Genomic DNA, 72,089 nt, shown 5'->3' with positions numbered 1-72,089 from the left:
ATATTTCTTCGTGTTCATTTTATTCTTTGAAATTTGTTTGATTTTTTCAGCAAGACATTGCTAAGTTCATTTTCTTCCAATATCTCGTCCTCATAGAAGACGTTGCTAAGTTCATTTTCTAGAAACCTAACAAAATCAATAATGAAACTAACAATTTTGCGTGTATCTTTTCTTTTGTTATTGTGCAGTGCAAACCACAAATTTTGAAAAGTTTTTTACTTTATGATTCTAGGCTAGGATTGTAAAATGATTTTTAAATTATAGGAGGGGTTTCTACTATATTCCCTTTTGTTAAGAATCTTTTTAAATTCTTTGTTTTAAAATTTAGAATTTTTTCTTTTGTTGTCGTGATTTCAGCCATACATGCTTTGCTAGCTGAAGAACTTTTTAAATTCCTCGTCTTGCTATTTTCTGCTTTCTAACCTAGTTTGTTGCAAGTCTAACTGTAGCTTTTTTTAGCTAAAATTTTGGATTTTTACACCATAAAACTTAATTCCCTTATTAGAGAATGTGTAATAGAACTTTTCTTAAAAGAAATATATTCAACATCAAAAATTTTAAAATAATGAAATCAATGCTGCATGTTTAGCCTGCTTTGACTCACATCTCTTTTCAAAAATAAAAATTAAAACACTATTATCTATAATGGTAATGAAATGTTTAAAAACTAAATAAATATAAAAATATTTTATACCATTTTTTATAATACGAAATTATTTTTCATTTATGTGGCATATTATTTTAGCATATTTAAAACCACCACTCCTATATTCATATATATGTTCTTCATATTGTTTAGGGGTATTAATTTTAATGTTGCTCCCCAATTATTCTTAAGAATATTTACTTCCAAGATTAATTTATCTCATTGATTAGGTCGACTTAATTTAGTAATATTTTTTACTATCTTCTTTATATTAGATTTTTTTTTTTTTTTTGATATATTCTAGATTCCAACTCTAATTTCATTTTCTACGCTTTTTACTCAATGAGTCCACTAATTCAGATAAGTTTGCAACAAACCTTCTAGTATAGTTAATTATTCCTAAAAATCGTTAAAGTTACTTCACATCTCCTTTCCCTTCAGGAAACTCTGATTTTTCAGAGATATGGTCTTGAAGCATAATTTTTTTCTTATTGTCATCAATTACTAATCCCAAATTTTTTATGCAATTCTATACCCATTCAAAAATTTTAAACACATGATCTATGAATTCTTGAGCTATTTTTTTGACATGATTTCGATGTTCTTCTCTAGTTTTAGAGAAAATTAAAATATCATTTACATATATTATACAATATTCTCTATAACGCCATGAAATAATGACAACAGCCCATAGCATGACCTTTTGTGAAAAGTATAACTTTTGATAATTGAACATTTCATTAGTACTCCTTAATAGTACAAAATGTGACATATGCATGTATACATTTATAGCATATGTCAATAGTAAATGAATCTAAACAAAAGGACATACAGATAAGTTTATGCCTTAATGCTTGGGTACAACAAAAGTGAGTTAAACTCAATACAAATAAAGCCCAAGGCTTGTTCAAAATAATTACACAAAAGAATGAAAAGGAGCTCTCGGCTCCAAGTCCTCCAAAGCTATGTCCTTTGCAGAGGCCTATCATCAGCACTTGAAAGTTATTTTTTACATAGGGTGAGCTAAAACTCAGTGGAGATATTTTAACACAATGTATGAAACTTAACGAAGTCATAAGGTGAATGCATATGCATGCCATTTTCCAAACACTATACTTTTTCCATCTCAAAACAATGTATGCCAATTTTAGATATCAATTCAAGAAAAATATCATTTTATATTAGAAAATAGAACGGTGGATACAAAACACTGGGAATCTCTAGGTACATGTCTACCAGTACGTTATACAAGCACTGCTAAAGCCATTTTACCAGTACTAACCGGAAGGATCAGCACCTAACTGCGTAGATTTCTAGACTTTTACTAAGGACACACAAGCCAATTTAATAACCATAACCACACCCCTCAACCAGATTCACAAAGGTATACACCCATTTTTCTCAAAATAATACATTTTCAATGTTTAAGTATGAACAATGCTTAAAGCAAGATGTATGAGTAATTAGTTTTAATTCACCTAATTCTCATGCAATTTCTACAACAATCAAAACTGTCCTCTACTAATAGCCCAAAACAAATATTTCTACTCAATAGATAATTTTCTAACAACAAATACAATCTCAAAATTTTCTAAATGGGAGCGATAATACATATCTAACTCTACTCTCATCATCAACAGATACATTTCACTTATCTTTTCAAAACCCAACATCCTTTCATTTTCTTTCATAAATTGAATATAAATGATTTTCAAATAAAACATCCTTTACTTTCAAAATCACATTTAAGTAAGGAAATTCTAACATTTTAACACAGCCCAACCTTTTATATACTCCCATAACCTTTCTCAAGAGTTTATTTGAAAAACTCCTATTTTATATTACAAAATCAAACCCTAAGTTTAGCCCAAAACTTCAAATCACTAATCCTTTTCAAAGAGCAAATAACTAAGCTAAGAATCATACCAAATGTTAAAGAAATCTCTACCTTAAGAGTAGAAGAGGAAGAGAGCAAGGGTGGAAGTTTGATAAGGTTGAAAACGAGATCCTCTCCAATTAAAACAAAGCTTTCAACGAGCTCTACCTTTTTCTCCAACGAGCTATAGTGGAGAAATCAATGGATTAGAAGTATTTGGGGTTTTAAGGCACGAACTAAAAAGAGAGAGAGAATGAATTAGGGCTTGGACTGTTTTAGAGAGTGTGAGAGTGAAAAAGTGACAAAAATCCCCTTTCCCCGATCTGATATACGCATAGACCGCTTGAGCAACCAAACCATCGCTCAAGCATCAGGCATAATAAGTGACACTGTTCGAGCGCACAATGACCCCTTTCCAAAAGTTCAGACTTGCAAAAGACCGCTCAAGCGAAGAAAAGACTACTTGAGTGAAGATCACCCATTTCCAGAAGTTTTCCAGAAGTTTTACAGGTCTACAAAAATACTAAGAGATCTCAAAGACCGCTTGAGCAACTAAAGCAACGCTCGAGCGAACATAAAGTGAAATAGATAACCATTTTTTAGAAAAACTAACTCCTAACCTATTTCAAACACAATCAACAACTCAACTCGACTATTAACAAGATGATAAAGGGCATGAACAACAGTTAAAGGTGCAAAATCCCGAATCTAAGAGTATGAAAAGGGTCGGGTCTAAACCTGAACCGTTATAATATTCCCCCCTTAAGAAATTTTATCCCCAAAATTTAAGTCAAACCAACAATCACTGGATTTAATCTCATTGACAATCCATACTAGGAACAATAATGAAACAATGTCATCTCTCACAAGCTATTATAAATCAAACCTCCATCACATTCATAACAATTACATATTACAACAAAACACAAAAAGTCACAAGGACCTAAACAATAACAAACAAGTCCGGATACTTTTCACGGACCTCTGCCTCACGCTCCCAAGTCACTTTCTTAACCCCGTGGTGTCGCCACAACACCTTAACCAATGGAATAGTCTTGCCCCTCAAAACTTGCTCTCGAGTATCTAAGACTCAAACTAGTCTCTCTGCATACGGGGCATCCTCATCTACCTCTAATCGGTTCAATCCAACACATGTGAAGGATCAGGTTTGTACTTCCGGAGCATACAGATATGAAACATGTCATGAACCCTAGAAAGTTGAGGCGGCAAGGCCAAATGATAACCTACTTTCCTAATTCGCTCTAAAATCTCAAAAGGCTCAATAAATCGAGGAGTCAACTTTCCACTCTTTCCGAATCTCATCAAACCTCATCTTGGAAATTTTTTAAGAAACACATGGTCCTCCACCTCAAAAGATAAGGGCCTCTTCCTACGGTCGGCATAGTTCTTCTAACGACTCTAAACCAAAACCAACCTCTTACAAATAAGCACAACCTTCTTCGTCATTTTTTGGACTAGTTCAAGACCTAACATTGGTGTGTCACCCGCTTCAGCCTAACATACTAGAGATCTACATGATCAGGCATACAAGTCCTCAAAAGGCGCCATGCCAATACTCGCCTAAAAACTATTACTATAGGCAAACTTCACCAAAGGTAAAGCCTCTCCTATGACCCCTTAAAATCGAGAACGCAAGCCCGAAGCATGTCCTTTAAAATCTGAATTGTTCGCTCAGACTGCTCATCAGTTTGAGGATGATAAGCGGTACTAAATGTCAATCTAGTGCCCAAGGCATTCTGTAGACTCTACCACAACTAAGTCGTGAAACATGGATCTCTATCCGAGATAATAGTTATAGAGACCGTATGAAGTCGAACTATGTCCCTAGCATATAGTTCAGCAGGACAATCTATGAAGTCACTCATGCGTATAGGTACCAAATGTGTTGATTTGGTTAGCAGTCGACTATTACCCACACGACATCATTACCTCGTTAAGTCCTTAGAAGACCTACAACAAAATCCATAGTGACATGCTTTCACTTTCGCTCGGTTGTAAGTAAAGGTTACAATAAACTCATTGGCTGTTGATACTCGGCCTTCACTTGTTGATAAGTAAAGCATTTCAAAACAGACAAGGCTACATCTCTCTTCATCCCCCTCCACCAAAACTAGCGACTAAGGTTATGGTACATCTTTGTGCCACCAGAGTGTACCGCAAGGAGTGAATGATGGAATTCTCACACTGTGTTTGGTTGGGGGATTTGGGGAGGGATTGGGAAAGGGAAAGAGAAAATGTGTGTGAAACTAGGTGAAATATAGGCATGTTTTATTCACATTTCACCTATCTTTTCCATTTCCCTTTCCAAATCCCTCCTCAAATCCCCCAACCAAACACAGCATTAGAGTACCTCCTCTCTATAAGACTTTGGCAAAAATAGACGGTTTAGATACCTCATACTCGAGTCAGAATAAACATTCAAGCCATTCTGTAACAAGCCCGCGGGGGGGCCTCGCTACAGCTCGGACTCTCAATGTTTGTCACGGTTCTTAATCTGAACCAAAGAGTCCAAATCTGGCAAGTCGTTTTGAGAAAACTGATTTTTGAAAAAGTAGTGCCAAACATGGACTGCTTTGCCAGATACAGAGTCGCCACCTAAATATTTTATTTTGGGAAATTTAGGAAACCCTGACTCGGTGCCAAAAGGCCACGTGTCCGTCATCACCAAAGCTGCTTCGGCTCGGGAACTTGGGTACGATTGGGGAAGGTCACTTCGTGAGCACCCCCGCTCGCCCGGTCAAAGACCGGCCTCTACTAACCATGATATCGATTTTTGAAAACATTGTGAGTTCTTAAACCGGTTTATTAGCCTAGGTTACTATGTGATGTACACAGTACATAAGTATAGACCAGGTCGCCTAGATTGGAACAAAACACTTCTTGTTTGTTTTTGAAAATGGTTTGCTACCCGCAGGTAGGCTTGAAAACATTTGGTGACTTATTCCAATTTAAGTAACCCAACCTTCACCCACAGGCATTCAGGCAGTTATATCAGATAAGCACATAGCCTCATGGTAAGTATGCTATCATGGCATTCACTCACACACATGCAAGGATGCTAAAGCATAAAACTCACCAGGTACTCCAAGCCAAAATAGATACTTATTAGAAATCATGCATGAATCCTAAGTATACAGAAATGCCTAATGCAACACATGCAAAATGCAACTATAGCAGGCTCGGCTATTCTAAACATGGCGTATGGAATGCTACAACTATCATGTATTCAACTTGGAATTGAAAATACAATGCAGTTAGTATGATGCGCCGAGCCCGATGCATGCAAAACAGATGGATGAATGCAAACATGCTATCATACTGTATGCTAATTTAAACATGCCCTAATCTAACCAACAAAAGCGGATAAATCAAAGGGAGAAAGACGTGGGATTGGAAGACATGCATCACACTCACCCACACTTATTACAGTTGCGCCCTCACTCGGAGGGTCCGAATAAATAATACAGTCTAAATATTACAGTCCCGAATAAAAGAATATTACAGATTTCTAATTAATTAATGAATTAACTAAGAAAGCAGATAAAACTGGCGTGCGAGCCAGGGATTGTCTTGCTTCTGATGGATGATGCATGTCCGTGTTGTCTTGCGCGGAAATCCACCGGAATGCCCCAATTAGCCTCTGTTTACACCTGTTCTTGAAATGCGTGCTGAGCCCAGAAAAATTGCTGATTCTTCGTTTTGCTGCAACAGAGAGCAGGAAAGGGGCATAGCAATGTATCTGCACAGATATATGCATGTCTCGATCCTCGTGCCACCAATCACGCATACCGAGGCATGATGGCCGAGGAATCGAAATGCACAACTCAATATAGGATGAATGCACATGAAACTACAGCTAAAACCTAACTCCATCATGGGTAATCCGGAGTGTCGGTGACTGGGGAATTGAGACACATTCCGTCACTCGGAGTACGAAATGTACCTCGTTTCCTGTGCCCGGGCTAATTCCTATTCCGGACATGATGCAATATGCATGATATGCATGAAATGCAACTAATATACAATCCTAACATACATAATGCTATGGAATGATAGGCCTCGAAATACGTGCACTCGGGCACGCAAACCGAGAAAATGACGGAATGTAATGAAAATGAGATGCCTCGAAGTACGTGCACACGGGCACACAAACCGAGGCGATGACAGAATGATGAAAATGAGATGCCTCGAAGTACGTGCACACGGGCACGCAAACCGAGGCGATGATAGATACAATGAAAATGAGATGCCTCGAAGTACGTGCACACGGGCACGCAAATCGAGGCGATGACAGATACAATGAAAATGACATGCCTCGAAATACGTGCACACGAGCATGCAAACCGAGGCGATGACAGATACAATGAAAATGACATGCCTCGAAGTACGTGCACACGGGCACGCAAACCGAGGCGATGACAGATACAATGAAAATGACATGGAAATGACAAATGGGCTTATACCAACATGAGTGAGCCTCAGCCACACTCACATCGGATGCCGTTGGATATAAATGGAGTGCCTCGAAATGCGTACACACGGGCACGCAAACCGAGGCGATGCTAAAATGATATGGAAATGACAAATGGGCTTATACCAACATGAGTGAGCCTCAGCCACACTCACATCGGATGCCGTCGGATAAAAATGGAGTGCCTCGAAATGCGTGCACACGGGCACGCAAACCGAGGCGATGCTAAAATGACATGAAAATGACAAATGGGCTTATACCAACATGAGTGAGCCTCAGCCACACTCACATCGGATGCCGTCGGATAAAAATGGAGTGCCTCGAAATGCGTGCACACGGGCACGCAAACCGAGGCGATGCTAAAATGACATGAAAATGACAAATGGGCTTATACCAACATGAGTGAGCCTCAGCCACACTCACATCGGATGCCGTCGGATAAAAATGGAGTGCCTCGAAATGCGTGCACACGGGCACGCAAACCGAGGCGATGATGGAATGCGATGAAACATGGCAAAAATGATATGCAAGCATGCTAATGGAATTTCAGCAACAAAATATGGGGAAAACAGTCCCGAAATGAAGCGAAATGATATGAAATGTAAGGAAATGTCCCGAAATGCAACATTAGGCACCCGAAATGGCCTATAGCCATGCTAAATATGCACAACATGGACATGCAATGCAAAGACAGAAGCTAGACAGCCCCAAGATAACCACTTTTCCAGTTATAGACATGGCCAAACAGCAAATATAGGTATGGCAAAAATAGCATACAAGAATAGGGGCCAAGATAGGGGTAATGAAGCAAGTGGTATAAGCTAAACCCAAACTGAAAAATTTCCTTCTACAACACTGAAGATGGACCAAAAATATGAACATTTACAGTATATGGCAGCCTCAAAATCAGTATACAAATATGCTAAAAATGGGATGCAAAACAAGGCCCAAAAGGTGCTATAACATGAAGTATATAAAATAATCACCAAACAGGAAAAAAGTGTGAATGAAACATGAAGTATAGGCCAAAACAAGGCCACTTTCAGTTCGGACCAAGGTCCAAAAACAGAATCCAAGAGGGCTATCAACTTATGCAAAAATGGGGCCAAATAAGGGATTGAACTACAAGTGATACATGGAGACACCAAACAATGTTGAGCCCTTCTCCAATGTTGAAGAGGGGCTCAAAATAAGCCCTATATCAGTTTACAACATGCTCGAAAATAAATTTCTCATGGGTCAAAAATAGCATGCAAATCTATGACATACAAGATGGTCAATGAAGCAAGTGTATTATGGAGGGCTCAAACAGGGTTGAGCCCTTAATGAGAAGTGAAGATGAGCTCAAAATATGGCCCTTTTCAGTTAGGGCCGGAGCTTGAAACAAAAATCAAGAGGGGCTTAGAAATGGAACAAGATAAAGGGTCAAAAGGGTAAAAGTGTAACTTACCCTTGAAGATTCGAGATTTTGTTGCTTCTTGGGTTGATTTGCAGCTTCTTTAGCCTTCAAGAATCTTCCCTTGCTGCTGGAAATGAGATGGTGGTGGTAGAGCTTGGTGGTGTAGAAGGAATGAAGGTTAAGAAGTTAGGGTTTTTTGGAGAATTGAGAAGGATGACAATCGAGTTTAGGGTTTGTGCTTGGAGAGGAATTTTTCTAACCCTCAAGAAGAAGACCCTCAGCTGGCTATAAGGTCAAGAAAGGGGTGTAAAAGGGGGGTGAATTGGAGAGCATAACTCTCTCCCAAAATATCCCCCGGATACAGAAAATATCTGGGGGATATTGCCCAACAGCTGGAAAGGGTACAGTGAGGAGAATACGGCCGGCCTCATACTTTTGCTGGAGGTGGCCGGCCGGCCACACCCCCTAGCCGGCCGGCTAGGGGTCAAAAGGGTCAACGAGCTTTTCTGGCCGGCCAGATATTGGGGAGGTAGCCCTATGTGTGTACAACACAACCATGTAATTGAAATTCCAAGAAAGTGGGCCCAAGGGGTTCAACAATGGCTCGGAAAGAGGGGGTCAAAAGGGTCAAGTTGACTTACTGGCCGGCCATGAACTTTTAGGGGCCTCTCAGGTGTGTACATCACAGATATGTGGTTCAAAGTTCAAGAAAAAAGGTCCAAGGGGTTCAACATTAGCCCGGAAGAAAGGGGTCAAAAGGGTCAGGTGACCTTAATGGCCGGCCACCAACTTTTAGTGGCCTCCCAGATGTGTAGATCACAGATATGTGGTTGAAAGTTGGCAACACTACCCCTAAGGTATTCAACATTAGCCCGGAAGTTGCAAAAACGGGCCCCGGGAGGCCCCGGAGGAGAGATAACTGGTTGCTGCAACAATTGCTGGCCTCCCACCCTTCAGTGACCTTCCTTGTGATAAAACAGAGGTACCTGCCAAAAATGAACGAAAACCGTTGCAAAACGAACGTTCCGGGGCCAAAACACGCAGTTCGGGGTCCCGAAAATGGGCTGTTAAGCACCGAAAATGGTATTCGACCTCGAAGTGGGTTTCTCAGCCCCCAGTGTCCCTCAAAAGGGAGAAAATAAGATGTATGCCAAAAATCAGAGCAATAGGAGATGGTTAAGCGGTCCCGAACCGAGGCACACGGCCTGACGGCTCCGAAAACCGGGAACCGGACTCCGAAATGGGCAAAATGGCCTACGGCCACCAAATGTAGCCTACGGACATTGAGAAATGGTCTACGAGACCTCTCCCTCCCTTCAGGAAAAGAAACAGAGAAAACCGAGTCTGGTTCGCAAACCGAGACAAGGCATAGAAAAGGGTTCGGAAGTCCGGAGGTAGGGCTTACGGCCGCGACTCTGAAACTTCTGAACGAGCACATTATGCAACATCACCAAGCGCTCAATCGGTGACGTCTGAGTCTTAAGGTCGGTCAAAAATGGGGTGTCTACACATTCTCTATCTTCCCACTAGATATCTTTCCTCGGATAGATTCCACTTCGCGATCACCCCGCTGTACTTCTATAACTCGACTCACTAGAGTAGGTTGTGCAAATACAATGAACAAAATGGCCTACTCAACAGACTCGCTAAGATGCAAGCCTAACTCGCCCACTACGGCCAACATCTCCCATTCCCTGATCGCGATATTAGCTATACTGCTTACAGATTTCCTACTCAAAGCGTCGGCCACTACATTAGCCTTCCCTAGATAATAGTGTAACTCGAAATCACAATCCTCCATAAACTCTATCTACCTCCTCTGACTCAAATTCAAGTCTTTCTGTGAAAACAGATATTTCAAACTCTTTTGATTGGAAAACACTTCAAATCTCTGCCCATACAAGTAATGCCTCTAGACTTTTAAGGCAAAAATCACCGCTGCTAACTCTAGATCGTGTGTAGGATAGTTTCTCTTATGTGTTTTCAACTACTGTGAGTCACACGCTACCACTTTCCCCTTTTGCATCAATACATAACCCAAACCTTCCCGAAATGCATCACAATAAACCGAATAACCCAAACCCCTTTCTGGAATAATCAAAATTGGAGCAGTGGTGAATTTAACCTTAAGCTCTTGAAACGACTTTTTACAAGCCCCACTCTACACGAATGTAATTCTCTTCCTTGTCAATTTGGTTAATAGTGAAGCCAATCTAGAGAAATCTTTCACAAAACGTCGGTAATACCTGGCTAAGCCCAAGAAACTCTAGATCTTAAAGGCATTCTTAGGTTGTTCCCAATCTTGCACTACGTCTATCTTCGATGAATCTATAATCACCCATTTTCCGAATACCATATAGCCTAAGAACTTAACTTCTTTTAACCAAAACTCACACTTTCCTAACTTAGCATATAAACGGCATGCTCTAAGCAACTCAAGTACAACTCGCAAGTGTTTTGCGTGTTCCCTCTCGGAGGATGAGTAGACTAAGATGTTGTCGACAAAGACAACCACAAATCGATCTAAGAACTCATGAAGGACTTAGTTCATCAAGTCCATAAACGAAGCCGATGTATTGGTTAACACAAAAGGCATCACTAAGAACTCATAGTGGCCATACTGTGTATGAAAAGTCATTTTCTGAATATCCTTCCCGAGACGCATCACAATAAACCGAATAACCCAAACCCCTCTCTAAAATAATCAAAATTGGAGCAGTGGTAAATCTAACCTTAAGCTCTTGAAACGAATTTTTACAAGCCTCACTTCACACGAATTTAATTCCCTTCCTTGTTAATTTGGTTAACGGTGAAGCCAATCTAGAGAAATCCTTCACAAAACGTCGGTAATAATTGGCCAAGCCCAAGAAATTTCGGATCTCAATGGCATTCTTACGTTGTTCCCAATCTTGCACTGCGTCTATCTTCAATGAATCTATAATCACCCCCTTTTTCGGATACCATATGGCCTAAGAATTTAACTTCTTTTAACCAAAACTCACACTTTCCTAACTTAGCACACAAATGGTATGCTCTAAGCAACTCAAGTACAACTCGCAAGCGTTCCTCATGTTCTTTCTCAACTCTTTAGTATACTTTTTTTAAATGCAACAATGTAATATTATAAAAAAATTCTTAGTGTATTTTTTTCAAACATAACATTCCAATCAATGTACTTGTGTACTTTTTTCAAACATAACACTCTAATGTAATATACTAAAAAACTTTTTAGTGTAGGTTTTCTCAAACATAGCAACGTAACATTTCAAAAAAAACTCTTTAGTGTATTTCCCCTCCCCCAAAATGTAACACTCCAATCAATGTAACACATAAAAACTCCCTAGTGTATTTTTTCAAACGTAACACTCTAATACAACACTCCAATGTAACACCGAAAAATCACACTAACAGAAATGTAGATTTCCATGTTCAACACCAACACTTCAACCACCAATTCCTTCAAAAAGAATCTTTTACACCTCACATTTCCATTCTCATTCCAAAAATGAATCGGAAAATTAGAAAAATAAATCATAAAAAGGCATTTACTTAAACTTAAATGGTATCAAATTAAATGAATACAATTTTTCAAAACAAAAATGACTAATTGGTTCATAAGAAAACTCTTAGAACTAAATGGGTCAACATTCCCCTATATGAGATTTGTGAGTAAATTTTCCTTTATTTTTAAAATCTCAAAAGAAATAGTTTAATTTATCAATATAAAAAAAGTAATTAATTAGATCCCAAACCATGATAAAAGCCAATCACTTCCACCTCACAAAATGCCTCTTCACTAACACAAAAACTCCTCCATTGATGATGTTCACTATAATTTTTTGGTATTATACTAGTGAACTCAACTATTCTCTTTGAAAACTCAACACTATATCACAAGTCCATTAGGGTTCAACACGACCTTTTCATGGGGTCCACTCCAGCTAACTTTTAAGATTTGAAGCCAATTATTCATGATAAAATTAATCTAGAGGACATGGCTAATGCTGGGTAATTCTAGTGGCGCTATGCAAAAATCGTTCGATCGAATTTTAAGCTTGTTTGTGGCATATGGTTGAATTTCACTGGTGTTAGGTGGTGAGTCCCTTCCTTTAAGTTCGGTTAAATCAGACTAGCAACTAGTTATCCTGAGACTTGAGTCCACTGATGTAGTGATGACACCTCAGAGTATATTTTTTTTTTTTTCACATTTAAATTTTTTTAAAAACATGGCTAATCATATAATTAAATTCTATTTGTAAGTATCCAGTACGGGTACGACATGTTTGTCAAATTATCTATGTTTTATAGTCTCAAAATAATTCAAAATGAGAATTTTTTTATTTTTTTTATTTTTTTTGCAAAGTATATATTATTTAAAATTTAATTTTTTTATTATTGGGATAAAAATTATTTATTAAATATTTAAATTTAATTTTTTTATATTTGGGGAGCAAATTGATTTTTAAGATATAGTTTGGGGGGTAAAAAGAAATTCCAAATGAATTTTGGTGTCACGTCAGCACATTTTGTCCAATTGTAGACGGAATGTGACGGTAGGGGTTAAATTAATTAATTTGTTGAAAGTTTAGGTATTAAATTGAAATAAATCGAAGTACGAGGGTCAAATTGAAAAACACATAATAGTTTGCGAGGCAAAATGATATTTCCTCTATAATGTATCTTGTAGTTTACCTATTGTGAATCTATCTTAATAATTTGAATTATTTATCTTACAAGGCCTGTTGAATAGATAATTTATACAAAAAATTAAGTTAATCAAATATTGTTTGCCACATGATTGGAACAAAAAGAATTTTGAAAAAAATCTATGGCATGCATCATTTCAAGAATTGACAGTTTATTTATATTTTTTAAAAAAAATGTGATTCGATCGTGTGGATATTGATATCCGATTAACTTGATTTTTGGTATAGATGATCTACTCGAAAGGTCTTACAAGATGAACGATTCAAATTATCGAAATAAGCTCACAATAGACAAATTTCACCGTGCATGCTGTACGCTTTCAAAATAATTTTGTTGTTTACTTTAGGGTAAATTACAAATACACCTCTTGAGGTTTGCTTAAAATATGAATTACTCCTTGTGGTTTGGAAAATTACAAATACCTCCCTGTCAGAATTTTTTATTTAACAAAATTAATTGAAAAAGTGAAATTTCTAACTGTTAACTTATACAATAATAAAATTATCTGAATTATTAATTGAAATAAAACTTTAACATTATTAAAAACTGTTAATTAAATTGATGATTTATTAATAAAAAAACCTATTTGTTATGAAATTAGAAACCTTAGGGGCCATAATGTAATTTGTAGAACTATAGAGAGTAAGTTGTAATTTAAGTAAATCTCAGGGGGTTTGTTTGTAATTTACCCTTTACTTTATTTATTAACTAGTGTTAAGCCCGTGATCTGCACGACTAATGTATATATATTTTTGCAATATTCATTTTATCTTAATAAAATACAATAAAAATCACTGTATAATGCATAATAAACACAAAAGATTAAAAATTATGTGAAACATTGACAATGTAATGATAAATTGTAAATCACTTAAACAAACTAAATAATTTCAAAATTAAATGCAAATCAATCCAAATAATAATGCAATTAAATATACACTAATTTTTCATCCACTTAAACCAAAAGTAATAATAAAAATTGTTTGATGAAATATCATTACATTCATTTCATACGTTCAAAGTTTTTTGCAATAGTTGTCGAATATAAAAGGCCACTAAACAACAGGGGAAAAAAAATTAAAAATAAGTTAAATTACGAGTAAGAAATTAATAAAATAGAAACAAATTATATTAGTAGTCCATACATTTTATCTCTTATATCATTTTGCTCTCTACACTTTTAATTTAATCAATTTTGACTCTTAATTTTAAATTTTGTGACTCTTAATCAATTACTCCTACTATTTCCAATTTTATATAGACATAAAGTTACCAAAATTTCACATTTCCTCCATTTTATAATTTTTTTTTTCCAATCTAAAAAAATGTACTCCATTGATTGGTCTTCCCTTAAAAAAAATACTTAAACTAAGAAAAAAAATACACACATACATACTTTGATTTTCAAATAGCCACATGATCGGTAAAAATTCTAAGTAAATTCTCCTATATTGATAGTAAAAACTCTTTTCGATTCCTCCTACATTGTAGTAAAAATTCCTTAGAATTCCTTTATGTCTATAACGATGTCAAACCCAAGATTATCATCACTTTTGTTTCATCTTTAGGAGGGAGCTTTGGTGCTCTTATTGTACTAGAGTTAGATTTAGCCAGCTATAAAAATAATTTTACTGTATTTTGCATTTTTTTCATTTGTACAAAAATAAATATAAAAAAACTTTATTAAAAAAAAAGATATATACAAAGAAATTGGCTAAAATAACCCAACAACAACTCATATTAAATAGAGAATATGAATATCCATGCGTCATTTAAAATATGTGGATCATATTCATAATTTATTTTTCACAATTCGCTTGTTTTTCAAGCTAAAATCTCTGAATAATTCTTTTTGTATTTCTATTTTTTTCCCATATACTTAAAGAATTATGTTGTGATTTGTTTTAAAGAAGAAAATAACAACAAAAAAAAAAAAATGAGGACCTAATATGCAGCCCTCTTCCATTGTTATATTTCCTAAACTTTTTAAATATAATTATAGAAGTCTTTGAAGTTTGGTATGTATAATCATATAGATTATGATTCCAATTAGAATAAGGTAATTCTAGGAATAATAATCACAAAATTTAAGGAAGCAATACTAATAAATTTTGGTAATGATTTAGAGGATTTAAAAATTACCTTAATTTATATAAATTATATTTTGAGCTAATCATAAAATGACATGTGTATTCTAAGTGTTATAAAATTCAGAAAAATTGAGAAAAGGAAAATGACTGGTAGCTCGAAAAAAATGGCCCGATTTTGGCTCGAATCGCAAAACGACGTCGTTTTGCGATTTTTTTTTTTCTTCTTTTTCTTCCTTTCTTTCTCTTCTATTTCTTTCTTTATTTTCTTCTTCTTCTTCGTTGAACACAGGAGAAGAACAGAGGGGAAGAGGAGGAAAGAGGGAGAAAGAGAGAGGAGAGGAGAGAAGGGCCCCTCCTGTGCCTCTGCCGCCGCCAATCGTCGCAGCATCTCCGATCGTTGCAGCAGCTCCGATCGTCGCAGCAGCAGCTCCGATCGTCGCAGCCCCGCCGCAGCTCGTCGCAGCCCTGCGCAACCCCGCCTCCGGCCCCGCCTCCTCCAGCCCGATTTTGATGGCCCCCTCCCCTCCAGTTCTCCTTCTTCTTCCTCCTTCCTCCTTCTTCTTCTTCTCTTTTTCTTCTTCTCCGAATTCGAGCCAAATTCAAGCGTCCGAATTCGAGCTACGAATCGGAGTCGATTGCGAAAATTAGAGCGAGACTTTCAACTTCAAAGAGGCTACAACACGTTTACTTATATTATATAATAATAATATGATTTTATTATCTACCAATACTCTATTAATTTAATTGTTTACACTTTTACTTCATATATTTTAATTGTGTTGTGATAAAACTAGCCCCGTGCTATGCACAAGATAAAATAATGTATAATTTATTAAAAATACGATAATTATATTTAAATTTTTTATATTTTATCTCTCGTAAATAAAATTATATATATAAGTTTAAGTGTTTTGTTTCAAATATTCCTTTACTATAACATATAGTATAGATAAATTAAAATTGTTGTATTAACAATTAATAATTAAAATTATACTTTGTTATAAAAAAAAATGACATAGTTCTAATATTTCACTATTTTAGAATAAAAATATATGAATTTTAAAAATTTGTCATATTGAATTTTGAAAGGGAAATAATTAAATAAATTTTAAAAATTTAATGAGTAAGAAATAATCATCGTAAAAAATAAAATTTCTAAATGCTCTACCATATAATAATGAAATTGGTTGAATTATTTATTGAAATATACTGTTGACATCAATAACAGCTGTGACTAGATGATTTATTGGTAAAATGACCATTTGTTATGGAATAAAAAACTTCAAGGGACATGATATAATTTTTAAAATCATGTACGCCCTTAATTTTATTACCCGGTTCCATTACCAAATACATTATTAAAGTCAGTTCTTTATTAATAATAAGGAAGCAAGAATAATTAACCAAACACAAATATTCTCTTGTACCTTCAATGAATGAAATGCTCAGATACATTAGTTCACAAAATGTGCCCTTAGGCTTACATTGAGGAAAAATAAAACTCAAAGAAATTGAGTGAGAGAGAGATTGACTCTCTCTTTAAAGCAAATGGCATTTTGCCTACAGGTAAAAGGCCCCCTTGGCCAACAATAACTACAAATCTTAGTCCTGAGCAATTCTTCAACTTCGTACCAGAAAAATAGTTAACAACATAGGATGAACAACAAAGTTCAGTAGAGATCCCATTAATTCTAAACAACAATAGTACATAGATAGCTATGATCATGAATACTACAAGTTATAATTATATATGTAATGTGACTTTGGTATTCAAAATATACATACATAAATATATTCTTTCTCAAAAGATTCCACCTTTGTCATTTCATAAAAAATAAATAAATAAATAAATCTAATTTCCTGATCCTTGTACTCACCAATTTCATTTTACGGACATTTCTCAATCTAAATCACATCTCAAACGCCACACGTACATTAACCATTTTCGTATTTCTATAATTCGTCTTTTATTTCCAGAATCAATTCATTGTTAATCCTTTGCACCTTGTTCAACTCATTTGTATCAAACAATAATCCAATTATCATCGAACTCAACAATCATCTCACGACGTTACTCCAACTATTTTCACAACACATATGTTCATCATAGCGATTCCGGTTTTGACCCAACCTTTGTTGTATTTCAAACTCGGGTCTTGTGGTTTAATATTGTTATTGATGTCTTTTCCTCCTTTTCCTCTTTGAATTTGAGTTTTGGAATGTCTTGGGCGTATTTACAACAGGTTGGTTGCTAGTTTGTTTTGAATGTTGTTGCCCAGAATTTTGGTCTTCCGCTTGAGCGGGCCTTCTTGTGCTCGAGCGGGGTTTACAAACACTCAGTACTTTGCATATCTGTAAAATACTGAAGGGGTGTTTTCCACGCTCGAGCGGCATTTCCTACGCTCGAGCGAGTTGACGCTCGAGCGGTATTACTTGCGCTCGAGCGGGTTGTCTGTTGTCTACATAAATACTGGATGTGTGTATTCTACGCTCGAGCAGGCAACTTTTGTGCTCAAGTGGAACAAAACTTTGTGTCCGACGCTCGAGCATCAACTTCTCTGCTCAAGTGGACTGTGCGTATATCAAATCGTGAAAGTGATATTTTATATCACTTTTTCAACCTTCTCTTTCTCTAAAACTTTCCAAAAACCTAAATCCACACACTCTCTCTCTCTAAAATACACACTCTCTCTCTACTTTTTGATCTAGATCTAGTGATTTCTTCACCCTACTCCCTTTGAGAAATAGGTAGAGCATCTTGTGGGCTTCTATTTGATCCAAATAAAGTCTAGTTTGGGCGTCTTTGAGGTTTTTCCACTCCTCCTTTGAGCTTCTACACTTGAGGTAGGGTTATTCAACACTTTGTTATGGCTTTAACCTAGTTATTTGTTATTATGTATAAATGATGAGGTTTGGGGGTGTTTTGAGAAAACCTAAGGTTTGGGACTTAAATTAAAAAGATAGGTTTCTATGTTATGCTACATAAATGACCATGAAGTTTTGCAAATGAAATTATCTTTTTTTAGAATGGTGGATTTTAGCCTTTGGGTTAATATTTAAGAAAAATGGAGAAATTTGCCCTAATATGTTTTGGATAATTAATTTGTACAAATAATGAAATTGGCATAGAAATTGTGAAATTGGGAGAAAGTATAGATGAATGGTGTAGTTGGATTTATTTAAACACTCACCTACGAAAATGTGATGAATTATCTATTATAAAGACTGAATATCTGTCTAGAAATATCTGTATTAGGCTATCGGTGGATGATAGCGATGATTGTTGTAGAAATTGCATGAGGATTAGGCGAATTGCAACTAATCATTTAATTGAGTCATTGGATATGATGGTGTGTTAAGACATTGAATGTGCATAGTTGATAGTCATTGAACATGACAATGCTTTTAAATACATTGTAGATGTATGACATTTTGAGAGGAGAAATGGATGTACTCCATTATTTGGGAGAAGATAGGAGATGGATTCCATTGAAAGTTAAGTTGGTCGGAGTGTCCAGGGTGAAAGTCCCGAAACGTTATATATACATGGGTGCCGATCCCGCAAACAAAATTTTCGTAAAATGGCAAGGTTGGAAATGCTTGTATGATCATTATGTTGATTGAGAATCACTGAGTTGTAGTCTCGGTTGGGTTATTTAGAAAATTACACACTTGGCATATGATTTGAATGAAATGAATTAATTTGAAATGAATAAATGGCAATGGATTGAGATGTGAGTATCAAGACTGTGTGGTCATGGAAATAATGTAATTTGGTCATAGATATTGAATTTTTTTCTGACACTTATATCTTAGTTAAACCTCATATATTATGTTAGATTATCTCTACTGGGCTTTGGCTCACCCTACTTGGGAAATCACTTTCGGGTACCGGTGACATGCTTCCTCCAAGGGCATAGCTTAGGAGGACCTAGGAGTAAGAGGCTCTATTTTTGTGTTTTGTGTTTAACTGTTTATTCAAGCCAAGGGCTTATTATATGTATAGAGCTTACAACTCTCTTTTGTTGTAACCAAGTAAAGTCTTGGAAAGATGTGAGCCCGTAGGGCATTTTTTTTGTTGTTACTAACTGGTATTATATGCTGTAGATTCAGGATGGATATTTATGAATATATATATCGCATGTATTATCTTTTGTAATACGAACTCTAATGAATGAAAGTATTTCAATTCTATTATGCTCACTTCTCTTATTTGTTGGGTTATTGGTATTATTTTGAGGACGTTACAACTTGGTATCAGAGCGTACCGAGTTTAAATACTTTGGGTACGTGGGAAGTGGTTAGTGCCACAATGGGTTTGTCTCGCTTGTTCGAGACTTAAGTATGGATAATACGTGCTTATGTGACTATTTGGGTATGGGATTGAATTTCTAGGATGTCGATTGGATCTGCGGGTTCTAGGAGTCCTATTAGAAAGGCATTTGATCACTGTTGATACTGGATAATATTCTGGCATAGAATGAAGGGGTTGGTCAAGCTAATGTGGTCGAACCAGTTGGCCAGCAGGCCATGGGTGCCTTGGCCCGCGAAATTGCAGGAGTATTACGGGAGTCTATGGACATTCTCAGAGCTAAGAATCAAGTCCAGGCCTAAGTAGCTGTAGCAGGGCCGTCTTTCCTGAAGAGAGAATTCTTCCGGTCGAATCCGAACAAGTTTTTAGGTGATCCTAACGAGCCACAGAAGGCTAACGAGTGGTTAGAATAGATGGTGAAGATGTTTGTGATACTCGGCATCAAAGACGGGGGTTTGAAAGTGACCTTGGCGTCCTTCCAGCTGAAGAGAGATGCGGGTTAGTGGTGGAAACATGCGCAAGGGTGTATTTGAGGAACTTGGGAGGCTTTTGTCGACGCCTTCCAGGACAAGTATTTACCTGCTACAGTAAGGGAGAAGTTAAGGGATCAATTCTCCAAGTTGGTGCAATTGAATACACCGGTGGCCGAGTTTGAGGCCATATTCACCAGCTTATCGAGGTTTACACTGGAATTAGTGACAACAGAAGAACGCTGTTGTCTAGAATTTGAGAAGCGGTTAAAGACCGGGCTCATGTTTACAGTGGTCAAATCCACGATTAGGGATTATAGGCGCCTTATAGAGGCTGCAGCCCATCTTAAGACTATCATGCATGCAGAGAAGAAGAGAATGAGGGGATCCAGGAGGAGTCAGGAGAATCAGGAAGACAGTAAGAGATAAAGGGGTTCTAACCCCCAGTCGTCCCAAGGAGCTTAGTCGAGGTCCACTTTTCCAGTACTAAGTTCAGGTTCTGGGAGAGGTGGTCAAGGTGATGTGACTTGTTTCAAATGTGGTCAGTTAGGCCACAAGTCTCCAGCTTGCCCACAGAGAGGAGGAGGGCAGCGAGCAGCATCATCTTCGACTCGTTCTTAGAGCCAAGGTCAAGGGAGAGGCTAGCCACTCACTTGTTATCAATGTGAGCAAGTGGGGCACTTGAAGAGGTTTTGCCCACAGTTGGGTGGCACATTTGGTGCGTCTAGTTCGAGGCAAACACGGAGCCACCAGTTTGCACAGTTAGCACAAGCCTTGAGGGCCACTCAGGGAGCCTCTTCGGCTCAGTCAGTGCATCAAACTTATGCTCCGAGGGGTGAGTAAGTTGAGCAGAGACCTATGGGATGCGTGTATACTGTTACAACGCCGAATCTTGTACCTGCTCCTTCAGTAATGAGAGGTACCTTTTTGTTTTGCAATTCAGTTGCTAATGTGTTGATTGATACGGGTGTATCCCATTCTTTTATTTCGTCTACATTTGCATCGGTTTTGGGTTTGGAGTTGGCACAGTTAGCAACTCCTATTTGTGTAGAGTCACCTATTGGTGGTTAAGTTATTTTGAAACAGGGGTGTCAGGGTTGTGACATCGAGGTTGTCGGTCGTCAACTTCTATTTACATTTGTATTGATTGACATGTCTAGTTTTGATGTTATTTTGGGTATGGACTGGTTATCGTCATATCGGGCTGTTATAGATTGCTACCATCAGAAGGTTGCTGTATGTACCTTGAGCGGAGATTGCTTTTATTTCTTAGGGGACCGAGTGGACAGAGTCTTATCACCGGTAGATGATCCGCGTGGACGAAGTGAACTTAGTTGTCTTCTTGCTAGCTTTTTAAGTAGTGAGTGTGATGAAGTTCGAGTTGAGTTACCAAGGGTGGTTTGTGAATACCCAGATGTCTTCCCTGAGGATCTTACTAGTTTACCACCTCACTGAGAGATCGAGTTCTCTATTGAATTAGTGCCTGGTATGGCACCGCCGAGTTAAGTTAGTTGAAGATTCAATTCTAGGAATTGCTAGATAAGGGTTTCATCCGCCCTAGTACTTCACCTCGGGGAGTGCCAACCCTCTTTACTAAAAAGAAAGATGAAGCCTTGCGACTTTGTATCGATTACGTAAGTTAAACCGGGTAACGGTTAAGAACAAATATCCAATGCCTCATATAGATGATCTGTTTGATCAATTGAAAGGGTCTTGTTGTTTTTCTAAGATAGACCTGAGATCAGGTTATCACCAGTTGAGGGTAAGGGAGGAGGACACCCTGAAGACGGCATTCCGTACACGGTACGAGTTTCTTGTGATGCATTTTGGACTAACCAATGCTCTGTGGTGTTTATAGATTTAATGAACCGAATCTTCTGTGAATTCTTAGATTGTTTCATAAGTGTCTTTGTGAATGACATTTTGATTTACTCACCCTCTAAGGAGGAATACGAGGAACACTTGTGAGTAGTGCTTGACTTGCTTAGAGCCCATAAATTGTATGTTAAATTTGGGAGGTGCGAGTTCTGGTTGAGAGAAGTCAAATTCCTGGGTCATGTAGTGTCCGAGGAAGGGGTGACTGTAGATTCATCCAAGATTGAGGCAGTGCAAGATTAGGCACAACCTAAGAATGCCTTCGAGATCTGTAGTTTTCTGGGGTTGGTCGGGTATTACCGGAGATTTGTGAAGGATTTCTCCAAACTAGCTTCACCCTTAACTAGGCTGACGAGGAAGAGAGTAAAATTTGTATGGAGTGAGACTTGTGAGAAGTCGTTCCAGGAACTTAAGGTTAGACTGACCACTACTCCAGTCTTGATTATTTCAAAGAGGGGTTTGGGCTATTTAGTATACTGTGATGCTTCACAGGAAAGTTTGGGCTGTGTTTTAATGCAAGAGGGAAATGTAGTAGCCTATGGCTCGCGGAAGTTGAAAACCCACAAGAGAAACTACCCTGTTCACGACTTAAAGTTAGCAGCGGTGATCTTTGCCTTGAAGATTTGGAAGCATTATCCATATGGAGAGAGATTTGAGGTGTTTTCCAATCACAAGAATCTGAAATATCTATTTACACAGAAGGACCTGAATTTGAGGCAGAGGAGGTGGATGGAATTTATAGAGGATTATGATTTTGAGTTACATTATCATCCGGGGAAGGCCAATGTCGTGGTTGACGCCTTGAGTAGGAAATCCATTAGCAATGTAGCTAGTATTGCCATCCGGGAGTGGAAAATGTTGGGTACTCTTGGGGAGTTTGACTTGCATCTTGGGGAGTCAGTTGAATCTGCGGCCTTGTTTTCCGTAGTTACCCAACCTACACTTGTGAACCGAGTGTTAGAAGCACAGAGAGGTGACTTTGAGGTGAAATTCCTCCAGGAGAAGATCTCCAATGGAAAGGTAGAGAAGGGCCTAAATGTGTATCTTGACCGAAGTGTGAGATACCGTGGCCGCTTGTTCGTGCTGGAGTCTTGCCGAGAGAAAGTACTCCAAGAGTTTCACTATTCACTTCTTGCGGTGCATCTGGTAGGCACCAAGATGTATTATGACCTGAGTCTCCAGTTTTGGTGGAGGGGTATGAAGAAGGATGTAGTCGTATTTGTATCGAAATGCCTTACTTGCCAACAAGTGAAGGCCGAGCATCAGAGGCCAGCGAGTTTGTTACAACCCTTGCCTATAGCCGAGTGGAAGTGGGAGCACGTCACGATGGATTTTGTTGTGAGCTTTCCAAGGACTCAACGGGGTAGTGATGCCATTTGGGTGGTAGTGGACCGGTTAACCAAGTCAGCACACTTTATATCGATACGTGTGAATGATTTGGTAGATTATCTTGCTGACTTGTATATTAGGGACATAGTAAGGTTGCACGGGGTCCCTGTGACGATTGTTTCAGATAGAGATCTACGTTTCACAGCTCGGTTGTAGTAGAGTTTGCAGAGTGCCTTGGGCACTAAATTGACCTTTAGCACTGCTTACCATCCTCAAACTAACGAGCAGTCCGAGCGTACTATTTAGATCCTTGAGGATATGCTTCGAGGCTATGTCCTTGATTTTAAGGGGTCGTGGGAGAGACACTTACCCTTGGTGGAGTTTGCCTACAATAATAGCTTCTAATTGAGTATTGGCATGGCACCATTTAAGGCCTTGTATGGCCGACCTTGTAGATCTCCAGTGTGTTGGGCCGAGGTGAGTGATGCACCTTTGTTGGATCTAGAGTTGGTTTAGGAAATGATGGAAAAGATTGGACTTATCCGTAAAAGGTTGGTCACAGCCCATAGTCGCCAGAAAAGTTATGCCGACCGTAAGAGGAAACCCTTGTCTTTTGAGGTGGGAGATCATGTCATTTTGAAATATCACCTAGGTGGGATTTGATGAGATTTAGAAAGAGTGGGAAGTTGTCCTCGCGATTTATTGGGCCTTTTGAGATTCTTGAGCGGATTGGGGAGGTTGCTTACCGCTTGGCGTTGCCTCCACAACTTTCCAGAGTGCATAACATGTTTCATATTAGTATGTTTTGGAAGTACGAGTCGGATCCATCGCACGTGTTGGATTGGACCGACTTAGAGGTAGATAAGGATGCCTCATAAGAGGAGAGACCTGTGAGAGTCTTGGATAGACGGGACCAAGTCTTGCGAGGCAAGACGATTCCCTTGGTTAAGGTTTTGTGGAAACATCACGGGGTTGAGGAAGCGACTTGGGAGTGTGAATTGGAAGTCCATGAGAAATATTCGGATTTATTTGTTGATGTTTGATCATATATTGAGATGTTAATTTTGTTTATGAACTATAAAGACATTGTATATGTTTTGAATAATGAGAACATTGTATGTGTTAAATATGTTTCGGAAACACAAGCTTAATATGGACATTGTATATGTTGTTTAAGTTTTGGAAATGCAAATTTATCATAAACATTAAATATGTTTTGAAAATATGGGATATTGTGTATTGTATCACTTTTAGAGGCATTGCATATGCTAGGTAAATTTTGAAAATGTGGACTCGATTTAACATTGTAAATATTTTCATTTTAATATGGGACTTGTGTATCGAGTCAATGAGAATGGATGACCGAAGGATGGGTCATGGTATTAAATTTGTGAGAATACCATTCTTGTGAATGTTCTAATGTTGTTTTGAACTTGACTGGAAATTTCGGGGACGAAATTCCTTAAGGGGGGGAGGTTATAGCGATTCCGGTTTTGACCCAACCTTTGTTGTATTCCGGACTCGGGTCATGTGGTTTAATATTGTTATTGATGTCTTTTCCTCTTTGAATTTGAGTTTTGGAATGTCTTGGGCGTGTTTAGAACAGGCTAGTTGCTAGTTGGTCTTGAATGTTGTTGCCCAGAATTTTAGTCTTGCACTCGAACGAGATTTGCAAATACTCAGTACTTTGCACGTCTGCAAAATACTGGAGGGGTGTTTTCCACACTCGAGCGGCGTTTTCTATGCTCGAGCGGGTTAACGCTTGAGCGGCACTACTTGCTCTCAAGCGGGTTGACTGTTTTCTGCATAAATACTGGATGTATGTATTCTACGCTCAACTGGGCAAGTTTTGCGCTCGAGCGGACTATGCGTATATCAGATCGCGAAAATGACATTTTATATCACTTTTTCGGCCTTCTCTCTCTTTAAAACTTTCCAAAAACCTAAATCCACACACACTCTCTCTAAAATACACTCTTTTTCTACATTTTGATCTAGATCTAGTGATTTCTTCACCCTACTCCCTTTGAGAAAAAGGTAGAGCATCTCATGGGCTTCCATTTGATCCAAATAAAGTTTAGTTTGGGCGTCTTTGAGGTTTCTCCACTCCTCCTTTGAGCTTCTACACTTAAGGTAGAGTTATTCTACACTTTGTTATGATCTTTAACCTAATTATTTATTGTTATGTATAAATGATGAGGTTTAGAGGTGTTTTGAGAAAACCTAGGGTTTGGGACTTGTCAGGACCCAAACCCGCCCCTATGGGTTTAGCACCGTAACCGGCCAGTAATCCGAGATTACCGAAGGCCTGCTTAACAGTAAGATAGTAATATAGAGTACAGGGACTGGCGGAAGCCAAAACAATAATTAAAAGATGTCCAATGAGCTGTGACAGTCTGTATGCAAAAAGACTCTTTTTTTTTGTAAAATGTATTCACATTCAGAACAAAACAGTACTATACATACATATACAAACATTCGGGTTAGGGACCAAATCCCTACTATAACAGTACAGTACGAGTCTATACAGAGACAGAAAGGGGGAATCTAAAACACCCCGAAGCAGCCTTAGCTTGGCAGCACCTGGAACCTCAAGGTGAGGCACGATGGTTGGCTTGACAAAACAAGAGCTAATCCGACGCTCCTAGCTCCGGTCCGGTGCCTGAACACCTACATATATATATATATAAACAGTAAGCTAAAGCCCAGTGAATAACATATGCGTAAAGAGGTTAAGAATGAATGTCCTTTCAGTATTGAAAGCAGTCGTTTATCAGTATATCAGTCATTCATTTTGTGGCTCATAATTCATGCCATAACAGTCATTTAGAAACTATAATAGTCATATGTGGTACACCAAATAGCAAAACAGTACAGTAGGTCTTAACAGACTGAGCAGTCAATGAAGGCCATCATCAGTAAACAGTAGTGGTCCCAAACATGGGAACCGACAAAGATCACTGCAACAGTAGTAGTAACAGTTCAGTAACAGTAAATTGTTATGGATGCCACGAATACAGTTCACAAATAGGACAAACATTCATTCAGTAAACAGTGTCATTTTATAAAGCAGTACAGTCGTTTGTTCAGAAAATAATCTCAATTGAACATATCTTTACAACATTGTTACTCACTGAGCACTAGGCTATAAGCAACTAGAGCGTCCTCGGATGCCAACCCTACACAGTTACAGAACGAACACACACTAAGCTACACAGTTGGGAAATAATAACTTAATCCCTAATTTGCCTCGGTGTGGTTCTACATCAATATCCTCATTAAGATGCCTTAAACTAGGCCTAGGAGTGCCTAGGATGGAATGAGGATGCAAAGATACACTTTAAAAAACTTTTCAGAATTTTCAGAAAACAGGGGTCTCGCTCGAGCGTGGATTTCTACGCTTGAGCAGACATGCAGACAAATGATCTCCGCTCGAGCGCGACTTCCGTCGCTCGAGCGGACTATAAGCTATAGTAAAAGTACTGGATGCACAAAAATCACGCTCGACGGGCGCTCGATCCACGCTCGAGCGTGAGACACAAGTCCTCGCTCGAGCATGAACTCTCTCGCTCGAGCGTGAACTCTCTCGCTCGAGCGGACTATAAACATATGCAAAGTACTGGATGCACGCATTTCATGCTCGAGTGCCACTTTCCTCGCTCGAGTGGACTGCATGAACACAAGGCGTACGCTCGAGCGTGGAGTTCCTCGCTTGAGCGCGAGTCCAAAATCTGGAATTTCCAGATTTGAACCTCAAGCTCAAAACTCAACTCTAATGCATTAAAACTCAACCTTTTGGGCCTATTTTCTAGAAAAACACTTTAAACCCATAATAAAACATGTTTTGAAGATCAATTTGTAAAATCAAAGCCCAAGAGTGAGTCAATTAAACACCATTTCCAAATAGAACATCAAGAACATGATGAACATGCAACATGCATGAATTTAATCAACTTCAAAGCTCCTAAACATGATGAATTCATGGACTATAACCCAGATATGGACATGCATGCAAGAATTTCCATGAAAACAACTCTAAACTTCAAGATATATACATGCATGCATGATATAAGCTTCAATTCAACAATCTTCAACCAATTTATGACCTTAGGCTCCTATCTACCATCAATCATGCAAGACACAACTTGATTTCACAATTAAAATGATGAAATCCTTACCTAGGTTCCTCAATTACAAGAATCGAAGCTCAAATATGCAATCACACTTCAAAATCTCCAAGACTCCAAGCAAAAATGAAGAACTCAAGCTCTTCTCCAACTCTCTAGCTCTCTCTCACGTTTGGTCTCTCAAGAAGGATGATAAAAAGTGAGGCCAACACATGTAAAGCAAGACTAAACATTGTCTAGCAAAGTCCACTTAATGGCACTAAGGTAAATAAGTCTAACTTATGTGATTTAACACTATTTAATCCAATTTAATCATTCTAAATCAAATTTCAATTAAATATACCATAAAATCACATAAATTCCCATTAGCATAAAACATTAATCAATTTCAGATTCGGCCACCGATAAGGCCTTCAATTTACAGTTTAAACGTAATACATGAACAGATAATTTAACAGTCAAACAGATAGACATGCATTTAAACTAACACACTCAATCAATTAACTCAGAATTTCAATCAATTCAACTACTTATCATGATCAGTCTCAGTTTAGTAGTAATCAGTGGTGTTATCAGTAAACAGTAGTGAGGGTTGTCACAGTCTCCCCTCCTTATAAAGAGTTTGGTCCTCTAAACTCGAATTACCTTCATTTTGGAAGAAAACAGGATTCAGTGGGAACAATTCAGGATATCTCTTCATCATATCATATTCCTTCTCCCAAGTGGCATACACGTCACCATAGTTTTGCCTGTCAACTTTCACTAACAGAATCTCTTTGTTTTGAATAGGCCGTTCTTCGTAAGTGTAGTCATCACTTAGCACTACACGGGTAGACTCAATCACATGGAAGGGATCTCGAAGGTATTCCCTCAACATTGAAATATGGAACACGTTATGCATATGCTCCATTTCAGGAGGAAACGCTACTTGATACGCCATCGGATTAATCTTCTCAATAATCTCATACGGTCCGACATACCTCGGCACTAGCTTACCCTTAACTCCAAAACGAGTCTGGCCCTTCATCGGTGTCACTTTTACAAAAACATGATCACCTACTTCATACTCTCTGTCTCGCCTTCGGACATCCACATAACTTTTATGTCGGCTTTGTGTGGTTTTCAGTCTCTGTTGGATCAGTTTCACTTTTTCTGTAGTTTCTTGAACAATTTCAGGCCCAAGCAAAGGCTCATCTCCAACTTCTGCCCAGCAAATCGGAGATCGATATTTTCTGCCATACAAAGCCTCGAAGGGCGCCATACCAATGCTCGAGTAAAAACTGTTGTTGTAGGCAAACTCAGCTAAAGGCAAATAGCTTTCCCAATTTCCTTGGAAATCAAGAACACACATTCTCAGTAAATCCTCCAGAGTCTGGATGGTTCTTTCTGACTGGCCATCTGTCTGAGGATGGTAGGCACTACTCAGTCTCAGTTCAGTACCCAATGCAGTTTACAAACTTTGCCAAAATCTCGAGGTAAACTTCGAGTCCCTATCAGAAACAATGGACACAGACACTCCATGCAATCTAACAATCTCATCAATATAGATTACAGCCAATTTGTCCGCATTATAAATTGTTTTGACAGGTAAGAAATGAGCAGATTTAGTTAATCTATCAACAATAACCCAAATTGAATCCATACCTTTACTGGAGCGAGGTAAACCAACAATAAAATCCATAGTGATATGTTCTTATTTCCACTCCGGTATCGATAAGGGTTGCAGTAAACCTGCGGGCCGTTGATGTTCGGCTTTAATTTGTTGGCAATGAAGACATTTCGATACAAAATTAGCAATCTCTTTCTTCATTCCCGGCCACCAGAAATTCAATTTCAAGTCTTGGTACATTTTCGTATTTCCTGGATGAATAAACAATTTTGAATTGTGGCCTTCTTGCAGAATTCTTCTTTTCAGTTCAGAATCACTTAGTACACACAATCTTTCCTGAAATTTCGACACATTATTCTCAAATTTGAAATCCGGCCTCGGTTTAGACTCTCGTTCTTCGATGATCTTCTTCAAGAAGTCATCATGTTGCTGTTTCTCTTTAATCTCTTCAATCAATACCAGTTGAGCAGAAATAGTGGCTATTGTTCCACCTTGTTCACGCAAAACAATCTCAATTTCAAGTCTTTCAAGGGCACATAGCAATTCTTTTTGCCCGGTGAGTAAACATGCTAAATTTCCAATCAATTTCCGACTCAATGCATCGGCAACGGTGTTAGCTTTCCCCGAATGGTACAAAATTTACAAATCATAATCTTTTATCAGTTCTAACCATCTTCGCTGCCTCATGTTCAGTTCTTTCTGTGTGAAGAAATACTTTAAACTCTTGTGGTTTGTGTATACCTCACATGTAGCCCCATAAAGGTAGTGACGCCAAATTTTTAGTGCAAACACCACCGCAGCAAGTTCCAAATCATGGGTCGGGTAGTTCTTTTCATGTGGTCTCAGTTGTCGGGAAGCATACGCAATAACTTTCCTATTCTGCATTAAAACACACCCCAAACCCTTATGAGAAGCATCACTATATACAGTATAACCATCCGTACCTAAGGGTAAAGTGAGAATCGGTGTAGTCACTAGTCAAGTTTTCAACTCTTGAAAGCTGATTCCCTCTGATCAGTCTAGTCAAATGATATCCCCTTCTGAGTCAACTGTGTCAGTGGTAGGTCAATTTTGGAGAAATCTTTAACAAACCTTCTGTAATACCCGGCTAAGCCTAGAAAACTTCGGACTTCGGTAACATTTGTCGGTCTAGGCCAGTTCACTACTACTTCAATTTTCTGCGGATCAACTGAAATTCCATCCTTACTGATCACATGCCCCAAAAACATAACATTGTCAAGCCAAAATTCACATTTAGTCAGTTTAGCATACAGTTTTTGTTCTCTTAGGATCTGTAGGGCAATTCTCAAATGGTGTTCATGTTCCTCCGTGCTTTTGGAATAAATTAAAATGTCATCTATGAATACAACAATAAAGTCATCGATGAATGGTTTAAAAATTCGGTTCATAAGGTCCATAAATGCAGTAGGTGCATTGGTAACTCCGAAATGCATAACTAAGAATTCATATTGTCCATACCTCGTTCGAAATGCAGTCTTTTCAATATCACCTGTCTTGACTTTCGACTGGTGGTATCCAGATCTAAGGTCAATTTTGGAGAACACTTAGGCACCCTGTAACTGGTCAAATAAATCATCAATGTGAGGCAATGGATATTTATTTTTTACTGTTACCTTGTTCAATTCACGGTAGTCAATGCAGTGTCTCTATAGCGATCCCGGGTTTACCCTTGTTGTACAGTGATCCAGACATGTGTCCGTGGATGTTGGTAGTTGTTTATTATCATGTCTGTATTCTCTTTACTTTGTATATTGAGTTATAGGATGTGTTGGGCAGGTTTGTTACAGGTTAGTTGTGTTCGGGAGCCTAGTGTTGCTGCCCAGAATTTTTGACCTTCGCTCGAGCGAGGAGTTGGTCGCTCGAGCGAGAGTGGGGTTCGTGTTTGGTGGGTCGAGCCAGAGTGGCTCGCTCGAGCGAGCGGTTGCACCTGGTTCTGGACCTGAGAGTTGTCTTTCTTGGCTCGAGCGAGCTTCCTTCGCTCGAGCGGTCTGGGTTTTTCTTCGCTCGATCGAGAACTTCTTGGCTCGAGCGAGAGATTTCTGTGTCTGGTCGCTCGAGCGACCAAGCCTTCGCTTGAGCGAGCGTGTTTTATATCAGCGGACAGCAGCATCTTAAACATCACTTTTTCAGTCCCTTTCTTTGATTAAACCCTAAATCCGACACCCTCTCTCTCTAAACTTGCACTCTCTCTAAGATTTGATCTCCCTAGGGTGTGAATCTAGCCTAGGGCCTTTATTAAAAAGATAGAGGGCGTTGAGAGCTTCGATTTAATCTGAAAAAGTTTGGATTTGGAGCAAGTTGATCTTCGAGTCTTTATCTCCTTTTTGGCTTAAACTTCGAGGTAGGGATATCCTACTCCTCTCTATGGGTTTTGTCTTTAAATTTTGGTATTTTGAGATGTTGGGCTTGGTTTGGTAATTTTGTGAAAGTTTGGGGCTTTTGTGTAATTTTACAAAAGTTGGGGTTTTATTCATAATAAACCTAGATGCTTGTTTGGCATAGAAAATGGAATGGTTGTTGAATCATTGATGAAAATAGGACCTAAGGGTTGAAATGTTAATTATGGGAATCGACCTAATTACATTGTTTAATTAATTGGGATAATTAATTGAGAAGAATGAAGAAATGAAATGTTGATTGAATATCCATTGTGCATTTATTTTCTGTTTAGAAATAACTGCTTTGGGCTATCGGTGGAGGATAGTCGTGATTGTTGTAGACAATGCATGATGATTAGGCAAACTGAAACTAATCAATGAAATGTGTCATGGAACTTGACAGTTGATAGAATACATTAACTGTATGTATTGGGTGATGTATATAGAACCATTCTGTTTGTATACGTTATGTGTAGAGGAGGAGATAGGGGATGTACTCCGCGGTTTAGGGGAAGATAGGGGATGTACCTCTAAACCGGATAGTGTTGGGAGAAGATAGGGGATGAACTCCGTAGATACAGCTCTTATGCTTGTCTAAAGAAGTGAAGATAGAGCTTATATGCTTATCTTTGTGATGTGTGGATATAGCTTTTATGCTTATCTGTGGATATTGTTGTTATACATATCTGTTGTAGAATGTGGATATAGCTTTTATGCTTATCTGTGGATATTGTTGTTATACATATCTGTTGTAGAATGTGGATATAGCTTATTTGCTTATCTGAGAATGTGGATATTGTTGTTATACATATCTGTTGAGCATGTGGGTAGTGCTTATATGCCTATCTGTTGAAAAAGGGGAAATAAAAAGTAATTGGGACTTGTAAGTCATTTGACATAAATGTGTAATTTATGTGAATGTATCTGTGTTAGCCATCTATCAATTGCTAATATTTTAGTCATTGTTCATGGTTGGTTTAGTGTATTTCTACTGGGCTGTGGCTCACCCTATATGGGAATATCATTTTCAGGTACTGGTAGCATGCCACCTCCAAGGACATAGCTGGGAGGCTAGAGGCGGGCATACTTTTGTTGCTTAACTTTTGATGTATTACATGTAACCTCAAGCCAAGGGCTTTATGTGTAAACGAGTTAGTACTCTTTTGTTGTAACCAAGTGTTAACTTGGAAAGCTGTAAGCCCGTAGGGCATTTTGTTATGATGTTAACATGTAATACTTATGTAATGGAACTCTAAGGAATAAAGGAATGTGGTTAGTTTATATGTAAATGCATGTCTTATCAGATGGGTTTAATGTTGTTATTTTGAGGGCGTTACAACTTGGTATCAGAGCGTACCGGGTTTGAATACTTTGGGTACGTGGGAAGTGATTAGTATCACAATGGGTTTGTCTCGCTTGATAGAGACTTAGATGTAGTATCATATGCTATGTGCTTAATTGATAATATGCTTATGTGACTATGTGGGTATGGGATTTAATTTCTGGGATGTTGATTGGATCCTTGAGTTTCTGGGAGTCTTGTTGGAAAAGCACTTGATCAATGCTGTTTCTAACCGGAACTCTAGTAACGCCTCGGGACTATCATTATCCGGAAATGAAATTCGTAAGTGCTTATGTGTTTATGTGCTTATGTGGAGTGAATTACAGTTGTCCATGCATTGGGACGTGAGTGTTTAGTTTCGGCACATTTGTGAATGTGCTAACGTTCTGTGTTGCCTTTATTAGGATGTCAGGACGAGGAAGGGGTGCTAGGCGTGGTAGACCTGCGAGGCAGGAAGTACCGTTACCGGGTGAGATTCCGGCAGTGCAGGAGGGAGTTGGGCAGGCCACTGTGGCCGAGCCAGTAGGTCAGCAGGCTATGGGTGCCTTGGCCAGAGAGATAGCAGGAGCTTTGGGTATTCTTAGAGCTGTGAATCAGGCAGCTGAGACAGGGCCTTCTTTCTTGAAGAGGGAGTTCTTCCGGTCTAATCCGGATGAGTTTATCGGGGATCCGAAGGAGCCACTGAAGGCTGATGAGTGGTTAGAACAGATGAGTAAGACGTTCGAGATGCTTGGCATTGAGGACGGAGCACTGAAAGTGACCTTGGCATCCTTCCAGCTGAAGGGAGATGCGGGTCAATGGTGGAAGTACGAGAAGGCTCGTGTGGGCGGTACTTGGGAGGCGTTTTTGAATGCTTTTCAGGAGAGGTTTTTGTCTGCAGCAGCTAGGGAGAAGCTGAGGGATCAGTTTAGCCGGCTTAATCAGCAGGGCTTGTCAGTGGCCGAGTTTGAGGCTACTTTTACCAGTCTGTCCAGGTTTGCACCGGAACTGGTGGCGTCTGAGGAACGCCGTTGCTATGAGTTTGAGCGGAAGTTGAGGCGAGGCCTCAAGTTGAGAGTTGGTGGGTCTTACATTCGAGAGTATAGACACCTAGTTGATGCTGCTGCTCATATGGAGATTATGATGCAGGAGGAGGAGGAAGAACAGAGGGGCTTCAAGAGGAGCCAGGATAGTCAGAGTGATGGCAGGAGACAGAAGGGTTATAACCCTCACCAGTCTCAGGGTGCAGTCTCTAGATCGACCTTTCCAGTGCCGAGTGTAGGCTCGGGGAGAGGCAGTCAGGGGGAATTCACTTGTTACAAGTGTGGCCAGCTGGGTCACAAGGTTTCAGTTTGCCCGCAGAAGGGTGGGGGTCAGAAAGCTGCTTCTTCTTCAGCTAGACCTCAGAGTCAGAGTTTGGGCAGGGGCAGCCCTTGACTTGTTATCAGTGTGGACAGCCTGGACACCTGAAGAGGTTTTGCCCACAGTTGGGTGCCACTTCGGGAGCGTCTGGTTCTAGGCAGACGCAGGGTTTTCAGCCAGCTCAGTCTGTGCAGGCCTCGAGGCCCAATCTGGGAGTTTCGTCATCCCAGTCTGTGCAGCAGTCTTTTGCTCCGAGAGGTGAGCAGGTAGACCAGGGGCCTACGGGGCGCGTGTATGCTGTTACCGCGCAGGATTTAGTACCGGCTCCATCGGTAGTGAGAGGTACTTTTCTGTTTTGCAACTCGGTTGCTAATGTGTTGATAGACACGGGTGCATCTCATTCTTTTGTATCTGCTGCATTTGCATCGGTTTTGGAATTGGAGTTAGCACAGTTAGCATCTCCTATTTGTGTGGTATCGCCTTTGGGTGGTGAGTTGATCCTGAAACAGGGTGTTAGAGGATGTGATATAGAGGTCGCCGACTATAGGCTTCCTTTTCCGTTTGTTGTCATGCCCATGAAGGGTTTTGATGTTATTTTGGGTATGGACTGGTTATCGTCATACCGGGTTGTTATCGATTGCTACCGCCAGAGGGTTACGTTATGTACCTTGAGCGGGGAGTGGTTCCATTTCTTGGGAGACCGGGTTGGTAGTGTTTTGCCACCGGGGTATGATTCGCGAAGGCGAAGTGAACTTAGTAGTCTACTTGCTAGCTTTGAGAGTGGTGAGAGTGGTGAGACCCAGCATGTATTGCCGAGGGTGGTTTGTGAGTATTCGGATGTTTTTCCCGAAGATCTTGTTAGTTTGCCACCTCACCGAGAGATAGAGTTCTCTATTGATTTAGTGCCCGGCACGGCGCCGATTTCTATGGCACCTTACCGTTTTGCTCCAGCAGAGTTGGTTGAGTTGAAAGTTCAACTCCAGGAATTGCTAGATAAGGGTTTTGTTCGCCCTAGTGTTTCGCCGTGGGGAGCGCCGGCCCTCTTTGTTAAAAAGAAAGATGGTGCCTTGAGATTGTGTATTGACTACCGGAAGTTGAATCGGGCTACGGTTAAGAATAAGTATCCTATGCCCCGTATAGATGATTTGTTTGACCAGTTGAAGGGTTCCCGTTGTTTCTCTAAGATAGACTTGAGATCGGGTTACCACCAGTTGAGGGTCAGGGAGGAGGATATTCCGAAGACGGCATTCCGTACGCGGTATGGCCATTATGAGTTTCTGGTGATGCCATTTGGGCTTACCAATGCACCGGCAGTCTTTATGGACTTGATGAACCGAATTTTCCGGGAGTTCTTAGACCGATTTGTGGTCGTCTTTGTGGACGACATTCTTATCTATTCACCTTCAGAGGAGGAGCACGAGGAACACTTGAGAGTGGTGCTTGAGTTGCTTAGAGCCCATAGGCTGTATGCCAAGTTTGGGAAGTGTGAGTTCTGGCTGGGGGAAGTCAAATTCTTAGGCCACGTGGTATCCGGGGAAGGGGTGTCTGTTGATACATCCAAGGTTGAGGCAGTGCAAGATTGGGCACAGCCTAAGAGTGTGTTTGAGATCCGCAGTTTTCTAGGATTAGCTGGGTATTACCGTCGGTTTGTGAAAGATTTCTCCAGGTTAGCGTCACCGTTGACTAGACTGACTCGGAAGGGAGTCAAGTTTGTGTGGAGTGAGACTTGTGAAAAGTCGTTCCAAGAGCTGAAAGTTAGATTGACCACCGCTCCGGTGTTGATTATTCCGGAGAGAGGGTTGGGTTATGCGGTTTATTGTGATGCCTCACGAGAGGGTTTGGGCTGTGTATTGATGTAAGAAGGGAAAGTGGTAGCTTATGGCTCACGTCAGTTGAAAATACACGAGAAGAATTACCCCACACACGACCTAGAGTTAGCAGCAGTGATCTTTGCCTTGAAAATCTGGAGGCACTACCTTTATGGTGAGAGGTTCGAGGTGTTCTCGGACCACAAGAGTTTGAAGTATCTGTTTACACAGAGAGACTTGAATTTGAGGCAGAGGAGATGGATGGAGTTCATCGAGGATTATGATTTTGAGTTGCATTATCATCCGGGAAAGGCCAACGTTGTGGCCGATGCCCTTAGTAGGAAATCCATTAATGATGTAGCTTGTATAGCCATCCGGGAATGGGAGATGTTGGGAGCACTTGGCGAGTTTGATTTGCTACTGGGCGAATCTGTTGAGGCTGCAGCCTTGTTTTCTGTTGTTGCGCAGCCTACACTTGTGATTAGAGTGTTAGAGGCACAGAGAAGTGACCTTGAGGTAGAATCCCTCCGAGAGAAGATCTCCAGTGGGAAAGTTGAGAAGGGTTTGACGGTGTATTCCGACCTGAGTGTGAGATACCGAGACCGTTTGTTTGTACCGGAGTCTTGCCGTGAGGAAGTACTCCGAGAGTTTCACCATTCGCGCCTTGCGGTGCATCCGGGAGGTACTAAGATGTATCAGGATTTGAGTCGCCAGTTTTGGTGGCGGGGTATGAAGAGAGATGTGGCTGTTTTCGTATCGAAGTGCCTTACTTGCCAGCAAGTGAAGGCCGAGCATCAGAGGCCAGCGGGTTTGTTGCAACCCTTGCCTATTGCCGAGTGGAAGTGGGAGCATGTCACTATGGACTTCGTTGTAGGTCTTCCGAGGACTCAGCGGGGTAGTGATGCTATTTGGGTGGTTGTAGACTGGTTGACTAAGTCGGCGCACTTTATTCCTATGCGCGTGAAAGATTCGGTAGATCATCTTGCCGACTTGTATATTCGGGACGTAGTGAGATTGCACGGGGTCCCAGTAACGATCGTCTCAGATAGAGATCCTCGTTTTACTGCTAGGTTGTGGCAGAGTTTGCAGAGTGCCTTGGGCACTAAGTTGACCTTTAGTACGGCTTATCATCCTCAGACTGACGGGCAGTCCGAGCGTACTATTCAGATCCTCGAGGATATGCTTCGGGGTTGTGTCCTTGACTTCAGTGGGACGTGGGAGAGGCACTTGCCCTTGGTAGAGTTTGCCTACAACAACAGTTTTCAGTCTAGCATCGGTATGGCGCCGTTTGAGGCCTTGTATGGCCGACCGTGTAGGTCTCCAGTTTGTTGGGCCGAGGTGGGTGATGCACCTTTGTTGGGTCCGGAGTTGGTTAGGGAGACGACGGAGAAGGTTGAGCTTATCCGTAGGAGGCTTGTTACAGCCCAGAGTCGGCAGAAATCTTATGCTGACCGTAGGAGGAGGCCTTTGGCGTTTGAGGTAGGTGATCATGTCTTTCTGAAGATATCACCTAGGCAAGGTCTGATGAGGTTTGGGAAGAGTGGGAAGTTATCCCCTCGGTTTATTGGTCCTTTTGAGATCCTTGAGAGGATTGGCGAGGTTGCTTATCGGTTAGCCTTACCACCGCAGTTGTCCGGAGTGCATGACGTGTTTCATGTGAGTATGCTTCGGAAGTATGAGCCAGATCCATCACATGTGCTGGATTGGACTGATTTAGAGGTAGATGAGGATGCCTCGTATGAGGAGAGACCGGTTCGGGTCTTGGATAGGCGGGATCAGGTCCTGCGTGGCAAGACCATTCCTTTGGTGAAAGTCTTGTGGAAACATCACGGAGTGGAGGAAGCCACTTGGGAACGTGAGTTGGAAGTTCGAGAGAAATATCCGGACTTGTTTGTTGATATGTGATCTTGTATTTAAATTTTGCATTTTGTTGAACTTAAGAGCTTTTATATATGTCTTAAGTTGTGAAACATTGAAAATGTTTTGTTTATTGGAAGTATGTTTTAGGACTTGCCTCATATGGAAGTTGAATGTAACATTGTATATGTTGAAATTGGAAAGATAATGCATAATGTTGGTGCATGTTGAAAGTACATATGTTGTTTACATATTGTGAAATGCCTCTTGTTAAAGAGATGGGATGACCGGTAATGGGTCGAATTGTTGAATGTTAAAATGTAACATTGTCTAAAATGGATGAAAACTTGTTTTTGAAAAACTTGTGCTTAATTTCAGGGACGAAATTCATTAAGGGGGGGAGATTATAGCGATCCCGGGTTTACCCTTGTTGTACAGTGATCCGGACATGTGTCCGTGGATGTTGGTAGTTGTTTATTATCATGTCTGTATTCTCTTTACTTTGTATATTGAGTTATAGGATGTGTTGGGCAGGTTTGTTACAGGTTAGTTGTGTTCGGGAGCCTAGTGTTGCTGCCCAAAATTTTTGACCTTCGCTCGAGCGAGGAGTTGGTCGCTCGAGCAAGAGTGGGGTTCGTGTTTGGTGGGTCGAGCCAGAGTGGCTCGCTCGAGCGAGCGGTTGCACCTGGTTCTGGACCTGAGAGCTGTCTTTCTTGGCTCGAGCGAGCTTCCTTCGCTCGAACGGTCTGGGTTTTTCTTCGCTCGATCGAGAACTTCTTGGCTCGAGCGAGAGATTTCTGTGTCTGGTCGCTCGAGCGACCAAGCCTTCGCTCGAGCGAGCGTGTTTTATATCAGCGGACAGCAGCATCTTAAACATCACTTTTTCAGTCCCTTTCTTTGATTAAACCCTAAATCCGACACCCTCTCTCTCTAAACTTGCACTCTCTCTAAGATTTGATCTCCCTAGGGTGTGAATCTAGCCTAGGGCCTTTATTAAAAAGATAGAGGGCGTTGAGAGCTTCGATTTAATCTGAAAAAGTTTGGATTTGGAGCAAGTTGATCTTCGAGTCTTCATCTCCTTTTTGGCTTAAACTTCGAGGTAGGGATATCCTACTCCTCTCTATGGGTTTTGTCTTTAAATTTTGGTATTTTGAGATGTTGGGCTTGGTTTGGTAATTTTGTGAAAGTTTGGGACTTTTGTGTAATTTTACAAAAGTTGGGGTTTTATTCATAATAAACCTAGATGCTTGTTTGGCATAGAAAATGGAATGGTTGTTGAATCATTGATGAAAATGGGACCTAAGGGTTGAAATGTTAATTATGGGAATCGACCTAATTACATTGTTTAATTAATTGGGATAATTAATTGAGAAGAATGAAGAAATGAAATGTTGATTGAATATCCATTGTGCATTTATTTTCTGTTTAGAAATAACTGCTTTGGGCTATCGGTGGAGGATAGTCGTGATTGTTGTAGACAATGCATGATGATTAGGCAAACTGAAACTAATCAATGAAATGTGTCATGGAACTTGACAGTTGATAGAATACATTAACTGTATGTATTGGGTGATGTATATAGAACCATTCTGTTTGTATACGTTATGTGTAGAGGAGGAGATAGGGGATGTACTCCGCGGTTTAGGGGAAGATAGGGGATGTACCTCTAAACCGGATAGTGTTGGGAGAAGATAGGGGATGAACTCCGTAGATACAGCTCTTATGCTTGTCTAAAGAAGTGAAGATAGAGCTTATATGCTTATCTTTGTGATGTGTGGATATAGCTTTTATGCTTATCTGTGGATATTGTTGTTATACATATCTGTTGTAGAATGTGGATATAGCTTTTATGCTTATCTGTGGATATTGTTGTTATACATATCTGTTGTAGAATGTGGATATAGCTTATTTGCTTATCTGAGAATGTGGATATTGTTGTTATACATATCTGTTGAGCATGTGGGTAGTGCTTATATGCCTATCTGTTGAAAAAGGGGAAATAAAAAGTAATTGGGACTTGTAAGTCATTTGACATAAATGTGTAATTTATGTGAATGTATCTGTGTTAGCCATCTATCAATTGCTAATATTTTAGTCATTGTTCATGGTTGGTTTAGTGTATTTCTACTGGGCTGTGGCTCACCCTATATGGGAATATCATTTTCAGGTACTGGTAGCATGCCACCTCCAAGGACATAGCTGGGAGGCTAGAGGCGGGCATACTTTTGTTGCTTAACTTTTGATGTATTACATGTAACCTCAAGCCAAGGGCTTTATGTGTAAACGAGTTAGTACTCTTTTGTTGTAACCAAGTGTTAACTTGGAAAGCTGTAAGCCCGTAGGGCATTTTGTTATGATGTTAACATGTAATACTTATGTAATGGAACTCTAAGGAATAAAGGAATGTGGTTAGTTTATATGTAAATGCATGTCTTATCAGATGGGTTTAATGTTGTTATTTTGAGGGCGTTACAGTCTCAATGAGCCGTCTTTCTTTTTCACAAGTAAAGACTGGCGCGCCCCACAATAAAGTACTGGGCTTGATGAACTTCTTATCTAACAGTTCTTGTAGCTGAACTTTCAACTCTTTCAATTCGGTAGGTGCCATTCTGTACGGAGCTTTAGATACAGGCTGTGTACCCGCAATCACATCAATGGTGAACTCAATCTCCCTATCAATCAAATCCCCTGGCAAATCATCTGGAAAAATATCTGGGAATTCTCTGACTATAGGAATATTGTCCACATTAGTTTTATCATCAGTAGGTACAGTCAATACAGAACATAGATACCCTTTACACACCTTTCTAATCAATTTAAAAGTTTTCATGGATGAAATCAGATACAGGGGAGGTACTACTCCAACTCCGTTAAACACAAATTCAGGCAGTTCGGGTGAACGGAAAACAACTTGTTTTGTTACACAATCTATGGTAGCATGGTATTTTGTTAACCAATCCATTCCCAATATCACATCAAAATGATCTATATTCAATGGCAGTAAATCAATATACAAATGAACATCCCCAACAATAATTTCACATACAGGGTACATATAAGCACAAGTCATGGATCTCCCAACAGGTGAAGATACAGCTAACAGATAGTTCATGGGTTCCAATGGTCTATTCAATTTTCGCGAAAAAGCATGCGATACATATGAATGTGTAGACCTCGAATCAATCAAAACATATGCATTTTGAGCACAAAGTGAGAGTATACCTGACACAACGGTCTCGGTATTCTGTATATCTCCCGGTACGAGTGTGAACACTCGGCCTTGCCTCACAGGCTCTTTTCCAGTCACTTTGGGGTTGAGTTTTGGTGGAGCAGTTGATGCTGCTGCGCTTGGTACAGCTTTGCTATTGCCTTGAGGAGCAGAAGGGCAATCTTTAACCATGTGGCCTACCTTGCCACACCTGTAACAAGCACCAGAGAGTTTATAACAAACCCTTTTATGATTCTTACCACATTCGGAGCAGGGCGGTATAGAACGGTTTCCTTGAATAGAACTGTTTGTTGACCCTGTGTTTTGCTTTTTGTTCAACGAACTGTTCCGGCCTTTCTTAAGTTTAAAACTTCGTCTCTTACCATGCCATTCAGTTCCCGGTGTTTCAGTCTGTTTCAGTGCCTCGATGTTCGACTCAGCCATGATTGCTTGGTCAAGAACATCCACATACTTTAGTAATTTCAGAACAGTGATCCTGTCAAGTATTTCAACATTAAGGCCGCCTTCAAACTTCTTGGCCTTTTTGTAATCAGTATTAACCATGTGTGGTGCATATTTGGTGAGTTCAGTGAATTTAGATTCGTACTCTGCAACCGACATGGTGTCTTGTTTCAGTTGTTCAAATTCAATCACATTTCGGTCCCTGACACACTGTGGAAAATATTTCTCAAAGAAGGCTCCCTTAAACTGAGCCCAATTCATAACAGTGTCGGTGTCACAGAAAAGCATCCACCACCGTCTAGCTTCCTCTTGCAAAGTAAAGGTAGCCAATAGGACTTTGTGTGCTTCAGAACATGGAAACACTTCAAATAACTTTTCTGTTTCAAGTACCCACGCTTCAGCCTTCAATGGTTCAAGGCCTCCCTGAAAGGATGGCGGTTTCATCTTGCTAAACTTCTGTGTCAGAGCTATTATATCATCATTAACAGGTGGCTCTGGCTGTACTGGAGGAGGTGGGGGCTGTTGGTTCTGTTGTTGCAGCCTTAAGACCTCAGTCAACATTTCAACTGTTCTCTCTAGCCTTGCCATTCTGGCCTCAGATGATTCAGTTTCATCAGTAGTTCTTGCATTATTCATTTCACTATAGACAATTATAGCAATAATAAACATAGGCAGTTGCATACTTAAACACATTAGCACAGATATTCATGTCATGGCCACACACACTTTTCATGCTCATGCAATGCCCTATTTACTTTTCTAGGACATCCTATAGCTCATTTGGACACATGTATGCGGTATAACTCGTGGTTTAATATCGCTCTGATACCACTCTGTCACGACCCAAACCCGCCCCTATGGGTTTAGCACCGTAACCGGCCAGTAATCTGAGATTACCGAAGGCTTACTTCACAGTAAGACAGTAATACAGAGTACAGGGGCTGGCGGAAGCCAAAACAGTAATTAAAAGATGTCCAATGAGCTGTGACAGTCTGTATGCAAAAAGACTTTTTTTTTTTAAAACATATTCACATTCAGAACAAAATAGTACTATATATACATATACAAACATTCGGGTTAGGGACCAAATCCCTACCATAACAGTACAGTACGAGTCTATACAGTCTATACAATATAGAGACAGAAAGGGGGAATCTAAAACACCCCGAAGCAGCCTTAGCTTGGCAGCACTTAGAACCTTAAGGTGAGGCACGATGGTTGGCTTGACAAAACAAGAGCTAATCCGACGCTTCTAGCTCTGGTCCGGTGCCTGAACACCTACATATATATATATATATAAACAGTAAGCTAAAGCCCAGTGAATAACATATGGGTAAAGAGGTTAAGAATGAATGTCCTTTCAGTATTGAAAGCAGTCGTTTATCAGTATATCAGTCATTCAGTTTGTGGCTCATAATTCATGCCATAACAGTCATTCAGAAACTATAATAGTCATATGTGGTACACCCAATAGCAAAACAGTACAGTAGGTCTTAATAGATTGAGCAGTCAATGATGGCCATCATATCAGTAAACAGTAGTGGTCCCAAACATGGGAACCGACAGAGATCTCTGCAACAGTAGCAGTAATAGTTCAGTAACAGTAAATTGCTATGGATGCCACGAATACAGTTCACAAATAGGACAAACATTCATTCAGTAAACAGTGTCATTTCATAAAGCAGTACAGTCGTTTGTTCAAAAAATAATCTCAATTGAGCATATCTTTATAACATTGTTACGCACTGAGCACTGGGCTATAAGCAGCTAGAGCGTCCTCGGATGCCAACCCTACACAATTACAGAACGAACACACACTAAGCTACACAGTTGGGAAATAATAACTTAATCCCTAATTTACCTCGGTGTGGTTCTACATCAATATCCTCATTAAGATGCCTTAAACCAGGCCTAGGAGTGCCTAGGATGGAATGAGGATGCAAAGATGCACTTTAAAACACTTTTCAAAATTTTCAGAAAACAGGGGTCGTGCTCGAGCGTGGATTTCTACGCTCGAGCGGACATGCAGACAAATGATCTCCGCTCGAGCGCGACTTCCGTCGCTCGAGCGGACTGTAAGCTACAGTAAAAGTACTGGATGCACAAAAATCACGCTCGATGGGTGCTCGAACCACGCTCGAGCGTGAAACACAAGTCCTCGCTCGAACGGACTGTAAACACATACAAAGTACTGGATACATGCATTTCACACTCGAGCGCCACTTTCCTCGCTTAAGCGGACTGCATGAACATAAGGCGTATGCTCGAGCGTAGAGTTCCTGGCTCGAGCGTGAGTCCAAAATCTGGAATTTCCAGATTTGAACCTCAAGCTCAAAACTCAACTCCAATGCATCAAAACTTAACCTCTTGGGCCTATTTTCTAGAAAAACACTTTAAACCCATAATATAACATGTTTTGAAGATCAATTTGTAAAATCAAAGCCCAAGGGTGAGTCAATTAAACACCATTTCAAAATAGAACATCAAGAACATGATGAACATGCAACATGCATGAATTTAATCAACTTCAAAGCTCCCAAACATGATGAATTCATGGACTATAACCCAAATATGGACATGCATGCAAGAATTTCCATGAAAACAACTCTAAACTTCAAGATATACACATGCATGCATGATATAAGCTTCAATTCAACAATCTTCAACCAATTTATGACCTTAGGCTCCTATCTACCATCAATCATGCAAGACACAACTTGATTTCACAATTAAAATGATGAAATCCTTACCTAGGTTCCTCAATTACAAGAATCGAAGCTCAAATATGCAATCACACTTCAAAATCTTCAAGACTCCAAGCAAAAGTGAAGAACTCAAGCTCTTCTCCAACTCTCTAGCTCTCTCTCACGTTTGGTCTCTCAAGAAGGATGATAAAAAGTGAGGCCAACACATGTAAAGCAAGACTAAACATTGTCTAGCAAAGTCCACTTAATGGCACTAAGGTAAATAAGTCTAACTTATGTGATTTAACATTATTTAATCCAATTTAATCATTCTAAATCAATTTTCAATTAAATATACCGTAAAATCATATAAATTCCCACTAGCATAAAACATTAATTAATTTCAGATTCGGCCGCCGATAAGGCCTTCAATTTACAGTTTAAACGTAATACATGAACAAATAATTTAACAATCAAACAGATAGACATGCATTTAAACTAACACACTCAATCAATTAACTCAGAATTTCAATCAATTCAATTACTTATCATGATCAGTCTCAGTTTAGCAGTAATCAGTGGTGTTATCAGTAAACAGTAGTGAGGGTTGTCACATGACTCAAATTAAAAAGAGGGGTTTCTATGTTGTGCTACATAAATGATCTTGAGGTTTTGGAAATGAAATTATTTTGTGTTAGAATGATGGGTTTTAGCCTTTGGGTTAATATTTGAGAAAATTTGGGGAGGAATTTGCCTTAATATGTCTTGGATAATTAATTTGTATAAATAATGAAATTAGCATGGAAATTACAAAATTGAGGGAAAGTATAGATGAATGGTGTGGTTGGATTTATTTAAACACTTAGCTACGAAAATGTGATGAATTATCTGTTATAAAGATTGAATATCTGTTTAGAAATATCTGTATTGGGCTATTGGTAGATGATAGCTATGATTATTGTAGAAATTACATGAGGATTAGGTGAATTGCAACTAATCATTTAATTGAGTCATTGAATATGACGGTGTGTTAAGACATTGAATGTGCATAGTTAATAGTCATTGAATATGACGATGCTTTTAAATACATTGTATATGTATGACATTTTGGGAGGAGAAATGTGATGTACTCCATTGTTTGGGATGAGATAAGGGATGGATTCCATTGAAAGTTAAGTTGGCCGTAGTGTCCAGGGTGAAAGTCCCGAAACCTTATGTATACATGGGTGTCGTTCTCGCAGACGAAATTTTCGTAAAATGGCAAGGTTGGAAATGCTTGTATGATCATTATGTTGATTGAGAACCACTGAGTTGTAGTCTCAATTAGGTTATTTGGAAAATTACACACTTGGCATATGATTTGAATGAAATGAATTAATTTGAAATGAATAAATGGCAATAGATTGAGATGTGAGTATCAGCACTGTATAGTCATGGAAAGAATGTAATTTGGTCATAGATATTGAATGTTTGTCTACACTTATATCTTAGTTAAACCTCATATATTGTGTTAGATTATCTTTACTGGGCTTTGACTCACTTTACTTGGGAAACCACTTTCAGGTACCGGTGACATGCTTCTTCCAAGGATGTAGCTTGGGAGGACCTAGGAGCAAGAGGCTCTATTTTTGTGTTTTGTGTTTAATTGTTTATTCAAGCCAAGGCTTATCATATGTACAGAGCTTACGACTCTCTTTGTTGTAACCAAGTAAAGTCTTGGAAAGATGTAAGCTCGTAGGGCATTTATTTTGTTGTTATTAACTGGTATTACATGCTGTAGATTCAGGATGGATATTTATGAATGTACATCGCATGTATTATCTTTTGTAATTCGAACTCTGATGAATGAAAGTATTTCAATTCTATTATGCTCGTTTCTCTTATCTATTGGGTTATTGGTATTATTTTGAGGGCGTTACATTCATCAACAACTATCTCTTCAAATATATGCAAATTGACAATCAAATAAACTTGAGGACGCACTAAGCCTCACATCACCACCGTGGTTTCATCGAGCCCCACGTCTACCTACTTTACCGGTTGCTAGCCAGAAGGAATGTATCACCTCTATATAGCACAGCCTGCTTTACCAGACGCTAACCGGAAGGAACGCATTACCTCTATATAGCACATCCACTCGCTTTACCGGTTCCTAGCCAAAAGGATTGTGTTACCTCCATATAGCACAATCACATTTCACAACACAAGTATCTCAAATTCATTCTATTCACTCTTATCTATTACGGAATTGGGCTATTCAATCGATAACACATAAGGTTTTATATCAACCTATTTCTCATCAATACTATAACAAACAATATCATCCTTCACCGATGGCCAAAGACAAAACCTCTAGACAAAAAAACTCAAATCTCTTATAGGAACAATATAATTCTCATAACAATTCCATGTTCAATTTCACCACTTCCAATCATCAATAGTTTCGGAATAAAGTAAATTTCAAGACCATTACGTATTTCCCTTCCTCTTCAAATTCCCTGTTACAAGTTCACAACAATTAATTGTAAAATCATTATCCTTTCTTCGTTTATTTATATTCTACTATTTCAAAATTTTGATTTCATTAACTAAAATTCCCAACATGTTTGGTATGGTTCCATTACATGACAACCCATCCATGTCCTTTCCATTTCAACTTCACAATAACTTATACGACTCGATAAGCATAATCAACCTACCTCATTCTCAAATTATTAAACTAACAATTAAAATTAAGCTTTTTAATTAAATCACCGCAATGATGTTCTAAATTCGTATAAGTCTCAATAATTATATAATTATCAATTCTTCTCTAGCTTCTGGAATATTTAATTAAAAATTAGGGTTTTTTCATAAACTCGTCATAAACATGTTTTATTATCCCAAAATTTCATAATCAATAATGAATCATTAGATAAGCTCTTAAAATCCAAAAGTCCTAATTCAAAATCCACATGCCTTTCATTAATCTCTCTACAAATCATTTTTCTTATGCAATAATAAAATACCACATATCTATCTATAACAAAGTATTGAAGAGAATCAAACAAATCCCTACCTCAACATATGAGTAGAAGATGAAAAGGTGAAAAGTATAGGTCCAAGCCAACAAACCCTCCTAGCTTCAAGATCCTCCAAGAACCCTTCACGAATAGCAAGCTCTCTTCACAAAACTCTCTCAAATCTCTATCTCACTAACCACTTAAGAAAAACCCAAACAACCAAGGCTAAGGCTAGGACACCAAGGTCTCTACAATGGAAAAAGAAGAATTTTAAAGGGGGGAAAAACAGGGAGAAGTCTCACGGCTTGCACTTTAGAGGAAAAAAAAAAAGTAAAAAGATGGACTGTTATTCTCTTTTTCTTTCTTTGTATAGAGGGAGGACACCAAACAAAATGAATGGGAAGGAGCTCTATCTGTGGAGAAGTATATCCAAACCTATGGAGGTGAGAATGGCTCTCGGCCAGTAGAAGGAGAGAAGTGATGTCTGCATCTCATTTAATGCTTCTTTACATATGTAATCAAGAAAAATGGTTGAGACTATTAAAAGCGGTGCTCTAACAGCACCATTAATGATGTGGTAGTGGCCCCGTCTACTGCTTATGCCTTGATTTTTTATTTTATTTTTGACATTCTCAATATATTAATACTATTAATAGTTTTTTTTTAATAATATGAATCATTATTAATGTAATGAAATATCACAAAAGAAATGAGCACACCCATCAATTTATACATATATTTTAATATGTTGAGTCTTGGCACAATATCACAAAAGAAATGGGTACACCCATCAATTAATACATATATTTTAGTATGTTGAGTCTTGTCACAGCACAAACAAGTAAAGGAAAGAAAGAAATTGAAAAAAAAGGGGTCGCTGGTCGGCCCTCAACTGTAGAAAATGAGGGAGAGAGTTTTCTTTCATTATAATATGAAACTAACTTTTTGTCTCATCTTGGATTTCACCAACACAGATAATAAATAAAGAAAGAAATCAAAACTTTAATGTAATAAACTAATCAAGATTAGGTGAAAATAAGATCCTCTCATTTGGTGAAAGGTATAAGTTAATAAATAAAATCCTTAGATGATTAAAAAAATATAACTTTGATTTTAGGGAGATTTACTAATAAATCTCAAATATTAAATTTATGAACCAATTGGTCCCAATTTTTTTCAAATAAACCGTTTAGTCCTTGGATATTTTGAGGGACCTTAATGCCCTCATTTATATGTTATTAGATGCATACTCTTTATGAGGGTGTGTCATGTGCCACACACAATATGTCACGTGACACACACAATGGGTGCCACACATCGACAAAGTACACTAAGGCTCTTTATAAGGGTGTGTCACGTGACACACAATATGTCACGTGACATGCACAATGGGAGTCACACATCAACAAAGTATACTAAGGCTCTTTATACTTTTTACCTTAGAATGTCACGTGACGCACACAATGTGTGTCACACATCAACAAAGTACACTAAGAGTCTTTATGCATTTTGCCTTAGAATGATGTGGGTGCTACACACCAACAAAATACACTAAGGCTCTTTATGCTTTTTGCCTTTGAATGATGTATGTCACGCGACACACACACGGAAGGGTATAATTGACCACTCAATGTTACTAAACAAAGGAAATAGGATCAACTGGTAAGATATTTTCCCACTAATAGGACTAATCAGAACAATAGAAATAATCTTAAGACCAATCGGTAAAACTGTTTGTGAGATAGGATTTATTGATAAATATCCCTTGATTTTATGGTATGTATCATAAATTTATCATTCATAAGCCTCATAATTTGGTGTCACACACACCACAAATATTCACAATCTTCTTATGATGATTTATATATATATATATATATATATATAATCAAGACATGGACTAAATGGAGTCCAATATGAGTAAAGTCAATAATCTCAAGTAGCTATCTAATTTGGGATTCAAGCAAAAATAAATCAAATAGACCCAAAGTGGTCCCCACTATTCACATAATTAGTTACACAAACTCAAATTAAATTAATTTTAAATCATGACTCTCGAATTAAATTTTCACCCATAAACCAAACATGACTCACAGATATATCAAACCACACCCAACAAACTTTATCTCAAGCCATGGTCCAACACTCAAAATAAACACAAAATCAAAATTGGATCATAAAAATTCTGTTGCGTCAATTTCTCAAACACCGATAAATCTATGAATTTTATAAATTAAATATTCATCCTTTCATTCTAAAATTTTTTCCCAATATACTAGCTTCAAATGGAAACATCATATAATTTTTTTTTATAAGTTTCTAAATTGTGAAACTATTTTTAAAAGTTCATAGAATTAGAATCTAAATAAAAAGTTTAATTAGTTATTTATTTATTTTTCATTGTCATTACAAATCACATGAAATAATTTATATTTTAAATAAATTTTGAATATGTATTTATAATTTATCCATTTATTTAACTACCTAAAAAAAATAACTCAACATGTTTTATCTATAACTTTTTTTTTTTTGTGTACATATAATTAACACATAAGCCATGTCATGGTATTAGAAAGGATTTGGGCATTTTTAAGTTGTTATTTAATTTGAGAGAACGTTTGGATTTAGTAGGTCTATTTTAAAGTCGATTCCGATGATTTGAACCGTTCATTTTTTAAAACTCTTTAATTAAAATATTTATATAAAAAATTAAGATAATTGAATATCAGTAGCTATATATTTAAAGCATCTTTGTTTCAAAAAAATAGACGACAAATAATTCTTTACCGAGCTAAAATAGACGACGTATTTGTTTCAAGCTAAAATCTCTGAATAATTCTTTTTGTATTTCTATTTTTTTCCCATATACTTAAAGAATTATGTAGTGATTGTGTTTTAAAGACAAAAAACAAACAAACAAACAAACAAAAACAAAACAAAACAAAATAAAACAAAAATTGAGGACCTAATATGCAGCTCTTTTCCCATTGTTATATTTCCTAAACTTTTTAAATATAATTATAGAAGTCTTTGAAGTTTGGTATGTATAATCATATAGATTATGATTCCAATTAGAATAAAGTAATTCTAGGAATAATAATCACAAAATTTAGGGAAGCAATACTAATAAATTTTGGTAATGATTTAGAGGATTTAAAAATTGCCTTAATTTATATAAATTATATTTTGAGCTAATCATAGAATGACATATGTATTTTAAGTGTTATAAAATTCAGAAAAATTTAGAAAATTAGAGTGAGACTTTCAACTTCATAGAGGCTACAACATTTTTACTTATATTATATAATAATAATATGATTTTATCATCTACCAATACTCTATTAATTTAATTATTCACACAAATGATTTGTTCGATAAATTTTACAAAATAAATGATTTGCATATAGAGATAACATGAATTGCGTTGTGATAGAACTATATCATCCGTGCTATGCACGGGGATAAAATAATATATAATTTATTAAAAACACGATAATTATATTTAATTTTTTTATAATTTGTCTCTCGTAAATAAAATTTTATATATAAGTTTAAGTGGTTTGTTTCAAATATTTCTTTACTATAACATATAGTATAGATAAATTAAAATTGTTGTATTAACAATTAATAATTAAAATTATGCATTGTTATAAATAAATAAAAAAAATTACATAATTCTAATATTTCACTATTTTAGAATAAAAATATGTGAATTTTAAAAATTTGTCATATTGATTTTTGAAAGGGAAATAATTAAATAAATTTTAAAAACTTAATGAGTCAGAAATAATCATCGTACAAAATAAAATTTCTAAATGTTCTACCATATAATAATAAAATTGGTTGCATACATAACAATTAATATCTAACCATCTTAATTTTTTATATAAATATTTAACCTAATAAGTCATAAAATAAGAACCATTCAAATTATGAAAATTATGATAGACTCCACGAATCACTCCACCCTCCATATTGTACCACTTTATAGTTTCGTTGCCTTTTGGTGACACCACTACCACCTTTTACCTAATTCTCTTTCAAAACACAATTTTTGCCACCTTTCCACATAGTCTCTCTCTCTCTCTCTCTCTCTCTCTCTCTCTCTCTCTCAAACATGATCGAGTCACAGAATTCCACTTCCAAGCGTTACTCCGGCATCCTCCGTCGTCTCCTCTACACCGACAGCCTCCCAATCCACCCATCCGATCTCATCACCAACCCCACCACCACCACCACCTTCGAAAACCCAAAAAAGATTTCAAAACCAAGTCAAGACCCCAGGAGTAGTCGCAATACTCATGGGTCTAGTCAGAACATCACTATCGTTTTGCGAAGTTCCAACCTTTCTCTAACAACAATGCTTCGACAAAGTAGGTGGAAATGTAAGGAACAAAATGGGTTTGAGTTCTAACATGGGTTCGAAAGATTTGAAGTAGAAATAGATGAAAACATAGAGAAACAGAGAGAATTTAAGAGAAAGAAAGTTTGAAAACAAGATGAAGGTTTTTAGAAGAAAGGAAGATCAGTCAAACAGGGCTCGTGGAAATTGTTCTTTGAAGGTTGACAATATTAATTTGGATTGTAAGAATAAGGTTGTTGTTGCTCAGAGACAACCTCATGAAAGTTTGAGAGCGAAAAAAAGTGGAGTTAAGAATGTGAATCAAAAGGAAACAGGGAGTAAATCGAAGATTAGGAACAAGAAAAAGAGTCGAAACAACATAGCTAAGAAAGTCCAACAACCCGTGTGTGTTTCGGAGAATTCGAGTCCTGTTTCAGTTCTTGATCTTCATCATCACAGTTTGAGTCCTCATCATAAGTCTATGTCAGGTTTGTTTTTGGAATGACTATGTACTTTTTTTATACTCTGTTTGGTAGTTTATGTATTTTAATTTGTTTTGTTTTTGTTTTTCATGTTTTCGAAAACAGGAACTATTGCGTTCCAATTTTTACCAGAAAATATTGTCCTGTTATAGCCAAGTCTGACTAACTTCATGCAGTTGTTCTTTTCATCTTTAATCTATGAAAACACATCATTCAGTTTTTAAAAAATAAGTCTAATTTTAGAGTAGAACATTTTTCTTCTTTTTCTTTTTTGTGTAAAAATAAATTTTAAAAATTAAAAGTACTTATAAAGTTACACAAACACAATTAGATACGAGTAAATTTAGGATTTAGAAAAATAAATCCAGTTCCTTAAATGTTAACTCACCGGTAATTAATATTTTTTCATCAACAATTTGTTATTCACATGGATTGAAAAAAATTATCTATATTAGTTCAATGTGATAAATAAAATTTGTAAAATTTATTATATTTTTTAAAAAAACCTTAAGTTGGTCAATGTAATTTACCAACAAATTTTTGTACATAAAATTTCACAGTAGTGATATGTCTTGTGAGACATTTTCATTTCAAATTAGAACATTTATTATTGTGCCTTTGAATTTAAAAATATAACTATCACATTATTCTGAATAAATTTTATATATAAAAACTTCGTATGTAAATCAAATTTTTTTACTAAAAAACTGAAGGTTTCAAAAAATAAAAATTCAAAACAATTTGACAAGCGAGTTTATTTTCAAAAAATGAAAACAATAATACGAGGTATCATCATTATTCAAGCTTGTAGTCTTATTTTGTATGTTTGTAACAGGACATACAATGGTGTGGGGTTTGATTTAAAAAATGTGCAAATATGATTTTTTTTTTTAAATCCTTCTTGCGATTTGGTAACAATGCATATTCCTATTTTTCTTCAGAAAATTAGAATTTATCTTTTTTTTAAAAGATTTATTTTAAATTTTGATCTTGTAACCACCCTAATTTTTTGTAGGTTATTATTTATTATTATTATTTTATTTTATTTTTGACTTTATTAATTGCGTGGTTACATAAGAATTTAATGGGTTGTTTAGTTAATTTAATGTGATATTTAATTAATTTAATGTGATAGTTAATTATATATAATTAATTCAAATATTTATATATTTTATATATACATATATAAAATGTTTTATATATTGATAAAATATATGATATATTTATATATGCTGTAGTTATTTAACAAATTAAAATCAAATATTTATATATGCTGTAGTTATTTAACAAATTAAAATCAAATATTTATATATTTTATATATATATATATATAAAATGTTTTATATATTGATAAAATATATGATATATTTATATATGTTGTTGTTATTTAACAAATTAAAATACAATATATTGTCAAATTAAGTTATAATAAGGTCAAGTTTGGCTACAAAGAAAAAAGTACACTTATTTCATCTTTTTATCTTTTTTGAGTCACATCAATCAACATCTTCTCTCTATTTTCTCTACACATAATATAAAAAAATCAAAAAATACACTTATTTAGTCTTTCCAAACTAAGCCTAAATTGGGTTATGTTGGATTTGGGGTGTGTATATGTTTGCTCTCTTTTGGGAAATTAGGTTACAAAGCCAAGCGTGTTCTGCTGCGGGCTTTCTTCAATCATTCTTTATATATGTTGTATTGATAGGAATTAGGTTACAAAACCAAGTGTATTCTGCTGCGGGAGAGAAAACCGTGAGAGACAGAGAGACAGATTAATCAAGAAAGAGAGCCGAAAAAGAGAGAAACAGTGGAGAGAAAATCATGATTTTCTTACGGTGAAAGGTCACTAGATCGAGCATCGTAGGCTCCGATTCACGATCTGGTTCTCTCCATTTTGGCTCGAAGCTCTCGATCAGTCCGATTTGAAGATTAATTTTGTGAGTCCTTCTCTGATTTTTTGATTTTGTTTATATTCAGATCTGTATCTACGATCTCAAATCTGTTTGATATATATATATATATATATACTAATTTATGTCTATTGATCACGATCGATTTTTAGTCTATTGATCGATATTGATCGATTTTTAGGCTTATCTCGATTGATTGATTTTTAATTTATTGATCGCGATCGAACACTCTTCTCTGGATTTGATCGATTGATTGCTTTCGTTCAGATATGTAAGTTTTAGTCCCGATGCGCATATTAATATCCTCAAACCAACTCTATTTCTGACTCGTTCGTGGTGATCTTTGCGTTTGTGCTTTGTATGCAATTCTAGGGTTAGTCTATTGAGGCTAATCGCTATTGCGTTTGTGTACAGAGTCACAGAACCACCATCACAACCATACTGTGTCAATCTTTGCAGCAGCAATGACTCTCTTCCTCACAATGGGTTTTGTGCACCACAGACACCTGATTTCGACTCTGGTGAGTCTTCTTTGATTCCCTCCTTCCTTACTTTGCTTATGATCTTTCTGGCCCTGTCGTTTGTGCATTTGGGTTTTGCTGCTACTTTCCATAAATTGGTTTCCACTATTTCTTGTGTTCAATTATTCTTTTGTGGATTAATGCAAACCCTTTTTTCTTTCACCACTTTTCATGTATTGCTTCAAAGTTCTTGTAGGTATTTTACACGCACATAATCTAATTACAGAAGATTGTGTCCAATATTGTGATTGAATTTTGTGCATTTAAAAATTGTCAAGTTATTGCTTCTATACAAGGATTAATGCAGCAAACACTCTCTTTCAAACTAGTTTGGCAAGAATTAATGAATCTATCTCATTGCTCCATTTCTATATATTTGATTACTTGATCAAATGATTATAAATGTGTTCACAATGAAGAATCAGATTTTAAAATGATCTAAATATAACATAAAACGATAAATATTTGTAAGTTAATTTTCTATATATTTGACAAAATCATGATTTTTTAATGTGTATCAATTTTCATATCCTTTGTTTATAGTGTTGTATGTTCTTGGTGTAGCTTATTGATGAAATAAATACATTGCACTATGTATTTGACTCATCAACTATTAACTCTCAGCCTTTGTTTTGAAACACCCTCCTGTTGCCAGTGCTGTTTTTGGAGCAACAAAGTTGTGGCAGCTGCAAAAAGTCCTGGATGCATGCAAGATGGAGCTTAATCCTGAAATCATTGCAGATATTGACAAGGTTCATACAACATACCCAAATCCTTGCCCCTAATCCACCTTGATATATTTTTTTACTTTCTCATTCAGGAATTTTGGTAATTTGTTTGTCATTTGATCTGTGCATAGGCATATGAATTATTGTTGTACTGACTATTGCAGCACACAATTGATATGCACCATATGGAAACTTTGTAAGTCCTTAAAAGTATTTATTTTTCTGATCAAAATATAGATGTATAATGATATGCACCATATTGTTAGATGTTTTGAGTTTGAAAGTCGATACCACTTGCATCCTTTAAAGACTGTCTCGGGACCACCCTCCCCATTATTGAACTGGGCAGCCTCCTAAATCTTGAATGGCATCCTCTGCAGTAGTTTGATAGTTATTTTTTGGTGCTTCGAATAGAGTAGTTCTTATCGGGGCTTGCTGGCTTTTACCTTTCTCATGTTCGGTATCGTTTTTCTTGTTTTTTTTTTTTTGGGAAAATTATTTTTAAATAATGTCCAGCTTAGTTACAGCTTGGAATATGGAGAATTGTAAGCCAGGGAGTCCCATACAAATACTAACTTTTCTGTTTGTCTTGGGTAGCATTTGTCGCTAGTTCATGGAGGCTAATGTTGACTGAGCATCATTGTCTGGAGTTTTCTTTATGGTCCCACCAGCAGCATATATGGAGTCAAATGTTGATTGAGGCTCTCTCTGTGATTCTTGGAAGTTTCTGTTGAATAGCATGTAAAAGGTGAGATAAAATAAAAGTGAATGAAATATAAGTTAATATAAATGATAAATAAGTGTGAACATTACACAAAAATGTTTGTTGGTCCATCACATTAATCAACATTGACTTCATCTTTTTGAATGGTTGTGGTTCTGTACAGTACAGGTTCTGTGAGTGTTTGTTTTTTACAAAAGAGGAATACAGATATTAATCTATTACTGATGTGTGTGTTTTCCCAGTTCCATTGATCATTGCACTTGAGTTGAGTCTGTCTTTGTTAAAAGCCAATGTTCACTCCTCTTTTGTACATGTGGTAATTGATCTATGCTGTACTTGACCATATCTTTTTAGACATTTTTCTTTCCTTTGATCTTTGATTGATGCCATGCCACTGACTGCTGCTTCTAAGTTTCCTGAATGCATTCATTTTTATTTTTTTGCCATTCCATCTTATCTTGTAATACCACTATCTTATCATAACATTCTCCTCGTAGCTACACATTATTTGAATAGATTTCAGTGTGTGGACAGTGGGTTACTGGTCTCAATAGATTTCAGCACTATTGTTGTTTACTGGTCTCAATGTTATTTTGGTATCAACCATTACTCCAGTCTATGGTTTTGTCTGCTTTCTTCCATACTGGGACAGAAGGGTATGTTTCCTATCTTTGCGTTTTGGGCCAACAAAATACTTCATGCTTTGTAAGTAATTGCATTGGAAAGAACCAAATCATGCACCCACTGCCACTCTGCGTAGGAAGATGGTCTACTGACTACTCTGCCTCTTTGCACAGTGCTGATTTAGGGAACAGTTTTTACCTCTTTGGGTTAAGTTTTCAATCACCAAGATTTATAGGTTGAAGGATATATATATATATGTGTGTGTGTGTGTGTGTGTGTGTGCTTTTTTCCAATTTATGTCTATAAAATATATTTATTTTATTCTAGTGCAAGAAAAATAGTCATACATTATTCCACCCACCTTGTTCTTTCCTTAATGTTGTTAAAATGCTGTTGTTCCTTGAATGATAGCACTTCCTTTCCACATTTTTTATAATAAAAAAAGAAATGGATAAAAAGTAATAATCGTAGCACTCTATTTTGAGCTTGTATTTCCACTACAAATAATTAGAACTTCGCTTTTTGGTGGGAACCGTGCTACCAGATTGATGGTTTGTAGGGATTTGTGATTTCTGGAATCTGGATCATTGTAATTTGTTGCTTTTGGTGTTTCATTTCCTTTCTCCAATCTTGTTGTAAGGTGTGCAAAACTAATGAATACTTCTATTCATGCTACTAGGACTCCATGAAGTTACTGGATACCCTATATCATTTCATTGTTTCCTTCGTTCTATTTTTCATTTTTTAAAAATCCCTGCTTTTCTATTTATTAAACTACATAATTTCTATGTGAAGCAAGATTTTTTTGGTCACTATGCGAAGCAACTTATTTGAAGCTAACTCAAGCTTCCTTTTTCATTCCAATTTAATGGGAATCCATATTTACCTGTCCATTGGTTGATATGTCTGTTAGGTAATTTATTTATAATTTTTCATGCTAATTTTTTATACTGGATTCATTCAGAGAGAACGCTGTCATCTAGAACGCAAAGCTACTATGGCAAAGGGATCTGAATCAACCTAAATGGATCTCCCCATGTTAAGAGGTAGGAGATAACAGGATCTTTGGTTAGTGTTTATAGCTTGTTTTTGTTGATCACAGAATGACCCTAATATATGAAAAGGTAGGAAAAAGAAGCCTTTGTTTGTTCACCACTTGAATTTTGTAGCTCATATTATATCTTTTAGTTGGGGGCAGCATGATATTCTCCAGGAAAATCTGGCACACATAGTTATACATGTCTGGCTGAAATAACTGTTTTCATGCAATGTTGTTATGACTATTTGATGACTATAGCTTGGTAATCATTTTTAGATAGGTTTAAATTTTGTAATTGGTGCTAATGATTGCACTTTTTTTTGTCTAGCTGAAATACTGTTTTCATGCAACTGCTTGTGATTGCACTTTTTTTTTTTGTTTTATTCCTCTATGTTGCTTATTACCTCAGATTTGGAAGTTTGCTTATCCTCACCCTTGTATTGTTCTTGTTTGCTCTCAATGAATTACTTGCCCAAAAAAATGTTTAGTCTTTTTTGGGTGTGGGATATGTACATTTTTTTTTTTTTTCAAGTGATTAAGGAAATTAAGACCAGTGAATTAATGTTGTATTTGTTATTTGAATGGGAGTTATTGTTTCATATTAGTGTTATTTTTCAGTTTTATTACAGGTTTTTTTAGTTCAAGCACATACAATTAGCACAATTTTTTTTCCAAAAAAAAAAGAGGCTATCACGGCGTTTTTAAAAGCATTGCTAAATATCATACAAATGGTTGGATTTTTTAGAAAGAGATACGGTGGCATTTTAAAAACGTCGTTAAATAGCATGCTGCCGTTAGTAGATCTTTTAGCGGCGTTTTTAGAAAATGCCGCCTATATTAATATAGCGATGTTTTTAAAGCGTTATAAAGTTATAGCGACAGCTGCATCTTTGACGTTTTGTGCTGAACGTCACAAAAGGATTTGATGGCGTTTTTGAGACCTAAAGCGGCATTTTTTAAGCGGCATTTTTTAAACTATGCTTAAACCCTCATTTCTAACAGTGAGAGGAGAAAAAAAAGAAAAAGAAAAAAAGAAAAGAGTTGGGGTTTTGTTTTGGTGACTTCATTAATTTTTCAAATATTTCTTTGATCTTCAAAAATATATTGTGAGTGCAAAATTTACTTTTCTTGATTTATGTTTAATTTGTTGTTTTTATTTATATATTTTTATTTATTTGTTAATTTGATTTTGTATTTACATGATGATGATGGATTGATTTTAATTATTTTGGTTAGTTGTGTGTGCAAGGTTTAGGATTTTTTTATGTATTTATTTTATGATTGTAATCACATTCATGATTATATGGAACTGAAATAAACTGAGAATCCATAGATATTGGTTAGATGATGGATTGATTCATTGTTTTTATTTATTTATTTTTATTTATTTGATATTGGTTTGATTTTGTATTTGCATGTAGATGATGGATTGATCTCATTATTTGGTTAGATGTGTATGTAAGGTTTAGGGTTTTTGTTAAATTTTGGGGCGTGACAGATCTTTTTGAGTTTTTGGAGTCTGGTTGCACGATATTTTAAAATAAATTTAGCATTTTAGATGAGATTCATAATTTTGTTCTTATTGCATGTTGTCTCAATTCATTGTTTTATTTGGTTTTGGTGATTTGAAATCCTGCATACACAGTTTGCTTATATTTCTGTGCATAGTAATATGTATATTTATATTTGTGTGCATAGTAATATGTATATATCATCTTGGAATGATCATCCAGGAAAAGGCAGATTCAAAGACAAAAAAGTCTACCAAAATTGGCATCAGATCATAATTCTTACAGTGGTGGTACCACTGAGGAAGATACTGAGGAAGATTTGGTACGTTGATTTCATATTTTGTATCTATATTTGAGCTTTATGATTTAAAGTTATTAATTTTTCGCATTGACTTTTGAATAGTCATTGCGAAAGCAAAGCAATGCTACTTTTGTGATGTGTCAAACATTCAATAGTGGTTCTTTTTCATCTGGTTATACTAAATTTATGAATTTAAATTTCATTTTGTATATGCAGTTCTCATGTGAGTTATGGAGTAGCTCTTCTAGACGAGTTACTGGCACCCTAATAAATAAGTTATTAGCAGAAGAGATGTCAAAAGAAACGGAGTCCAAGAGACGGCCACCAAGTGTTATTGCCAGATTGATGGGTTCTGATGGGCTGCCTCCTCAGCGGCTTCCTTATAGACAACTTGAAAGGGTTCTCGAAAATTTATCGACAATGGATAGCATCAGTATCATTGCAAAGGGATATGATTTTGGAAAATCATATGAACACCAATCAAATAGGAAAACCATCTGGATGAAACAGAAAAACCATATTGATCGGTGTTCATATGGTTTTCCATCCCTTTACGCAGTCCATTGTCGATAAATTTCCGAGAACTCTTTAGGTTGTCTATGAAGAGGTTGCTGAGGAGGCATCCTATCAAAGACCCCATCAATCTGGCAATAAGACTCGGTGGTTGTCTCTTGAACTCCGTTTCTTTTAATATCTCTTCTGCTAATAACTTCTTTATGGAGGTGCCAGTAACTCGTCTAGAAGAGCTACTCCATAACTCACATGAGAACTGCATATGCAAAAGGAAATTTAAATTCATAAATTTAGTATAACCAGATGAAAAAGAACCATTATTGAGTGTTTGACACATCACAAAAGTAGCATTGATTTGCTTTTGCAATGACTATTCAAAAGTCAATGTGAAAAATTAATAACTTCAAATCATAAAGCTCAAATATAGATACAAAACATGAAATCAACGTACCAAATCTTCCTTAGTGGTGCCACCGCTGTAAGAACTATGATCTGATGCTAATTTTGGTATACTTCTTTGTCTTTGAGTTTGCCTGTTTCCTGGATGATCATTCCAAGATTATATATACATATTACTATGCATAGAGATGTAAGCAAACTGTGTATGCAGGATTTCAAATCACCAAAATCAAATAAAACAATGAATTAAAACATGCAATAGGCAGAACAAAATTATGAATCTCATATAAAATGTTAAATTTATTTTAAAATATTTTGCAACTAGACTCCAAAAAGATCAAAATTTAAAATAAAAAAAAAGAAGATAAATTCTGATTTTCCAAAAAAATAGGGATATGCATTGTTACCAAATTGCATGAAGGAATTTTAAAAAAAAAAAAGAAGATAAATTCTGATTTTCCAAAAAAATAGGGATATGCATTGTTACCAAATCGCATGAAGGAATTTAAAAAAAAAAAAAGATATTTGCAAAATTTTTAATTCAAACCCCACACCTTTGTGCGTCTTGTTACAAACATACAAAATAAGATTACAAGCTTGAATAATGATGATATCTCGTATTATTGTTTTCATTTTTTGAAAATAAACTCGTTTGTCAAAGGCACAATAATAGATGTTCTAATTTGAAATGAAAATGTCTTACAAGACATGTCACTACTGTGAAATTTTATGTACAAAAATTTGTTGGTAAATTACATTGACCAACTTAAGGTTTTTTAAAAAAATATAATAAATTTTACAAATTTTATTTATAACATTGAACTAATATAGATAATTATTTTTCAATCCATATGAATAACAAATTGTTGATGGAAAAATATTAATTATCGGTGAGTTAAAATTTTAAGGAACTTGATTTATTTTTCTAAATCCTAAATTTACTCTTATTTAATTGTGTTTGTGTAACTTTATAAATACTTTTAATTTTTAAAAATTATTTTTACACACAAAAGAAAAAAAAAAACTCTACTCTAAAATTAGACTTATTTTTTTTAAATTGAATGATGTGTTTTCATAGATCAGAGATGAAAAGAACATTTGCATGAAGTTAGTTGGACTTGGCTGTTATAAGACTATTTTCTGGTAAAAATTGGAACGCAATAGTTTCTGTTTTCGAAAACATGAAAAATAAAAATGAAGCAAATTAAAACACAAAAACTACCAAACAGAGAATAAAAAAAGTACATGGTCATTCCAAAAACAAACCTGACGTAGACTCATGATGAGGACTCAAACTGTGATGGTGAAGATCAAGAATCAAAATAGGACTTGAATTCTCCGTAACACACACGGGTTGTTGGACTTTCGTAGCTATGTTGTTTCGACTCTTTTTCTTGTTCCCAATCACTCCCTGTTTTCTTCTGACTCACATTCTTAACTCCATTTTTTTTCGCTCTCAAACTTTCACGAGATTGTCTCTAAACAACAACCTTATTCTTTCGATCCAAATTAACATTGTCAACCTTCGAAGTACAATTTCCACAAACTCTATTTAGCTGATATTCGTTTCTCCTAAAAATCGTCCTCTTGTTTTCAAACTTTATTTCTCTTAAATTCTCTCTGTTTTCATCTTTTTCTGTTTCAAATCTTTCAAACCCATGTCAGAACTCAAACCCATTTTGTTCCCTCCATTTCCACCTACTTTGTCGAAGCATTGTTGATGGAGAAAGGTTGGAACTTCGTGAAACGAGAGTGATGTTCTAACTAGACCCATGAGTCTTGTGACTAGTCTTGACTTGAGTTTTGAAATCTTTTTTTAGGTTTTCGAGGGTGGTGGTGGTTGGGATGGTGGTGGTGGGGTCGATGATAGATCGGATGGGTGGGTTGGGAGGCTGTCGGTGCAGAAGAGACGGCGGAGAATGCCGAAGTAACACTTGGAAGTGGAATTCTGTGACTTGGTCATGTTTGAGAGAGAGAGAGAGTGTGTGTGTGTGGAAAGGCAGCAAAAACTGTGTGTTTTGAAAGAGAATTAGGTAAAAGGTGGTAGTGGTGTCACCAAAAGGCAATGAAACTATGAAGTGGTACAATATGGAGGGAGGAGTGATCCACGGAGTCTATCCTAATTTTCATAATTTGAATGGTTCTTATTTTGAGACTTATTAGGTAAAATATTTATATAAAAAATTAAGATGGTTAGATATTAATTGTTATATATTCAACCAATTTCATTATTATATGGTAGAACATTTAGAAATTTTATTTTTTACAATGATTATTTCTGACTCATTAAGTTTTTAAAATTTATTAAATTATTTCTCTTTCAAAAATCAACAAATTTTTAAAATTCAGATATTTTTATTCTAAAATAGTGAAATATTAGAATTATGTCATTTTTTTTTTACTTATAACAAAGCATAATTTTAATTATTAATTATTAATTATTAATACAACAATTTTAATTTGTCTATATTATATGTTATAGTAAAGAAATATTTGAAACAAAACACTTGAACTTATATATAAAATTTTATTTACGAGAGACAAAATATAAAAAATTTAAATATAATTATCGTATTTTTAATAAATTATATATTATTTTATCCAGTGCATAGCACGGGTGATATGTTAGTTCTATCACAACGCAATTCATGTTATCTCTATATGTAAATCATTTATTTTTTAAAATTTATCGAACAAATCATTCGTGTAAACAATTAAATTAATAGAGTATTGGTAGATGATAAAATCATATTATTATTATATAATATAAGTAAAAGTGTTGTAGTCTCTTTGAAGTTGAAAGTCTCGCTTTAATTTTCTCAATTTTTCTAAATTTTATAACACTTAAAATACACATGTCATTGTAGACACCCAATTTTTGACGGCCCTTACGACTTGAATGCCATCGTATACACACCCAATGATGAATGTTTTTGCTCGCCAAGCGCTCGAAGTCTTCAACGGAACGCCACAACTTTGAGCCTTTCAAACCCTACACCCTTGTTGTCTCATTTTTGGACCAAGCCTTAGTCATTCAAGCCTGCAGCTTTCGGTGGCATGCCGACCACCTTCTGAGGTTGTCGACCATCACTTTTGGGCTACCAACCACTGATATGGCTTGCCAGCCACCAGTAATCGCTGGCCGGCCACCACTAACAGCCGGCCGGCTACTAGTTGTTTTTGCAAATATTTTATGCCAGCTGTGCCAGCTATTTGCACAGATGCATGCATCTATCTCCACATGTAGGGCTGGATCTCCTTGGGGGAATTTCATATTTTCTATATATAGGAGGCCTCTCTTTCATGTTTTAAGGTTAGAAAATTTTGAGATCAAAAATTTTCCTCTCTCTACTAATTCTTTACACTTTAACCTTCAAGTCTTCAACCTTTGCCTATACACCCTTAACCAAATCTCACCATCTTTGAGCTGAGTTGTTCTTGAGGCTTATTTGAGCTCTAGAGGGTGTTGTTTGCTTGGTTTTGTTGCTTGAAGGTATAAGGCTTTATCTATTAGCTTGCTTTATCTACTTTTATTCTTGCTGTTTTTCCATTGTTTTGGCCTGTCAAAACTTTGTGTTTTTTGGGCTGAAGCTTGGGTTTAAGGCCATTAAAGGTTGAGGGGTTGAGAGCCCTTCTTTGTGCCTTGTTTTGGAGGTCTTGTGTTTCCCACCATTTTACTATCTTTTTCCAAACTTTTAAATACTGATTTTCAGAGATTTTTCAATGGCCAAAATCATGTTTTGAAGTTCAAATTTGGAGGGGTTTGGCCTCCCCTCCTTGTGTCTTGCTTACTAGCCTAGTGAGTGCCATGTTTTAGCATATTAATCTAGCTTGTTTTAGCTCAATTTTAGCATGTTTTAAGATTGTTTTTAGACTATCTTAGCACTATTTTGGGTTGTTGGTTGCATTTGAGCTTTGCTTTGTATGCCTATAGTGTAATAGTATAGCCATCCTGGTTTTCCCTTTATTGTTTATTGTATTCCGGACTCGGTTCCGTGGATGATTGTTGTTGTCTGTATCTCGTTTTCGTCCTTCAATTCTTTGTATTTGAGTTTTGGGATGTGTTGGGCAGGTTTGAAACATGTTGGTTGTGTTTTGAAACAGATAGTTAATGCCCAGATTTTGGCCTCCACGCTCAAGCGGGCCCTTTTGCATTTGCTCTTACGCTCAAGCGGGCAGTCTAACGCTCGAGCGGGATTCTTTAGCCTTCAGTATTTTTCCTGCAGGTCATCGGACGGTCGAGCGTCCACTTTAACGCTCGAGCGAGGACCTTCGTCTGCAGAACTTCTGGAAGTGTGCATTCCACGCTCGAGCGACGCTTTTCACGCTCGAACGGGAGTCTGTGTCTGACGCTCGAGCGGGGCGTCCCACACTCGAGCGGACTGTGATGTATTTCAGTTCGAGAAGAAGCTTTTTGAATCACTTTTTCGGGCCACTCTCTCTCTCTAGCATTTCAAAACCCTCATTTGAGTGCTTCTCTCTCTAGAATACTCTCTCTCTACATTTTGAGCTAGATCTAGTGATCTCCTCACCCTTTTCCTTTTGATAAAAAGCTTGAGCTTCGTGTGGGCTCCATTTTGATCCGAAAAGTTATGGGTTTGGAGTACTTTCGAGTTTCATCATCTCCTTTGGGTCTCTTCACTTGAGGTAAGGGTAACCTACTCATTTCTATGAGTTTTGACATCAATGTTAGTCATTTTGTATAAATGGTGGTATTTGGGGTTTTTGGGAGAAACTAGGGTTTGAAATTAAAATTATAGAAGAGGGGTTTTCTATTTTTGGGGTTCCAAGTGTATGAGTGGTCCATAAAATGAAGTTATTGTATATGATTGATGAAATTTGGCCTTGGGTGCAACATTTGACAAAAGGGGGAAAAAACCCTAATTTATTATGATTGATTAATTTGTGTAATTAATTTGGAAAATATGGAAATATGAAATTGAGTTGAAAATCATGAAATTGAAAAATTATAAGGTTGATTGCTGTAGTTGGATTGATTAATCACTCACCTATGAGAATGTTGATAATTTATCTGTTTAAGGAATTTATTATCTGTTTAGAAATAATTATTTTGGGCTATCGGTGGAGGATAGTCGTGATTGTTGTAGACACTGCATGATGATTAGGTGAATTAAAACTAATCGATTGAGTATGTCATTGAATATGACGAGTGGATTATAACATTGAATATGTTAGCAAATTGGTCATTTTATATAACGACCTGTTTAAATATATTGCATATGTATCTTATCTGGGAGGAGATAGGGGATGTACTTCTAAACCTGTTTGGGAGGAGATAGGGGATGGACTCCATTGATAACTAAGTTGGCCGGAGTGTCCAGGGTGAAAATCCCGAAATCTTGATTACGTTTGCATAACGTAGATGAATTGAAGTATTGAAGTATTAATGATATGAGTTGTAGTCTCATTTTGAATTGAAGTATTGATGTATTAATGATATGAGTTGTAGTCTCATTTTAATTGATTACGATCAAAGTATTGTTAATATGAGTTGTAGTCTCATTATAAACTATCTAGATGAACAGAGAACCATAACCATGAATTGGTTTGGATAATGAAACGGAAAGGGATTGAAATATACTTGTGAATATGGGTTGGTTATGAAAGAAATGTATGTTTGTTTATATGAGTTAAACATTTATCAAATGCTAATGTTTTAGTTATTGCTCATATTTGGTTTAGTGTATCTCTATTGGGCTTTGGCTCACCCTATATGGGACATCATTTTCAGGTACAGATGAGATGCCGCCTCCAAGAGTGTAGCTTAGGAGGTTTAGAAGCTGAAGACTTATTTTGTAGTTATCCTTGTATTACATGTAAATCAAGCCAAGGGCTTAATATGTTTAGAGTTAGAACTCTCTTTTGTTGAACCCAAGTGTTGACTTGGAAAGTTGTAAGCCCGTAGGGCATTTACTTTTGCTGTCAACATGTAATACTTTTGTACTAAATACTATGATAAATAGAAATATGTTTTATTCTCTTATGCCTATGGATGCCATAAATGTTGGGTTTATATCTATTATTTTGAGGGCGTTACGAATACTCCTCATGAGTTTGGTGTTCTAGGCCTTAGACACTATCTCGTTTGAGTTGATAGCATTTATTTACGCTTTTCTCACTCATTTTCAGCACTTAATCATCTCTACAATCTCCCTTCTTTCTTCACTTTTATTTTGCTTTGAAAGTGATTCAAACAATTTGTTTGTTTAAAGCATGAAATTGAGGTGTCATGCTTAATGGTGTAATCCCTTAGGGGGTTCATTACCAACGGCATGATGTCTCTTTCATGCCCAAAACAACCTTTGGTTTGAGCTCTCTTTCTTTTAAAGGACTTAATTTCACCTTTTGGACTTAATTGATTAAAGGATGGTTGGTAACTTAAAAATGGAGTAATTAAAACTTGGAATTAAAAGTGAGCAAGATAATCAATTGGTTGTGTTCAATCAGACGTTAATTGAACACATGGAAACTTGAACCATTTCATACTTACTAGTGATAAAATGATTCAAGGTTCCAAGGTCATCACTTCCCTTGATCATTCATAAAAGGGAGGAAGTTAGAGTCTTTTTGTTGTATTTATTGAGATTGCACACGTTGAGTCACAAGCCATTATGCAATGAAATTGCTTGACTTGGTGGTTTTGGTGGTTTGTGGCTTAAATTCACCAATCCTTTAATTTGCTCATGAAAAAAAGGGGTGAGTTGTGCAAACAAACCCTTGAAATCCCCTGTATATATTCTATTTGTCCTCTGTTGCAGTAAGGAGAACTAGGCAGCAGTGGTTGGTAGGCCACTATTCATGGCTAGCAGGTGGCCGACAGACCACCTTTGATGGCCTGCCGGCAGCCTTCACCAGTGGCCGGCTGGCCACTGATGCAAATTTCAGCAGAGTGTTCCTTTGGCCAAACAGAGCTGTTTTGGAAGTGGGCAGCAGTGTGGGTGTTCTATTGTGCAACAGAGGCATTCAGAAGCAAAACGGTGGTATTTCTGGTGGAAATCGAGCATGAGCATGATCATCCCTTGCATTCCGAGCTTGTTTAAATATTTAAATTAATTAGTTGTAGCTAATTTTTATAAGTGTTGTAACTAATTAGTTAGTTAATTGGTTATTCAATTTCATTTTGTAGTTAGTTAGTTAACTAGTTAGTTAGTTGATTAATTTGTTGTAATAATTAGTTAGCTTAGAGTAGTTAATTAGTTTATTTCATTTGGTTTGTAATAATTAATTAGCTTAGCTTAGTTAGTTAATTAGTTTATTTGGTCTCTCTTTCGTGAGAGTGCAAAGATGTAATAAAGTGTATGTCTTCCAACTCCATGTCTTTCTCCTTTTTATTTATCTGCTTACGATGGTTATATTAGGGACATCATGTTTTGTTTAGCATACTCATGTTTGCATCCATTTGTATTGCATGCATCGAGGCTCGGTTCATCATTCTAACTGTATTGTTGTTTAAATACTTCTTTGAATACATGCTTAGACCGCATGTTATCAATTTGATTCATATGCCATGTTTAATAGCCGAGCCTATTAGTTGCATTTTTCCTCATGTGTTGCATTTGTCATATTGCATAGTTAGGGATCATGCATTTTCTAACTTTATTTCCACTTTGACTTGGAGTACTAGGTGAGGTTTTTTACTCGCTTTAGCGTAAACACACGAGTGTTGAATGTTGCCATGTTTAGCATGGTTGCCATGAGGCTAAGTGCTTAAGTGATAAACTGCTTGTATGCTTGTGGATGAAGGTTTGTTGCTTGAATTGGAATAATTTGAGCCATACACATTTTAAGCCCACCTTTTCAAGTGGTAAATTCACAAAATTCTTTTCAAAACAAACATGACTCGAGATGTTCCAATTCTTTCAATTTAGTCTATACTTGTGTGTGTGCATCACATAGTAAATGCTAGCCTAATAAACCGAAACAAGAGCATATAATGTTGATAAAAATCATATCATGATTAGTAGAGGCCGATATTTGATCGGACGAGCGGGGGGTGCTCAATTCATGACCTTCCTCTCTCGTGACTAAGTTCCCGAGCCGAGACAATCTTGGTGATAACGGACACGTGGCCTTTGGCACGAGTCATGGGTTTCCTAAATTTCTCAAAAATAAAATATTTAAGTGGCGACTCTGTATCTAGCAAAGTAGTCTAATTTTGGCATTTTTGATTCAAAATCAATTTTCCAAACGATTTGCCGGATTTGGACTCTTTGGTGATTATCAATTTCACATTGCACTTGTGAGATTAGATTTAGAACTGCGAGAGTTCGAACTGTAGGACTTCTTTCAAACTTCTGAAAAGGGGCCCAAAAAAGCCAAGCTACAGTTATTTTATGATTAGCTCAAAATATAATTTATATAAATTAAGGTAATTTTTAAATCCTTTAAATCATTACCAAAATTTATTAGTACTGCTTCCTTAAATTTTGCAATTATTATTCCTAGAATTACCTTATTCTAATTGGAATCATAATCGATATGATTATACATACCAAACTTCAAAGACTTCTATAATTATATTTAAAAAGTTTAGGAAATATAACAATGGGAAGAGAGTTGCATATTAGGTCCTCAATTTTTGTTTTTTGTTTTTCTTCTTTAAAACACAATCACAACATAATTCTTTAAGTATATGAGGGAAAAAAAAAAGAAATACAAAAAGAATTATTCAGAGATTTTAGCTTGAAAAACAAGCAAATTGTGCAAATTAAAATATAAATGCGATCCACATATTTTAAATGATTCATGGACATTCATATTTTCTATTTAATATGAGTTGTTGTTGGGTTATTTTAGCCAATTGCTTTGTATATATCTTTTTTTTAATTTTAATAAAGTTTTTTTATATTTATTTTTGTACAAATGAAAAAAGTGCAAAATACAAAAAAATTTATTTTTATAGCCGGCTAAATCTAGCTCTAGTACAACAAGAGCACCAAGCTCCCTCATAAAGATGAAACAAAAGTGATGATAATCTTGGGTTTGACATCCTTATAATAATGACGCAAGGGAATCCTAAGGAATTTTTACTACAATGTAAGAGGAATCGAAAAGAGGTTTTACTATTAATATAAGAGAATTTACTTATAATTTTTACCGATCATGTGGCTATTTGAAAATCAAAGTATGTATGTGTATATTTTTTTCTTAGTTTAAGTATTTTTTTAAGGGAAAACCAATCAATGGAGTACATTTTTTTAGATTGGAAAAAAAAAAATACAATGGAAGAGACATGAAATTTTGGTAACTTTATGTCTATATAAATTTGGAAATAGTAGAAGTAATCGATTAAGAGGCACAAAATTTAAAATTAAGAGTCAAAATTGATTAAATTAAAAGTGTAGAGAGCAAAATGATATAAGAGACAATATGTAGGGACTACTAATATAATTTGTTTATGTTTTATTAATTTCTTACTCATAATTTAAATTATTTTAAATTTTTTTCCCCCTGTTATTTAGTGGCCTTTTATATTCGGCAACTATTGCAAAAAACTTTGAACGTATGAAATGAATGTAATGATATTTCATCATCAAACAATTTTTATTATTACTTTTGGTTTAAATGGATGAAATTTAGTGTATATTTAATTGCATTATTATTTGGATTGATTTGCATTTAATTTTGAAATAATTTAATTTGTTTAAGTGATTTACAATTTATCATTACATTGTTAATGTTTCACATAATTTTTAATCTTTTGTGTTTATTATGCATTATACATTGATTTTTATTGTATTTTATTAAAATAAAATGAATATGCCAAAAATATATATACATTAGCTGTGCAGATCACGGGTTTAACACTAGTTAATAAATAAAGTAAAGGGTAAATTACAAACATACCCCCTAAGATTTACTTAAATTACAAATTACTCCCTATAGTTCTACAAATTACATTATGGCCCCTAAGGTTTCTAATTTCATAACAAATAGGTCCTTTTATTAATAAATCATCAAGTTAATTAACCGTTTTTAATAATGTTAAAATTTTATTTCAATTAATAATTCAGATAATTTTATTATTGTATAGGTTAACAGTTAGAAATTTCACTTTTTCAATTAATTTTGTTAAATAAAAAATTATGACAGGAAGGTATTTGTAATTTTCCAAACCATAGGGGGTAATTCGTATTTTAAGTAAACCTCAAGAGGTGTATTTGTAATTTACCCTAAAGTAAACAACAAAAATTATTTTGAAAGTGTATAGCCTGCATGGTGAAATTTGTCTATTGTGAGCTTATTTCGATAATTCGAATCATTCATTTTGTAAGACCTTTCGAGTAGATCATCTTAACCAAAAATCAAGTTAATCAAATATCAATAGCCACATTATAGCGATCCTAGTTATCCCTTTACTGTTTTGTTATTTTCCGAATGCGGTTCTGTGGAGTTGGTAGTTGTACCTATCGTGTTGTCAACCTTTAAACTCTTTTGTTTGAGTTTTAGAATGGGTTGGGCTCGGTTGTTTCAGGTTGGTAGAGCTTTAGCTCCCATTGTTGTTGCCCAGTTTTTGAATGGTCCGCTCGAGCGGGTCTTCTTGCGCTCGAGCGGGATTTTCGCAGTTCCAGTATTTCGTGCCTCTGCAAAACTTCTGCAGATGTGTTTTCTACGCTCGAGCTAGTTTCTTGTGCTCGAGCGGGGTCGCGCTCGAGCGGGCTTGGTGGCGCTCAAGCGGGTAGTACCTTTTTGGTGTAAGTTCTGGGAGGGGGAAATCTACGCTCGAGCGGACTGGTTTTCACGCTCGAGCGGATGTGCTTTATTCTTGTGTCTTGGCGCTTGAGCGGGCCTTTTTGCGCTCGAGCAGACCTAGTTTTTGTTCTTGACGCTCGAGCGTTGTGTTCTCCACTCGAGTGGGAGAGTCGTATATCAGTTGACAGTTAGGCTATTTTAAATCACTTTTTACATCCACACTCTCTCTCTTACTTTTCTAAAACCCATTTTTGAGAGCTCCTCTCTCTAGAATCTCCCTTCTCTCTAGGGTTTGATCTAGCTAGGGTGTTCTCTTTACCTTTGGTCTTTTTAAAAGTTGGGTTAATCGTCGAGGGCTATCTTTTGATCCGAAAATCTTGGTCTTTGGAGCACTTTGGTTTTGGTCTCTTCTTCATCCGAGCTCTAACTTCGAGGTAGGGATATCCTACTCTTCCTTATGGATTTTGTCTTTAAATTTTAGCATTTTGATATGTTGGGTGTTGTTGGGTAGATTTAAGAAAGTTTGGGTCTTTTGTGTAATTTTACAAAAGTTGGGGTTTAAATATATATAAACTTATATGCATGTTAGGCATAGAGAAACGAGATTAATGTTAGGACATTGATGGAAATGGAACCTTAGGGTTGTTTGTGAATTATGGTAATTTGCCCTAATTGTTTAAAATTATTAATGTATATAATTGATTAAAGGAAATGAGGAATCGAATTGGAAATGTTGAAATTGGGAATGTATGGGACTAAAGGGTGTAGTTAAATCATTTATTGCTCACCTGATTGGAATGTTGATATATTATCCATTTGTGCATTTATTTCCTGTTTAGAAATAATTGCTTGGGGCTACCGGTGGAGGGTAGTGTTGATTGTTGTAGACAATGTATGATGATTAGGCAAAGTAGAACTAATCAATCGGATGTGTCATAGAGTATGACGGTTGATAGAATACATTAACTTTATGTATTGATTGATTATGTATATGACCAATGTGTTTATATGCATTATGTGTAGACAGTTGATAGAATACATTAACCTTATGTATTGATTGATTGCGTATGTGATTTTGTGTTTACATGCATTACTTGTGTATGGGAGGAGATGGGGGATGTATTCCACGATTTAGGGGAAGATGGGGGATGTACCTCTAAACCGGTTAATGGTTAAGGGAAGATGGGGGATGGACCCAGGGATGCAGCTCATATGCTCTCCCATTGAAGTATTGATACAGCTCA

The 72,089-nt window shown here is 36.8% G+C and overlaps 1 long non-coding RNA gene across 6 annotated transcripts; it reads left to right on the top strand.

The window, feature by feature from the left end:
• Positions 1-53,438: 53,438 nt before the first annotated feature.
• Positions 53,439-67,465, top strand: LOC114300231 (uncharacterized). 6 transcript variants are annotated; one of them, XR_014346232.1, is made up of 7 exons: positions 53,439-53,799; positions 54,187-54,293; positions 54,949-55,045; positions 55,619-55,769; positions 57,334-57,415; positions 64,237-64,779; positions 65,885-66,136. It is a non-coding gene; the product is annotated as an uncharacterized LOC114300231 (long non-coding RNA). The 6 variants fall into 6 exon arrangements; XR_014346235.1 differs by lacking the exons at positions 64,237-64,779; positions 65,885-66,136 and adding an exon at positions 66,912-67,465; XR_014346231.1 differs by lacking the exon at positions 64,237-64,779.
• Positions 67,466-72,089: the final 4,624 nt, after the last annotated feature.

The sequence above is a fragment of the Camellia sinensis genome, chromosome 12, assembly GCF_055761805.1.
Source record: "Camellia sinensis isolate YWXY chromosome 12, ASM5576180v1, whole genome shotgun sequence".
Taxonomy (NCBI): Eukaryota; Viridiplantae; Streptophyta; class Magnoliopsida; order Ericales; family Theaceae; genus Camellia; species Camellia sinensis.
Note: the sequence above shows the minus strand (reverse complement) of the source record. Positions and strands in the feature narration are given on the sequence as shown.